Source organism: Manihot esculenta, chromosome 15, assembly GCF_001659605.2.
Source record: "Manihot esculenta cultivar AM560-2 chromosome 15, M.esculenta_v8, whole genome shotgun sequence".
NCBI classification, from domain to species: Eukaryota; Viridiplantae; Streptophyta; class Magnoliopsida; order Malpighiales; family Euphorbiaceae; genus Manihot; species Manihot esculenta.
In genome coordinates this window covers 6072603-6139545 of record NC_035175.2, presented here as the reverse complement: position 1 = coordinate 6139545, position 66943 = coordinate 6072603, and the positions used below count along the sequence as shown (strand labels likewise).

Below are 66943 nucleotides of genomic sequence, written 5' to 3'. Positions count from 1 at the left end.
AAAAAAAATCTTAAACACCATAATATCCATTTTTTTTTATCAAAACTCATCTCTCGAAGAAGTCGAGTTTTTATATAAAATTATTAGTGGCAGATATAATTTAACAGATCTTCATCATAAGTGGATTTTTGATCAATTAATTGGCACCCACTAGATTTTTAAAAAATTTTATAATTAACTATAATTATTTATAGTATAAAAATTAATAATCACATAAAAAAAATATACATTCTCTTACACAACTACTTTTAAATTTTAAATAATTTTTTATACTCATTATTTTCTTTTAATTTATTAATTTGAATATCAAAATGGCTATGAGTGCTATCCACCTTGTATTTTTTGATGGGTAAAATACAGTTTTATTTAAACCACATATTTTCTATTTTTTATGTGTAATTATTTTTTTAGGATAAAATATAATTTTATTTAAACCACATATTTTCTATTTTCTATGTATAATTATTTTTCATAAAGAAATAATCCACTTAAATACACTTTTACAAATTCACATTTCCATTTTTAGATGCGAAAATAATTATTAGACAAATAATTGAAAAAAAATCATAGGGCACCTTTTTCCCATTGGGGTTGGTATTAGTACAAAAATGCTGTCCGAGTTATTGCCGAGGAAATGGCACCGGTACTGATCGTGCAATAAAAAGAAAGCCACTAAACTACGTGAAGGCACTTAACTCCTATTTATACACGTGTCGGTCTGTCAAGTTAGGCAGCCAGCTGGCAGGTCGTTTGGATACTTCGACAAGGAACCCAAATTATTTACCGTGCACAAATACACATACTAATATATCTCATCCTTCTCTCTCTCTTCATGATTTTTTGGCTTAAAATATCTATCGCGAGAAATTGGTAAAGTACGCCGTTTTCTGTTACCGGGAACTGCAAGTAATCGTTGAACAAAGGCTGCCGGTATTTTGTAGGACACCCGCAGTACAAGCACGCATGTACCCGGTGAAATTACTGCGGGTTTACTGGGAAATTCCCGTCAAAACAAGTATGTAAAACCGGATAATGCCGGTTAAACACGCTCCTTCCGCGGACTTTAAGCTCCTTGATCTAGTATATTCGTAGGAGGTTTCCGGTTTTTCTTGTACGGTAAGCACTCCCTGCTGTTTCCAGCATCAACCCCAAGGCAGAAAATTAATTTTAAAATGGATTACCGGGAAACTCAATCAAGGAAAAGTCAAGATTAATAAGCCCATTAACATTTATTAACAAAAAAAAGAAACAACTGGGTTCTTGGATTTTTGCAAAACAAAGACTAAATTTATATGAAAAATTAAACACTTGATTACTAAATTAATAATAGTAGTGATGTGGAATTGTTGTTGGTGCCTTAGAAGTAGTTTAATTAGGACACTGAATTAAAAGAAGGAAGGATGATGGAGAGAAAAAAGAGCAGAATTTGTCAAAGGTTGATGGTGTGAACCCAGCATAGTTGGACAAGTAAGATATACAAATTGGTGTTAGATGTGAGAGTCCAAGAAAAAGCACAAAATTGGAAAACAAAATCATACGAAAAGAGAACAGAATTACATAATTACCCTCAAATTGTAGTCTTTGTTTAAACTTTACTTCCTATTCCCAAAAATGAAAGCAGATTGCCACCTTCATATCTCCACTCTATATATACCCACTTCAATCCTTTTTTTCTTCACACAATCAAAACATCTCTCTCTCTCTCTCTCTCTCTCTCTGTCTCTCGTACAAAATACACTGCCTTTGATCAAGGTATTTCTTTGACAGTACAAGAGCCATGCCTGAGGCACCAAAAAACACGTTGAAATCCAAAGAATACAACTTTGGTGAGCAGGTCAAGAAAACCCTTCAGTTCATTGAAGATGCTACTTCAAACGCTGATGAGGTCCAAAAGAAAGTCCTTGAAGAAATACTCTCTCGCAATGCTCATGTTGAGTACTTGCAAAGGCATGGCCTCAATGGCAACACTGACCGTGACACTTTCAAGAAACTCATCCCTGTCATCACTTATGATGATATCCAGCCTGATATCAACCGTATTGCCAATGGCGATACCTCTCCAATCCTTTGCTCTAAGCCCATTTCAGAGTTCTTGACAAGGTGGGTGTGTGTACAAGCATTCTCATTTCAACCACTAATTTTTTTTAAGTGATTTTCCACGAAGTTTGGCTTAATGGATGTCCTTTTTGATTTTCACTATTAGCCTTTTTCTCTGAGTGGGTGTGGCTCTTTTTTGCTAGTTCGGCTAAATGGTGTTTCTGTAGCTTTTGTTAACTTGTTTCTGTATCGCTATGTTTTTGGCTTAACTGGGTTTGTTCTGAATTTTAACTTGCAGCTCTGGGACCTCAGGAGGGGAAAGAAAGTTGATGCCGACAATTGAAGAGGAGCTCGGGAGGAGGTCACTGCTTTATAGCCTGTTGATGCCTGTTCTGAACCAGTTCGTTCCTGGCCTAGAAAAAGGCAAAGGAATGTACTTTTTGTTCATAAAATCTGAGGCTAAGACACCTGGTGGCCTTTTGGCTAGACCAGTTCTCACTAGCTTCTACAAGAGCTCCCATTTTAAGAATAGGCCCTTTGACCCTTACACTAACTACACTAGCCCAGATGAAACCATTCTTTGCCCTGATTCTTACCAATCTATGTATTCCCAAATGCTCTGTGGCCTTTGCCAACGCAACGAAGTACTCCGTGTTGGTGCTGTTTTTGCCTCCGGATTCATTCGGGCAATCCGCTTCCTGGAAAAACATTGGCAACTTCTTTGTAATGATATTAGAACAGGCACAGTTAACCCTCAAATCACTGATCCTTCCGTCCGTGAAGCCGTCATGAAAATCCTCAAACCAGATCCAAAACTTGCTGACTTTATTGAAACTGAATGTAGTCGAGATTCTTGGCAAGGGATTATAACAAGGCTTTGGCCTAACACCAAGTATGTGGATGTTATTGTGACTGGGACCATGTCACAATATATTCCTACTCTGGATTACTACAGCAATGACCTGCCTTTAGTTTGCACCATGTATGCCTCGTCTGAGTGCTACTTTGGTGTCAATCTTAACCCTCTTTGCAAGCCAAGTGAAGTTTCTTATACCCTCATTCCTAGTATGGCCTATTTTGAGTTTTTGCCTGTCCATAAAAACAATGGGGTCACCAATTCAATTTCCATGCCCAAACCACTCAATGAGAAGGAGCAAAAAGAATTGGTTGATCTTGTTGATGTCAAGCTTGGCCAAGAATATGAGCTTGTTGTCACCACTTATGCAGGTGATTAATTTATTTATCCTTTTTCAAAGCTTAGTGTAATTTAATTGTCACATATAGGGTTATTTATCATCAATTTGTTTTGTTGCAGGACTTTATCGCTATAGAGTTGGTGATGTGCTAAGGGTGGCTGGATTCAAGAACAAGGCACCGCAATTTAACTTCATATGCAGGAAAAATGTGGTGTTGAGCATTGATTCAGACAAAACTGATGAGGTTGAGTTACAAAATGCAGTGAAGAACGCTGTGAACCATTTGGTCCCCTTCGATGCAGCTCTAGCTGAGTACACTAGCTATGCAGATACCACTAGTATTCCAGGCCACTATGTGCTGTTCTGGGAACTTAGCCTTAATGGGTCAACCCCAATTCCGCCCTCAATATTTGAGGACTGTTGCTTGACCATTGAAGAGTCACTTAACAGCGTGTATCGCCAGGGGCGTGTGTCTGATAAGTCAATTGGGCCACTTGAGATCAAGATTGTTGAGGCAGGTACTTTTGATAAGTTAATGGACTATGCCATCAGCTTAGGGGCATCAATAAACCAGTACAAGACCCCAAGATGTGTGAAATTTGCACCTATTGTGAAGCTTTTGAACTCAAGGGTGATGTCAAGTTATTTTAGTCCGAAGTGTCCTAAATGGATTCCTGGTCACAAGCAATGGGGTAACAAGAACTGAAACCCTTGGAAACACTCACTTCATGCATGGAGGTTCACAAGAACTGTTTTTGTGGTCATCTCTAAGTTTAAGGAACCCTTTTTAGGTTAACCCATGTTTTAGTGTTTTTTTCCTTTTTTTTTTTTTTTTCCTAATTTTGTACTTCTGAATTTTTTTAGCTTTTTGTTTAATATGCTTAGATACTCTTGAACTAGCAATGTACAAAAACAGTTCCTGTTTCAAGGAAAGCTCCTTCCTTTTCTTTCTTTCCTCTTCTCCTAATTTAAATAATATCTTTTTTTCCCTTTTTATAAATAGGTTGCAAATATCATCACATTTTAGAGGAAAATGATTCTTAATTCCAGCCAGGATTCCTGCCCACTTAAGTCTCATGGGGCAATCCAGCTGTGAACTAAAACGGCAACAAGAAAGCCAACCACTTTGGACTCCCATCTTTTTCTAATATTTTTATGGTAAAGCACACCAACTTTTTTGGCTTAGTGTTTTAGTCTAAAGTTAGAACAAGCACCACCCAAATTGATGACTCTAAACAAAGAGCCACATCTTCTCTTGGACGACTGATTAAGAATTTGGCTAATTGCAAGTGGATAAATTATAGTACAGAATATTCATGGGATCTCATTCTGCCAGATAAAATTGACGATGTTAATAACCAACTTAACCGGCTGAACAGAACCTTGTCTTTTTGTCGCTACAGTAATCTAAGATGTGTCAAATTGAAGCCAACTGATCATGAGTTGTCTGAATGGTAAAGTTAGATATTTACATAGTAATAATAATAATAATTTTGCATTATATTATTTTCTGAAAAGTTAATTAATTTTGAATGAAAATGTGAAACGTGACAAAATTGCATTTGCAATTTGCATGTAATTCTAGAATGAGCTATTGACATTACATTCTTAGTGCTGTTGGACATATGTCTTCCAATAACTCCCAACAAAGATTTATATTGATTATATGTATAACATTATGATTATTAATTATAATATAATCTCTATATGAAATTAATAAATTAATTATATTTATTTTAAAAGAATAAAAATAAGTATCATTATGAAATAATTTATTTTAAATTACGCACACCCCTCAAAGAAGTGTAGTGTGTAGTACTTGAACTCAGCAAAACAAAGCATTATATTATAGAAAATAATTGGAAGAATGTGGAAGTGGAAATGGTGCCAAACTCGTTGTCGAAGCCATGAATTCTGCAGAGAAGAAAGTGTCAAAAAGACAAAAACTGAAGAGCGTAGAGAGAGGAGAGGAGGAGTGGCAGGACAGAGCATGTGTTTCAAGGGACAATAATAGCAGACAAAGAACCAGAAAAAAAAAGAGACACAATTCCCAGACGTTTTTCAGTTTTCAGATAAAAGAAAAAACAAAAGTATGCAGCAGCAGCACTTCATTTATTCAAGATAAGATCTTTTTTTTTTTTTTTTGCAATTTGCAGTGGATGTGTGGTCACTGCCTCTGTCGTTTTCTTTTCCTTTTGTTTCTCTTATGGTTCTTCTTTCTTCATCATTTTATTGTTGATTTAATTTACCATTTTTATGCCTTCTCCACCCAATAATTCTGAATGCATTTTATAAAAACAAATTTATAATGTATCAGACTCTAATCTTCTTAAATCCATCCCCATCAATCAAATTCTTACTAATCACCAATGGAATTTTAAAAACTTTTATTTCATTTTCATCAACCCATTAAACAGCAATGCTGTGGAATCATTTGACAAGATTAATTAAACTAGATAAAAAATAAAAAATAAAAAATGGGAAGTTGAACCAATTGGCAAAAGAAATTGAGGTGCAATTATTGAATCCATTAATTATCTTGTCAGCTCTTCCTTCCTTTTTCTGTTTAAATGATGTTTATTGATAGTAAACCACAGCGTTATCTGTCTCATAATTAAAAGCATAATGTACTTGAAAAATAAATCATAATTGTATTTGATTTTGTAATAAGGTGATCTGAACCCAATAATTAGAGACCAATGAAAGCAACTTGAGCATCTTATTAGGTTCAAGTACCCTCCCTATATTTGTATTCTGTAATTGTGCTTTTTGAATATGATTGAAATGATCATTTTTGTTTTTTAATTGTCTTTATTATCTAACTCTTGTAATGAACAATAATAATATTCAGGCGGTTTTTACTCTTTTAGGAAACTTTGAAACCTAAAGGCTAATTCCTTTATAAACAAAATTATTACCCAAATTGTGAATATTCTTTCTATATTTCCTAATTATTCATTTATAAGGAAGGAGAGAAATAATAACATTAAATAAAAAATATTGCTAAAATCTCAATTAAAGTCTATGAATTCAAATATTGCTAAAATGATAATAATGAAATGATTTGAGATAAATTTAATTAAATTTAGAGTAAATTAGGATATTAAATATAATAACATGATAAATTGGTCATTTTAATTGTATCATAGAAGACTGTATATCAAAAATTAAAAATACATTTAAATTAAAACGTACGTTACAATATAAAAGAAAATCCAAAAACATGGGTGAGGATGAGCAGCAGGAAAGAGGAGAAATCGGGGCTTTTGGGTAAGTGGGACCCTCAGTCCATGCAGGGGCCAGTTTTGAGCCGGCGTAGAATCCGGCGAAAATATATTTCTGACGGGGGGACCATCGCCATACACTCGCCACGTATCACACATTATCAGACGTTGACCGAAACGGTCGCTAGATAAAGTTCCCTGTCCATGTGGGTCCAATTTGTTGGGCCAATCAGGGCACAGGAATCCACGTAGGGATGCCCATTCGAAGTTTGTTACTTAAAATTGGAAAGATTCAGGTGGTTTTGGTAACAAATCAAGTTTAGTGGTCTACCAACATCAGTTATCGACACGTGGCAATTTAAGAATTGTTTGGAACACGGGAAAACAAAACAAACACAATTAAGATAATGATGATGATGAGGAGGAGGAGGAGGAGCCTGGTTTTGCTAAACCTCATTGTCTTCATCCGTATCAATCAGTTCAATCAAAAGGTCACGAGTTTTCCATGATTATTCACAACACCAAACATATTCAAAATTTTCTTTAAATTTTAAAAAAAAATATTGATAATAAATTTAGAAATTTAATTAGTTGAAAAATTGATTGTTGAAATAAGAGGGTAGATTGGGATAAAAAAAGAATGATGATAGGAAGTGGGGGAAGAATGATTGAGGGTGATTGAAAAGTATATGATTAAAGTAAAGGGCATGGCTTTTGGAGACCACTAAACAAACAATGACTTTGAAAGCAAAGCAGCCAATTACAGTTTTTATTGATGCAAAAGATGATTGATGGATAATGAAACTTAATTAACAATGGGGGGTTGATTAGATTTCCTAGTTTATCATTTTTAATCTGTTGCTGACTCACACATTCATTTTTAAAGTAATATGTTTCTCTCAATTCCTTTTAAGACATCATATACTATGTCAACTGATTTTGCTAATTAACACTTGTCTTTGTGTTTTCTATGATGTGATCATTTCTATATAATGCTGTCTTATTTATCTCTTTCTATTAAACATTTTTAATTAATATAATATCAATGCTCTACATTTTTATGTCAAATTCAATTGGATCCTTCTCAAAATGTTTTCTGGACAACTCTGTATCAAATAGGTAAGTTAGTGCCTACATGTATTCACACGCACAGGCACGTGTGAAGACTTCAGAAAAGTGGGGGCAAGAGCCAAGGAAATTCCCCCAACAAATCAAAGATTTGACTCCAAATTTAGCAACCAAACCCATAAAAACAGCTCCGGTTGGTCCAAATCCACGTGACTTGTCACGTTCGGTGGCCGGAAGGCGATGGCTCAACTAGAGTAGTGGAGATCGACGTCCACACACTTATACATCATTGGTATCCAACACGTACTGTGGAGTCTTTGTGTAGCCCTTATAATCCCTACCCGCACGTGGGGGAGATCTCCACCTTGTTTTGCTGTCGGGCCCTTCCTAAAAGCCCATTTAGGGCCCAACAGAAAATTAGTTGAAAAATAATGGATAAATTATAAAGTTTATGCACTTAAGTTATCATTAATAACATGTCTAAATAAATATTAAAATTCACATATCATAATGCCAAAATAAGAGCCACCTAATCTAGAAGATTTTGTTGAGTTGAAAATAGACAATCAGGATTAGGAAATTGATAACTGTTGTGTATTATAATGTAGTCGAACAACTTTGAATATATATATTTTTTTTCACATTTTAAAATATTATAAATAATTTTCATGAAAGTTTGGATTTCTTATTTTATATTATACCGTAGTTCAAACTTTGTTTAGTTATCTCACAACATGAGTTAGGTTGTATTTGTATTAATTATTAATACAAGTAAAAAGCAATTGATATCATTATCCTGTTGAGGGTATTAAGAAAATAATGTCTAATGTCTCCCTAACATCTGGCAACTTCTTGAAACTAAACTAATAAAATTAGTATGATAATTAATTAAGTAATTAGAAACTATGTCTTTTGGCCTGTTGAAAAGAGACATAATGGATAAAGATAAGCAGCCACCTGAAACACTGTTTCTTAAAACCCTAATTGATACAATAATTTGGTTTGGTTGCTTAAAAACATTCTTTAATGAGTGCAAGAAACATGCCTCTGCATTTTTAAATAGAAAAGAAATGTGTCAGCTTGGTGTAGTAGGCTTGCACTCAAGCATGACTGTTACATATATGTATAATAATAATAATGGTTTTAGGAGTAGTGTCTTATTCAAGATGATGGTAATTAATATTTTAATGAAATTGAGCCATTGTTTAGCATTATCTGTTGCAGCATACAAGACCAAATACTTCACAAGTTTTAATTTGTAAAGAATAAAAATCAAATGTGGGGAAAATTTATATGTATTGTTGATAGATAACATAAACAATTGTTAATTTAATGTTAATCTAAATTAGTCTTGTGTTGTGCAAACAATTAACTCTTAATTAATGCTAAAAGATTAGAAAGAAAAAGAAGCGAACACGGGTTGTGTTGTCTTGTCTTGAAGAAGAAGAAGAATAACAAAAAAAGACAAGAGACAAAGAAATGGAGACAACAAGAGACACCATTTGAGATAAAGGAAAAAAGAAGCCGAAATCACTCCCTACCATTTATTTGTTTTCATCACTGTGCAATGGTCTACGCCTACAATAGCTTGAATTGAGAAATGAGATCTCTCGACCATCTCAGTTGTTTGAAATAACATGAGATCAAGTGTTTTCAAATGTAATAACTTAGTGTTAAATTTTGAAAATTTAGGGATTAAGTTCTTGTCCTAATCAAAATGTCAAGGACTGAAGTGTAATATACACACAAGCCCAACTCACGGCCCATTATCTACATTTGATTTATATAAGCCTGCAATGGTAAAGAGAAAAATAAACTTAGATATTTATTTAATTAGAGTAAATTAATTCTTAGAGATTAACATGGTCAACTTGTTTGGTTAGCATTTTATTTCAACTTTTTACTTCACTTTATTTATAGGAAGTAAAGAATTTGATCAAATAAAACCTTATTATGTCTTAACACGTTCATCGAGCTCTACACAAAAACCTTGGTGGTGAATGCACAAAATCTATGGGAGTTTTGAGGTTAGCATAATCCATGGCTCACATTTACAAGGCATGCTTTGGCATCTGATATCACAGGCATTTTAGAGCTCAGTAACTTTATGCTAAAGCCAATTGATCAAACATTAACCAACTGAATTGTACTAAAATCACCTTAGACGCTTTCTGAGTTTGAAGGAACTATTGATGCACAAAATTTAGAATTCAGGGATAAGTCCGCTTCTGCAATTGTTCCTCAATAGACAGACTCTCCTGAGTTATTCTGTTGCATAGCCAATAATATCCTTGCGTATCTGGAGTTAAGGCATCATACATGCAAAAGATATTGATGTGAAACAAGGAAGCAAACCTGAATTCAATTTTTCGCTGCACAGATCAACAATAGAAGTCTTTCAAAAGCATTATGGATACATAACCCTCAGGAATGGGAACTTTTAACATCGCTAGATGATTTTTCTTTTCTTCATTTACCATTTGTTTCGATTGAAGGAAATAGAAAGAAGAAAAAGAAAAAAAAATAATTAATTTCCCTAAATTCTCTGGTTAGATATCAAATAAATGAGAGAAATGAGCAGAATTACAATTTTGTTAACTCCATGCATTTAACAAAATATTTTTCTACAAATGGGTGAAAAATAGAGAGAAATTAAAGTTATTTATATTATAATACTTAAATGGCCTCATTTTTCTACTTTTTCTTAGCTTGTAAGGGTATTCTCGTATTTTCCTTTAAGAGATTGTCTTTCTCTCTAATTTTCATAATTTACCCAAACAATATTAAGTAAACTAAATTGCTACTTTCTTTTTTCTTCAAAATTTTTTTATTTCATTCTCTTCATTTCCCCTATACAATTAATCTTCTTTAGTTCTCTTCATTTTCCCTATACAATTAAGTATCCCAACTAGGGGTTAATTCCTTCAAGGGATTATATATCAAGACCATAAACAATAGATGTGTAATAGAAATTAGAATGCATTAAAGGCCTTTGTGATCAAGTACTCACCACAGGAAGACTAATGTGACTTATTAAAGCATGAATCGACTTTCCAGGAGTGTCAAATAACAGGTCACATTATTCTTTAATGGTGGAATAAATGGGAAGTGTAGGATACAGTTGCGGTGGTGACTGATGAGATTGCAGTGATGGACTGTTCAAGAGCTTGGATTGGTGTTCGAAGGTTTGATGATGATTTTGGTGAAATATGGCCAGATTTTGGTGCGGGTAGCCCAAGTTTGAGCAATCAAAGACCAGCAAGGGACATGATGAAGCCATGAATGGAACACCTAAAAGGTGGAAAAGGAAGAATGAAGAAAACAAGAAGAGCATTACAATTTTTCCACATCATCATTAATGATTAAAAGCATAAGGGTTGCAATTATTCTATATAAAACTTGAAAGTTGCATTCTTACTTTCAAACAACTAATCATCCACGCAGCATAATCATAACTAGAATGACAAACAAGGAAGAGATACATATCCAAATTCTAATTGCAGATTGATTTGCAAACTTTGCTTGCTTTCCTTAGCACATATTAATAAACATGTCAAAATTCCAAGCAAAGGATGCCTATACATAAGGTTAAGACTGAAAATTGAAGGCAATGACATGTGAGAAACATACACATGCACACTGAGATCTCAAATAAATGCGTGATATGAGAAATCATGTATATCAGTATATGTGTTAAATAGTTTAATGATGACAAGTGAAACATGAACTACGCATTTTGCTGGCAATTTATTTATGTTTAACCAAAGCATTAAAGCTACATTAATCTGAAGACCCGTGTCCTAGATATACGTTCTGAAATGAACAGAGGATGTAAATTGAAGTGAAACCACAGGTAGCAAGGACAGTAACATGAATACTGCTTTATCAATCTTGGGCGTTCATCAATACATATGACTTTCGACAAGAATCCATGTATGCAGACCAGGAAGGATGACATGAAAAACAGTAGCCAAACCAAATAATGATAAGAAGAATAACAATTTTCTAGGAGACTTATCATTTCACCAGAAATGACTCTGCCTAAGACAAGAAATTAATGGATAGTCATTAGTTGGATAAAACCATAAGAAATATTAGTGGTTGGATAAACCCACAAGACTCAGCCTAAGACTTATAGGAGACATACGCAACAAATTAATGGATAAACCCATAAGAAATATTAGTTTTATTTTAGTTAAATGGCTGTACAGGGACTTGAACTAAAATAAAATGAATATAAATCAGGTTGGGAAAAGGGCATCAACCATGTATTTATAATAAGCATGCAACACAAAGCTCAGAGGTGAAAAACATTATGATTCAACCATAGTACTTGAATAAAATTTCACGTACTGGGCTCCAATCCAATGCTGATTAATAAAAACTTTTTCAACCTGCACAAAATTGGTGACATATTAAGCTCATTCTCAGCCAAGAAAATAGTTATTTTGCAAGACATTAAGGTTTCATATCTTACATGGTTACAAAATCAGAAATGAGTTATGCGCCAAAAGTGAATAAATTTACAAAAATAGTCATTAGTTGTACAAAATTTAAAGTGAAAAGTGGAAAAAAAATAACAATAACAAACAACTAAAGCTCAGTACTTCTCCAGCCCAGTATCTATGCAGTAACATAATTTCACTTCTTCTCATGAGTAACACATCCTAAGAATACTTCATGAAAACTAGTAATATTGGATGATAAACAAACGAAACACTAGCTCCTTTAGACCATGGTTTTAAATCATGGGGTTCCTTGCTGTATCTGGTTTTCAAGAGGGCTAACTGATGCTGCAATGAGTAATCAGGAAATAAAAAAGGAAAGAAAGGAGCAATAAAACCCAAATCAATACTATAAAGGGAACTTACTGAAACAGGCAATTCATCATCACACCTAAATAGCTATTGATTATATACAAATACATAAGGAGCAAAATTCTAAGACTTACCTCATTTAGCATATAATTTCTGAATCAAGCTGAGGAATATTAAGAATTACTGAAAAATTCAATGGAAAATTAAGTTTGACATGCATGCTAGCTTGATTAAAAGAAAGTAGCTTAGAACAGCACTCTCAGCCACTTGGCTACTGCATTGGAGACTTAAGAATGTTGATGTTAACCAAAAAGGAGAAAACAGTGAGTCTTTTACAGTGAAAGGTGTGGATGCCCATGAAATAAGCCTGAAACAGTGTACCCTGCATTGAAATGGGGTAAAACATAAAGGAAGTTAGAAATATGCTTACATAAAGGACCTTGTTGAAACCATGTTTCAGACTTCATAAAAGAAGGCAACCAACTCAATATGCTAACAGAAGGGAAGAACATCTTCGCTTTGTGCTTCACAATACAATCTATTGATGAACTTCTTGGATGATAAATGCATAACAGTTTATATGTTTCAAATGATAGTTGCACTGAGCTCAATTGAATTTGTTTTGAATTGATAGTTGAATTCAATTCAATTCAATTCATTGTGTAATAATTTTATATGTTTCAAATAAACTGTAAAGTAACAGGGTTCCAACCTATTGCTTGAATGTAACAAGGTTGTCATATTATCCTCCCCTCCCTGACGTGATCAAGACAATGCCCAACCTACGTAATTTATACACGCGTGCACATGCATGTGCACAAACGTGTGCGCACCAGGGAAGGCACACACACACACACACAGAGAGCATTTTTGGGTTTTGAAACATACCACGAAAACTTGCAAATCTCAACCTCTTTCGCCAAGTTTTTTTGAAATTATCAAACTTTCTCACTTCTTCTCCCATTAGAATGAAATTTTACAAGCAAAATAATATCATTCAAAGACACTAAACTTGGTGAAATTTAATTAAAGTCCTTACATTTGAGGTTTCCGGATAAGCTGTCAATAATGCACCTTTGACCGTTCTTGCCAGTAATAGCACTTTTAAATGCCACAAAAGATAATGGTGGCAGGCTGGCAATCGCCAGTCACTACCGACTACTAGCATGCGTCACATAGGAGCCTGCCAAACATTGTCATTTTCTTGTGAGCATCTTAAACTTTGACAGTTATATGTCACTCTATTTCCCCAATTTCCCCAAGTTCATCCTTCTTCTATCACGCTTCACATCTCAATTGCAAAGCAAATTCTCAACATAATCCATCTATTATCCCTGTGACAGAAATCTGAAGGTAAGAAAGTAATAACACTATTTAATTATTTAGCGCTGGTGGTTCATGTATATCATAAACATCTACTCGATTCTCTTTTATTGATCACTGTGAATTGTGCAATATATAGACAATAATTTTGATTTGATAGATTTTCTGGTATTAATTTTTCCTTTCTGCTATTAAATTCCATGGCAGACTCGCATCCCAAATCCTCTTCGTCTCACCACAACAAACATCAAAGGTAAGAATGAGGCAAAAAATAATCTCTACCCTTTTCCTTGTCATTTAGTCATGGTAGTTCACATCTCTTATGAATCTTTGTTAATACCATGTCCATCTCAATTTGTTTAACACGACATAGAAAGATTATTGATTTTCAGGAAACTCAATAGATTTGATTTTGCAACCATTCAAATCTTGAATACAAAATATTTATGGAAATTAAGAATTAATTGCTAGCATAAAAGATTACAAGTAATACCAAGTTTCAGACTTTATTCATGAAAGATGCATTTTGCTTCATCATAATGTAGATGGTGGTAAGGCAGTGTTTAACATATCTAGTTATTAAGCATACAAAAGATCTATGTTTTTTTAAAAGAAAAAATAAATAATCAGAAGGCTTTCCTTTTCACTATCTTTCATAAACTGCTCGATTCTGGAGACCCACTGCATTATTTATAAGTTCCCTTGACCTGTTAGTGGCTATCCATTGTATCTATTTGAATTGCTTCAAACTTTAAAAGCATAACACTCAGTGCATTGCAATTTGCCATGATCTGATAAAGGCCTCATGAATTGGACCAATATTGGGTCCACTAGACAGAATCTGAAAATCCATAACAGCAACTTGCTAGCTCCTTGCTAGGTACTTTTCAATTAACTGATGTGGACACTTTTGCCATTTAGCCATAACCTGTTCATCCAAAATATCCTTGCATATGCTTTTTGGCTAAGGGTTTTTTTTTTTTTACTCTCTTCTTCTATCTGTTCAAAAAATGCTAAAGCCCACATCAAATTAATCTTCCAATGCACTTATTTCTTGTTTCTCCCAATTCCAATATGTTTAATATATTTCCCCCTCTTGTCAGCTCCTCCTTAAACTATCATCAATTTCCATCTCCAGCCAATGGAAATTGCGAGTGGTATCAGTTGTAGTGGCAGTAACAACAAGAGCACAGACAACAGCAAGCAAAGGGCCATAGTCAATCCCTCTGAGGGAATTGATTATATAAGCAACCTCCCTGAAGCAATTTTACTCTGCATTCTCTCTCTTTTGCCTTTAAAAGAGTGGATCAAAGTAAGCCTCCTATCAAAAAGATGGAAATATCTATGGACACAAATTTCAAACCTGAATCTTGATGAAGTTGAGATGATCACAAATATTACAAAGAAAGATATAAGCTGTCCCCTATGTGGAAAATTTCCTAGTCCAGGTAGCTCTTGTCCCTGCCTGGACAATTCAATATGTGCAGCACAAAGGAAATTTGCAGATTTTGTGGACCGAATGCTCCTCTTACACTCAGGGGACACCATCAACAACTTGAGGCTATCTTTCCTTTATGATCACCAGGATGGATATACCAAAAGGATTGACACCTGGGTCCGATATGCCCTGAGAAGCAACATCAAGGAGCTAGAACTGAACTTCAGTGATAGAGAATATTTCAAGTTCTTAGGTAAGAAAAGATTGGCAGTCAGATGGGCCAACCCCCATCAACCATATGAGTTGCCTCATGGCTTTTTTAAACCCAAAATATTGGAAACCTTTGTCTTAACATTTTGCAAGTTTAGAGCATCCAGCTTTAATGCTTTAAGTTCTCTTCTGAGGTTACACTTGAAACAACTTGAAGTTCTTGATGGCTCAATAGAACAAATAACATCCAGGTGTCCTGTCCTAGAAGATCTGATCCTGGAATACTGTCTTATTCCTGATGGGTCTTTTGTGAGTGAAGTCGACATAATGATCAAAAGACTTTCGATGATTCACTGTGCATCAAAAGAAATGCTCCGTGTCGATATATCAACTCCAAACTTGTTGATGCTGACAATTGTAGGAAAATACCTGAGATCAGCATCAATTAGGAAAGCAACAAAACTGATTGATGCTCAGATAAGCATTAGTGCAATATCTGCACACAAAGCTGATGGACATGCTCTTAACTCACTGTTGAATGGTCTAAACCATTGTCAATCCCTAACTTTAAGCACCCATTGCATACGGGTATCACTTTGATCTCATTTTCTTAGTCTTCACATTACTAAAGTTAACTTTTGCTTTATTCTTGTAAGCTTTTCTGGTTTTTCACATGAAGGTTATACCTACGGAGTCAACATTGCTGCAGAGACTGCATATTCCGCTCCAAAAATTGACGCGCTTAAGGTTGATAATGGGCAGATCAAAGAGAGAATTGCCCAGAATATCTTGCCTATTAATGAGTTGCCCCATTTTGGAGAGCTTAACTCTAGTATTATATGGACCTACGGTAGGCATGACTAAACTCTCTGTCTGGTTTTACAGAATCACCTTTCATCATTCTAGTGTAAGAGATTGAAGTGTTATTAATTGCTCCAACAGGCAATTTTCAGATCTGACCTTCCAAATCGAACCATATACAACATTGACGAGGAAAATTGGGAGTCACAAATTCGGCAATTCCCTTGCTTGAAAACCTCTCTGAAGGAAATCACAGTAACTGAGCTAATGGGAAGAAGAAATGAGGTGCAGTTGATCATATTCTTTCTGAAGTATGCAGAAGTCCTTGAAACGGTCACATTCTCCATTTGTGGACCAAACAAGTATCTGCCTTACAGCCCAAATGAACTCAGATCCTTCAAAGAGAACTTAAATCAGATGTTTGACTTCATAAGGGCATCCACCCGAGCAGAAATAAAAATTGATTTGGAATTCTACCCCAATGATCTCTAGACCCTCTATTTCAGTTTCCTAAATCCCGTGTTATCGAGCCTTTTCATGTAATTAGTGTGGTGTGACCTTCCCTTTCAGCTTCGTGTCTTTTTTTAAAACTCTCTTCGTTCCCCTATGCATATGTGCAAGTTTGTAGTAAGTGCGGACTACCAGACATATAAGACTACAAAACAGTATGTTTCTCTCTCTCTCTCTCTCTCTCTTTTTTCTATAAACAAACTTGTTTTCATAGATTTTGTAGACTAACAAATCTTTTGATTTCGGCCTACAATGACAGACAATTAGATGAGTATACTATCACGAGGAAACAGTATTGACATTACAATAAAGTTCAAACCAAAATTCCAGCTAACCTTTAGATAGATGTCACCATGAATAGAAGTATAAGCTCAATACTACTAGCCTATACAGCCTCCTAAACCATCCCCATTCTATTTTCTAAACAGAAAGGCTATGAATCAAATCCAAAACATAATATAACTCAAGAAACAAACTGAATCATCCCAGTATTTTAGAGACAGAGAATAACTAATATGTAAATTGCTTTACCTGTATAAAGCTTGATTCCTTGGCATGACGCAAAGCCCGCAATGTGAATTGCCGGAGGCGGAGCTGGAGCTGGAGCTGCAGCTGGCGGACACCACCGAGTATTGTCAGTCTCTAAGTCCAAACCCTCAACGGGTGTGATTGTGAAAGTAGCGGCATGACCAGGAGATATTCAAGTCTAAAAACTAACACTCCGTTTGGGAGAGGTTTTTTAAGGCAATGGGAGAATTTTCATGATTTAAAAATTTTGAACTTGTGTTTAAGAATAAGAATATTTAAAGATTTTTTAAAATAAAATTCTTAAAAAATTTTTAAAAAAATTTATAATTTCAACCCGTTAAATTAATAGATAGACAAAATTTTCTCTTAAAAATTTTTAAATATTTCTAAAAATTTTTTTTTCTTAAACAATAAAATAATTTTACAATTTAAAAATTATAAAAATCTGACCCTTTAAAACTTTCACTTAACCCTGCCTCCTCTCAAACTGTGTAAGATGAGTGAAAATGGATGTATAAGATTTATATTGTTGTTATTTGCAAAGATTTTTTCTTTTTCTATTTCCGTGAATTAGAGAATTAAGACAATAAATATTCCCTTTCTACTTAAAAAATTAAAATATGAGAATTTCCATTCTCTCTCTCCTTATAATTTACCTTCTATTTTTTAACTTATTATATTAATTAAGTATTTTTTTATAAGGATACATAATCTTTTAAAACTAATAGATAATTTTCATCCATGAAAATTAACTTCTTTTTCTTTTTTCATTCATTTCAAATTGTAGCCACTTTTTCTTTTAAAATGATGCATTTATGTAAAAAAAATCTATTAATTATAAGAACAATTTAGTAATAAATGAGTGATGTATTAAGGAAAAAAAATATAGAATCTATTGTTTTAATTATATCAACTACGATTTTTTAATTCGTGTGAAAATAATTATAAGTGTAATTTTGATAAAATTACAATTTAGTCTCAATACTTTGATGAAATTTACAATTTAATTTCTAAATTTGTTAAAAACTCACGTGTAGCTTACTTGATATTTTTGTCCGTGCATTTGACACAAAAATTTTCTCCCAATTAGTTAAAAACAGAGAGAAAATGAGTGATTTATATTACAATACTTAAATGACCTCATTTTTCTTTTATTTTCCTTTAAGAGAGATCGTATTTTTCTAATTTTAATAATTCATCCACACGATATTATGCAAACTAAATTTCAACTTCCTTTCTCTTCTTTAATTATATTCATTTGGCAAAAAGTTGAGGCATGCCATCCGCGGTGGTGACTGATGAGATTGCAGTGACGGACTGTTCAGGAGCTTGCATTGGTGTTAGAAGGCCTGATAATGGTTTTGGTGAAATATAGCCAGATTTTCGTGCAGGTAGCCAAAAGTTAGAGCAATGAAAGATTAGCAAAGGACATTAGGAAGACACGAAATGGAAAATTTAAAAGGTGGAAAAGGAAAAATTAAGACAGAAAAGGAAGAATGAAGAAAACAAGAAGAAAATTACAAACTTTCCACATCATCATTAATGATTAAAAGGTTAAGGGATGCAGTTATTCTATACGAAACTTCAAAGTTATATTCTTACTTGCATGCAGCATAATCATAACTAGAATGACAAACAAGGAAAAGATGCATATACAAATGCTAATTGCAGACATATTAATGAACATGTCAAAATTCCAAGCAAAAGATGCCTATACATAAGGGTAAGACTGAAAATTAAATGCAATGAATTGCGAGAAACATACACATGCACACTGAGATCTCAAATAAATGTGTGATATGAGAAATCATGTATATGTATTAAATAGTTTTGGCATGGTTTAGTGATGACAAGTGAAACATGAACTACGTACTTTGCTGGCAATTTATGTATGTTTAACCAAAGCATTAAAGCTACTTTAATCTGAAGACATGCGTCTTAGATATACATTCCGAAATGAACAGGATGCAAATAGAAGTGAAACCACAGGTAGCAAGGCAGCATGATGAATACTACTTTATTAATCTTGGACTTTCATCAATACAGATGACTATCGACAAGAATCGAGATATGCAGACCAGGAAGGATGACATGAAAAACAGTAGTCAAACCAAATAATGATAAGAATAACAATTTTATACGAGATTTATCATTCCACCAGAAATGTCTCTGCCTAAAACAAGGAATACTGAGACATAGACAACAAAAATAATGGATAAACCCATAAGAAATATTAGTTTTGTTTTATTTAAATGGCTGTACAGGGACTTGAACTAAAATAAAATGAATATAAATCAGGTTGGGAAAAGAGCATCAACCATGCATTTATAATAAGCATGCAACACAAAGCACAGAGGTGAAAAACATTATGATTCAACCATAGGACTTGAATAAAATTTCACATACTGGGCTCCAATCCAATGCTGATATAAAAACCTTTTCAACCTGCACAAAATTGGTGACATATTAAGCTCATTCTCAGCCAAGAAAATAGTTATTTTGCAAGACATTAAGTTTTCATACCTTACATGGTTACAAAATCAGAAATGAGTTATGTGCCAAAAGTGAATAAATTCACAAAAATAGTCATTGTTTGGAGGAAATTTAAAGTGAAAAGAGGGAAAAAAATATTAATAACAAACAACAAAAGCTCAGTATTCCTCCAGCACAGTATCTATGCAGTAACATAATTTCACTTCTTCTCATGAGTAACACATCCTAAGAATACTTCATGAAAACAAGTAATATTGGATGATAAACAAACAAAACACTAGCTCCTTTAGACCATGGTTTTAAATCATGGGTTCCTTGCTGTATCAGGTTTTCAAGAGGGGTAACTGATGCTGCAATGAGAAATCAGGAAAAAAAAAAAGGAAAGAAAGGAGTAATAGAACTCAAATCAATACTATAAAGGGAACTTACTGAAACAGGCAATTTATCATCCTACCTAAATAGCTATTGATTGTATACAAATACATAAGGAGCAAATTTGTAAGACTTACCTCGTTTAGCATATAATTTCTGAATCAAGCTAAGGAATATTAAGAATTACTGAAAAATTCAATGGAAAATTAAGTTTGACATGAATACTAGCTTGATTAAAGGAAAGTAGCTTAGAACAGCACTCTCAACCACTTGGCTACTGCGCTGGAGGCTTAAGAATGTTGATGTTAACCAAAAAGGAGGAAAAAGCGAGTCCTTTACAGTGAAAGGTGTTGATGCCCATGTAAGAAGCCTGAAACAGTGTACCCTGCATCGAAATGGGGTAAAACATAAAGGAAGTTACAAATACGCTTAAATAAAGGACTTTGTTGAAACCATGTTTCAGACTTCATAAAAAAAGACAACCAACTTAATATGCTAACAGAAGGGAAGAACATCTTCGCTTTGCGCTTCACAGTACAATCTATTGATGAATTTCTTGGATGATAAATGCAAGCATTTTGTATGTTTCAAGTATGGTTGCACAGAGCTCAATTGAATTTGTTTCGAATTGATAGTTGAATTCAATTCAATTCAAATCCTTTTGTAATAAGTTTATATGTTTCGAATAAATTGTAAAGTAATAGGATTCAATTGAACCTATTGCTTGAATGTAACAAGGTTGACATATTATCCTCCCCTGACTCACGTGATCAAGACAATGCCCAACCTATGTAATTTATAAACGAGTGCGCATGCATGCGCACAAACGCGCTCACACACGGGCACACACACACAGCGAGAGAAAGAGGGAGAGAGATAGGGCATTTTTGGGTTTTGAAACATACCACGAAATCTTGCAAACCTCAATCTCTTTGGCAAATTTTTTCAAATTATCAAACTTTCTCATTACTTCCCCCATTAGAATGAAATTTTTTAAAAAAATCATTCAAAGACAATAAGTTTGGTGAAATTTAATTAAAGTCCTTACATTGAATACGCTGTAAATAACGCACCTTTGACCATTCTTGCCAGTAACAGCACTTTTAAACGCCAAAAAGGATAATGGTGGCAGGCTGGCAATCACCAGTCACTACCAACTACTAGCATGTGTCACATAGGAGCCTGCCAAACATCGTCATTTTCTTGCGAGCATCTTAATCTTTGACGGTTATATGTCACTCTATTCGCCCAATTTCCCCAAGTTCATCCTTCTTCCTTCACGCTTCACATCTCAAATGCAAAGCAAATTCTCAACATAATCCATCTATTCTCCCTGTGACAGAAATCTGAAGGTAAGAAAGTAATAACACTATTCAATTACTTAGCGCTGGTGGTTCATCTATATCATAAACATCTACTCGATTCTCTTTTGTTGATCTCTGTGAATTCTGCAATGTATAGACAATGCTTTTGCTTTGATAGATTTTCTAGTATTAATTTTTCCCTTGTGATATTAAACTCCTTGGCAGACTCGCATCCCAATTCCTCTTCCTCTCACCAAAACAAGCATCGGAGGTAAGAATGAGGCAAAAAATAATCTCTACATTTTTCCTTGTCATTTAGTCATGGTAGTTCACATCTCTTATGAATCTTTGTTAATACCATGTCCATCTCAATTTGTTCAACACAACCTAGAAAGATTATTGATTTTCAGGAAACTCAATAGATTTGATTTTGCAACCATTCAAATCTTGAATACAAAATATTTATGGAAATTAGGAATTAATTGCTAGCACAAAAGATTACAAATAATACCAAGTCTCAGATTTTATTCATGAAAGATGCATTTTGCTTCATCATAATGTAGATGCCGGTAAGGTGTGTTTACATATCTAATTATTAAGCATACAAAAGATTGATGTTCTTTTAAAATTAAAAAAAAAATTATTATCTGAAGCCTTTCCATTCCACTATCTTTCATAATTACTGCTCGATTCTGGAAACCCGCTGTATTTTTTATAAGTTCCCTTAACCTGTTAGTGGCTATCCATTGTATCTCTTTGAATTGCTTTAAACTTTAAAAGCATAACACTCAGTCGATTGCAATTTGCCTTGATCTGATAAAGATCTCATGAATTAGACCAATATTGGTCCCCCAGACAGAGTCTGAAAATCCATAATAGCAACTTGCTAGGTACTTTTCCATTAACCGATGTGGACACTTTGGCTATGTGCCTACAACAACTTGTTTATCCAAAATATCCTTGCATATGCTTGTTGGCTAAGGGTTTTTTTCACTCTTCTTCTATCTGTTCAAAAAATGCTAAAGCCCACATCAGATTAATCTTCCAATGCACTTATTTCTTGTTTCTCCCAATTCCAATATGTTTAATATATTTGCCCCCTCTTGTCAGCTCCTCCTTAAACTATCATCAATTTCCATCTCCAACCAATGGAAATTGAGAGTGGTATCAGTTGTAGTGGCAGTAACAACAAGGGCAACGGTAATGGCAAGCAAAGGGTCATAGACAATCCCTCTGGGGGAATTGATTATATAAGCAACCTCCCTGAAGCAATTTTACTCTGCATTCTCTCTTTTTTGCCTTTAAAAGAGTGGATCAAGGTAAGCCTCCTATCGAAAAGGTGGAAATATCTATGGACAAAAATATCAAACCTGAAGCTTGATGAAGTTGAGATGATCACAAATATTATAAAGAAAGATATAAGCTGTCCCCTATGTGGAAAATTTCCTAGTCAAGTTAGCTCTTGTCTATGCCTGGACAATGCAACATGTGCAGGACGAAGGAAATTTGCAGATTTTGTGGACCGAATGCTCCTCTTACACTCAGGGTACACCATCAACAACTTGAGGCTATCTTTCCTTTATGATCCCCAGGATGGATATACCAAAAGGATTGACACCTGGGTCTGCTATGCCCTGAGAAGCAACATCAAGGAGCTAGAACTGAACTTCAGTGATAGAGAATATTTGAAGTTCTTAGATAAGAAAGGATTGGCAGTAAGATGGGCCGATCCTCATCAACCATATGAGTTGCCTCATGGCTTTTTTAAACCCAAAATGTTGGAAACCTTTGTCTTAACATTTTGCAAGTTTAGAGCATCCAGCTTTAATACTTTTAGTTCTCTTCTGAGGCTACACCTGAAACGCCTTGAAGTTCTTGATGGCTCAATAGAGCACATAACATCCAGGTGTCCTGTCCTAGAAGATCTGATCCTGGAATACTGTCTTATTCCTGATGGGTATTTTGTGAGCAAAGTTGACATAATGATCAAAAGACTTTCAATAGTTCATTGTGCATCAAAAGACATGCTCCGTTTGGATATATCAACTCCAAACTTGTTGATGCTGACAATTGTAGAAAAATACCTGAAATCAGCATCAATTAGGAAAGCAACAGAACTGATTGATGCTCGGATAAGCATTTATGCAATATCTGCACACAATGCTGATGGACATGCTCTTAACTCACTGTTGAATGGTCTAAACCATTGTCAATCCCTAACTTTAAGCACCTATTGCATTCGGGTATCACTTTGATCTCATCTCCTTAGTTTTCACACTATTAAGGTTAACTTTTGCTTTATTCTTGTAAGCTTTTCTGGTTTTTCACATGAAGGTTATACCTATGGAGTCAACATTGCTGCAGAGACTGCATATTCCACTCCAAAAACTGATGCGCTTAAGGTTGATAATGGGCATATCCAAGAGAGAATTGCCCAGAATATCTTGTCTATTAATGAGTTGCCCTGTTTTGGAGAGCTTAACTCTAGTATTATCTGGACCTATGGTAGGCATGACTAAACTTTCTGTCTGGTTTTACAGAATCAGCTTTCATCATTCTAGTGTAAGAGATTGAAATGTTATTAATTGCTCCAACAGGCAATTTACAGATATGAATTTCCAAGTCGAACCATGTACAACATTGATGAAGAAAATTGGGAGTCACAAATTCGGCAATTCCCTTGCTTGAAAACCTCCCTGAAGGAAATCACAGTAACTGAGCTAATGGGAAGAAGAAATGAGGTGCAGTTGATCATGTTCTTTCTGAAGTATGCAGCAGTCCTTGAAAAAGTGACATTCTCCCTTTGTGGACCAAACAAGTATCTGTCTTACAGCCCAGATAAAGTCACATCCTTCCGAGAGAACTTAAGTCAGATGTTTGACTTCATAAGGGGATCCATCCAAGCTGAAATAAAAATTGATGGGGAATCCTACCCCAATGTTGTCTAGACCCTCAATTAAGTTTCCTAAATCCCGTGTTATCAAGCCTTTTCATGTAATCAGTGTGGTGTGACCTTCCCTTTCAGCTTCGTCTCTTTTTTTTTAAACTCTCTTCGTTTCCCCTATGCATATGTGCAAGTTTCTAGTAAGTGGGACTACCAGACATATAAGACTAAAACAGTATGTTCCTTTTTTTCTTTTATAAACAAACTTGTTTTCATAGATCTTGTGAACTAACAAATCTTTTGATTTTAGCGTACAATGACAGACAACTAGATGAATATACCATCAGAAGGAAACAGTATTGACATTACAATAAAGTTCAAACCAAAATTCCAGCTAATCACTAGATGGATGCCACCATGAATAAAAGTATAAGTTCAATGCTACTAGCCTACACAGCCTCCTAAACCATCCCCATTCTATTTTCAAAGTAGAAGGGCTATGAATCAAATCCCAAACGTAATATAACTCAAGAAACAAACTGAATCATCCCGGCATTTTAGAGACAGAGAATAACTAATATGTAAATTGCTTTACCTGTACAGAGCTTGATTCTTCAGCATGACGCAAAACCCGCAATGTGAATTGCCTGAGGCGGAGGCGGAGGCGGAGCTGGAGCTGGCGGACACCACCGGGTATTGTCAGTCTCTAAGTGCAAACCCTCTATGGGTGTGATTGTGAAAGAGCGGCATGACCAGGAGAAAAAAGAATGGTCCTTTTTGGGCCCAAGCCCAATTGAGCTATCCAAGTCTAAAAACTAAAGGTGGAAGTGAAAATGGATGGATAAGATTTATATTGTTGCTATTTGCAAAGGTTTTTTTTTTTTTTTTTTTCCTTTTTTTCTATTTTCATAAATTAGGGAATTAAGACAATCAATATTTCCTTTCTAATTAAAAAATTAAAATATGAGAATTACCATTCTCTTCTTCTTATGATTTGCCTTCTATTTTTAACTTACTAAATTCATTATGTTTTTTATAAGAATAAACTTTTTAAAATTAATAGATAAAAGTTTTTATTCACTACCCTTACCGTAAAAATTAGTTTTTTTTTTAATTCATTTCAAATTATTTTTTTGTAAGCACTCCAAATATTATATTTATTTATAAATAAATCTTTATATTATTACAAATTAATTCTTAAATATTATAATTATTTATAGATGAATCAATATATAAACTAATCCCTAAATATTATACTTACATACAAATAAATCTCGATATTTTTACAAATTATTCTTTAAATATTATTATAATTATTTAAATAAATATTATTTAAAATGGTATAATTAGCCCCAGTATTTTCTTTTATGAAAAAAATTTATGTTAGTTTTCATTAAAAGCAAGTTCTGCAGCTTATAGATGGGAACCAAATATCTTAAGAAAGAACTTCATTCCGATTCCGTTTTGTGATGACCGTTCCTAATACTCAGACGAGTTGCTTCCTTCTCATCATTTCCCTTGTTACTCTGCTTCAAAGCCCATCTTAGTCTACAGAAGCTAACCAATGGTATTTGAATAAAGTTTTTTAACTTGGAAATTTTCCTCTTTAAGCATCATATAAACCAAAGCTTGTTCTACAATCAATTACCAAACTTAATGGTATCCAAATAAACTCGAATTCCATTTTAATAAATATATTATTAATCTCTATATTTTTAAAAATATTTTATTTACTTATTATAATTTTTTTAAAAATTATATTATTTCATACCATTAATTTTTAAATAAATAATATAATAACAATGATTTAATTACTGCAGGAACTTATTTATTTTCTAATAAATTATGATTTATTTTTTTATTAAATTAAAACTAAAATATTTTTAATAAATATTTAATTTATTCACAAAAATCAAACCCTTAATATCATTTTTAAAGAAAAATAAAATTAAACTACTCTCAACCGCTTTTCTCCTATTTTAGTGTCCCTCTTGGGATATTTGAAAAAATTAAAATAACTTTTTTAGCCTGTGTTAATCCATCATAGAAGAGGTCACGGGTGGGGACTGCAGCAATTCACACGTGGGCCAAATTTAACCGGTAATATACTGTGATGGATTTGGATCTTCCCAACACAGCAACGGTAAATAAACATAAAAAGACACGTTTATCAAGTAACCGGTCAATGTGAGGTCCACGTGTGTCAAATCGTATAGTCAGATCACCCACCAAGGTCCCTCGATGGTAACCCAACCATTACTCTCAAAGGGCTTTGTCCACACACTGTCATTTGCCTCACTGCTTCTGCTTGGGTCGCACAAACAAAATATGTGAAATTTCAGTGTCCTTTTTTGTCATTAAACTTTTCGATCCATCATGCTTCCTTATAAAAAATATATAAAATATTTTATATATAGTAAAACTTTTATTTCATATTTAAAAATATGTAAGTACTATATAGTTACGTACATTTATACATGTACACACATGAAAAATTATACATACTATGAAATAATTTAATAATTTGTATATTTCAAATAATTTCTAAATTATTTAAAGTTTTTAGTAATAATTTGATGTATTGCTCTTCTATTTATTATTGACTACACCTTTTATTTTTCATATTTCACCACTTTATCAAATTACTTTTTTAACTAGTGGTCAGTTGCAGAACTGGTAAATGAGGGACAGTCAAATTCATTCTTTTTGGCTGCATGGGAAACCGTTGCACTGCATTCTCCTTCTAACATCAATTTTTTCTTTTCTCAGTAAAAATGTTGTTTTAGTTTTTTATTTTCAATATATATAAAATATATGGAAAATTTGGAAATTTGATGGCGTAGGCATGTTGCAAGTAATTTGGTAAAAAAATCTATTTATAGTTGTGAAAAAGTAAATTTGCAGTAATATTCTGAGTCATAATCCTATTTTTATTTATTTATTTATTTTTACAATTAACCTCTTATTGATTCATTTTTTATAGTTTTGAATATGTATTTATCATTTGAGATTAATTATCCAAAATTTTGTTTGAATAATATATCCTAACAGAAATTTTGATTAAAATTTTAAAACTATATATCCACGAATCAATTCAATTATATTTTATAAAGATAATTATATATTAAGTTATTTTAAATTGATTGACACTTTCAGATTTTATCAGAACACAAATCAAGGAACTAAATAAGCTCTTAATCTCCCAATAAATAAATTAAATTACACCAAACAGAACCCCAATAGGATCTAATCAAAAGCCTTGGACCCGGCCACCAACAACCAATGGCAATTCAGTAATTTACCTCACATATCCTAACCCTCCTTTTTAAACAGTCTTTCTACTTTTCTGTCCCTTAAACCTCCCAAATTTTTCTCTCTCTTTCTCTCTAAACAAACACCAACCATGCTTCTCTTTACCACCAAAATCACACTCGTTTTTTGCGCACTAAGTTTGTTCATCACCTTTCTCTTTCCACAACTCTCTCTCTCCTTTTCCATCCATGATCTCCTCATCTCAAAAGGTTTACCTGCTGGTCTCCTTCCAAAGGAAGTGAAATCCTTCAATCTCTCTGAAAATGGCTACCTGGAGGTGTTTCTCGATGGCCCTTGCTTGACCAAGTTCGAGAACAGGGTCTTCTTTGAAAGTGTAGTGAGGGCCAATCTCACCTACCGGAGTCTCACTGGAGTTGTTGGATTATCCCAAGAGGAACTCTTCCTTTGGTTGCCAGTTAAAGATATCATTGTCAACGACCCGAGATCAGGGCTTATAATGTTCGACATTGGCGTTGCTCATAAACAATTTTCTTTATCTCTCTTTGAAGAACCACCTGATTGCAAGTCCCAAGGTATTCATTCTTGCTTTCAGAGCACATTACCTTAATCTTTCTTAATTAATTAAGTACTTCCTTAAACATGACCAAGGATTGGGATTTGCGTTGGTAATGGTGGATGATTTTGTCAGTTAAAAAATATTAGCAGTTTCTGTTTGCACATGAATTTCTGTTATGAGTTAAGTGCAGAAAAGGAAACAGCTTTATAATTTGAACGCCTAATATCCTGACAAATTCCAGTAAACATTCAATATCTGGTAAAGTGTTTCAGAAACTGATTACAGAGTCTGTTTCCTCTTTCTTTTTCTGTATTTTGTTTCTTTGTTTTCTTTGTCTCTTTGCTCAGAAAATTCCCTAAACCCAAAGAAAACTATAACATATTTACTCAGATTCAGGGGAAAAAAAACTAGTGGCTCTCAATATTTTTTATTTAACATGTAAAAAAGAAAATTGTAAAGTTTTTGAAAGATAAAGATGGTATGGTTAATCGTTAATCATGTGAATGCGCAGGAGAGATGAAGAAGAATGGCGTGAGGAAAGAGAAAGGATTTGAGGCGTGGAGATAGAAAGAGATGGTTGGCTTGGCTTCCCTGTTTGAGCTTTGTCTTTTTGTTAATTGATCAATCTCCATATAATGTTATCTAGATTATAATGTTATGTGGTGGTGGAAATGTGGGACCTAGTTTTTTCTAATCATAGTTTTTTCCTTTTCTATATTAATTAATTAATTTTATTATTTAGTTAGTTGTTCTTAGTTTAGAATTTAGAAAGGGTTTGTTAAATTGTTAGGATTTGTAAAGAATGTGAAACTCTGGAATCTTTCAATCCTAGAACGTCTAATCTCCTAACTTTTCGTTCGTCTCTTTCGGGATTTTCTTTTTCCCACATAACAAAGCAAAGGATTACTTGATTCATCTTTGAATTAGTAATAAATTATTTACTCCATCTTTTTTTTTTCAATTTATAATAAATAAAATTGAATTAAAAATTAAGAGATTAAGTTATGAAAGAGAATTAATTAATAATAAATGAAGGTTACTTTAGACAAAAGTAGTAATGGAGAGGAGATGAGAGGAGAAGTATAGCATAATGAAGTTATTTATACTCGAAAGCAACCAAAAAGCCCCTCTTCACGGCTTAATCTTGTGCTTTTGATGGAGACCTTGGATGGATTATTAATTATAATTAATTAATTACAGTGAAGCTCACTTTTATTATGAGCGGGAATGTGGGCCATATCTTCGTTGTTGTTGTAGTGTTGAGTGGGTCCAGATGGAGTTCCTGTGGGGTTTCATTTAAGCATGCTGATTGGTGTTTGTTTGCTTTCCTTCTTGGACTCGGCACTATCATATCATGGTTTTTCCTCATATCAAGTCTCTTTTTTTTTTTAAATTTTCAGGATAAATTCTAGATGTTTCTTCTATATGGAAATCAGGTTAGTACGGTGATATGCGTACGCTTTTTTGTTATAATAATTAAATTATACATAATTTAGAAATTTAATAGATATAAATAATTTCCTTTTATGAAAAATATAAACAAGTAAATTGTGAATTCAACTTACTATTTTTTAACTAACTAATTGCAAAAAAAAAAAAAGAATTATTTTGGTTTAAATTATTCATATTCAGCAATTATTTTATCTACTATTTTAGTAATAATAATATATAGTCCTCCAAAAGGCCCACAACACTTTCCAACTGAGTACAGTGTCCCCATGGAAATTATGAAATCTTGAAGAAGCAACTAAAAATCATGCCCCAATAATGATGGGATAATCGTCCTTTTTTTTTAGTTATTTATTTATTTCAGCTTTTCTTTTTCTTTTTAATAATGTGAATGAATGGAATGAAAATTATTATCCTTTAACATACTAAAAAAAAAAGGATCCTACTTTTACAGTTCCTAAGAAATTTCTCTCCCTTCCTTTCTTCTTAATTAAAGTCCAAACCTACTCCTCTATTCAATTAATTCGAATTAAAAATTTTAAATAATTATTTCAATTAATTTTTTTTATAAAAAAAGAAAAACAATGATAGATTCACTTAAGTTTTTTTATAACAAAATGATTATTTCAAATAAAATCTTAAAAAAATTAATTTCTATTATGTTTTGACTGATTTGTTCAACGATCCGAACCTTTGACTATTCAAAGCCATGTTAAATTAAATCAGACACCATTTTTTTTAAAAAAGAAAACTGTTCTTTTTTTTTTTTTTTCTGAGTAAAATGATAATTTTGCTAGCCACTTTTAAGTTGCGATCAGCGTCCACTTGGTTTGATATTTCGAGGGACCTACAGCCTATTTTAATTCTTAGTACAAAAAATCTACAAACTTTCTTTTTCTTTTTTTGCTTTCAAATTTTTTGAAAATTTTATTTTTTATATTTATTAATTACATAAAATATTCTAATTTTTAAATAATTTTATACTTTACCTAGCGATAAGATAAAATTATTAAATTTAAAATAGTCAAAGCTATAATGAATTTTAAAATATCAAAAATAATATTATATAAATAAATCTATTCAAGCTGAATAAATAAATAAGTTATTACTTGAAAAGTTAAATCTTAGCATACCTTCCGACTTAAAGTTAATAAATTGATTTATATTTAATTTAAATATAACTAAAATTTTATTCATAGTTTTACGTAATATAAGAATAACATTTACCTGAAAGCACGAAAATAAATTGATATTATTTTTTTTAATTATATGCTATTTATTGAAAATTTAAAATTTTTTTAAGAGATTTATTTTAAAAATAATTACTGAGGTACAAAAACCTAGTAACCTAATTGTTTAATAATATTTTTTTATATAAAACATAGACTCACAAAAATGACAGGAAGATATTCCTAAAATAGATTTCAGGCTGGCTTAATCCCTCTAGCACTTAATTATTGATTATTATTAAATTTATTTTCATTTTAAATTGAGTTTATATTAAATGTCTTATATATATATATATACCTTAAATGAGTTTCAGTTATGGTTAAAATTAATAATTGTATCATTTATCAATTACTTATCTAATACATGTATTTTGTAATATTGAATATTTGATATTTATTATAATTTTTTTTTTTTAAAAGGGAAATTAAAGTCTCATCGGAAACTGAAGGGATTGATTGCAAAATGGCATCTAAGGCAGAAAGAGATGAATGATATTTAAGGTCGGGCCTATTAATATTGGATTGATTCATGTTGAGTGCACTTGTTGTCTAATTTCCTTTTTATTTTTCCTATTGTGGAATCCCATTTTGGCTGCTTGCTTTGCTTTGCTTTGTCCTTTCATACTTACTCTTTCTGCAAAGGTCATTTTCCTATGCCTTCATCCAATATTAATCATGCACAAGTTGATGAACGATATTTATTAAAAATTTCTTATTTAATAAGATTAAAAGCAACTTTATTTTTTAAAAATAATAAGTCATTTGAGTTAATTTTTCTTTTAATTAAAAATATTTTTTATTGATTAATTTTTTCGAGTGTTCAAAATATATATTAAGAGGTGATCGTCTGATCATCCACTTGCCCTGCCTTTGCATTAGTGTTGAAACATCCAAGATCATTACCTTGTTCCAACTTTTTGAGTTTTGTATTCATTATTGGTTTGTCAATAAGCATAAAGATTTGCCTCATCCTCTACTTGGAAAGCCATACAGCTCGTGAAACAAAGGGTTCTGATCAGTTTGCACCCAATGCCATATTCTTATAGAAGCTGCTACTTGAGAATAATCTCTCTTTCTTTCTCCACTTTCATATAGTAAAAGTGCAGCCTATGAAAATATAACAGCTTGGCAGAGAACATTATTTAAAAAAAAGGGAAATTAGTCCAGAAGTGTTAACTGAAAGTTGAGATCATCAACCTCAAACTACAGTGGTCAACAAGTCAGTTTTTTATGCATTTGGGAAAGGAAAAAATCAAGTAAACTTCAGCTTTTGAAAGCTAAAAAGATCCAGAACCTATCAAAATCTTGCCCTGCATTTGGTTTATTTATGTGGGTTGAAATTTTCTTATTTTAAGCTAGGGAAGGTGGTAGAGTTGCCATGTGGGTTAACTTTGGGTTCGCATATAACGATGGTGGGGAAGTCAATAGGGCTCATGCTGAGGATGATCTAAAGATATCGCTGGTGAAAGATGGTGGCGAGCCGGTGATAGTGTCACAGTTTATGATGCAGTTGCAGAGATTGAAGACTGTGGAAGGCAAGGACCCGCCAATGATTCTGCATTTCAATGGAATACAAATATAAAACTGATGAAGAATCAGCAATGTGAGTGAAGTTACCGCAATAATACCGATAAACTGCGAATATGTCAACCGGATTCGTATACGGCAAATCTATTTGGAACGAAACCCGAGAAAGAGTAGAGCTGATGGTATGAATAAGTCCCTAGATGTAGGAGCTAAACGACTCAACCGAAAAGGGAGGACTTATGAAGAGCTTGTTCATCTTAATCTCTAATTCTGTTTTTCAGCGATTAGATAAATCAGTGATTTTTTCAAGGTTTTTTAATTTAAACTTTTTTTTTTTATCATCGTTATTTTTTTACTTAATCTACTAATTAATGCTGTAAAATTTATTATAATTACCATTTATAATAAAGTTTTTGTAAATTTAAAATGTGTCCAATAATATTAATTATTTTAAAAACTAATTTTTAATTAAAAATAAAATAATTTTTCATAATTTATTCTTGTAACCCTCCAATATTAAAATCAAAATACTAAACATAAATTTAAAAACTGAATCTGCGAAATATAAATTTTTCATCAAAATGATGCATTGATTATAATAAACTGTTTAGTAGTCATAACATTTATTTTTTAATTTTTTAATTTTCTAAATAATTCTAATCTTTTCGTCTTCGTTTGTCTCATTTCCGAATCCGAGGGAATACTGTGACGGATATTTATCGGCAAAATTAAAAGAGTTTTATTTTAAAAAATTATCATGGCCAAAAAGAAAGTTGGATAGAAGAGTAAATATACTCCACTCCACGGACAGACATCATGTCGCCTCTGGATTCTTCCTCCTCTTTCATTCTTTGCTGATCTGCTCTCGAACTTCAGTGGCTGGTGCTTAGCTTATGACGGTAAGATTCCTTTGATTCCTTTTCTTGTCTCTGTTTTCAATTTGAAATTAGTTTTACTAATCATGCTGATTAGTGGGTTTACTTTACGATCAATAAATTAATGTAGATTTTAGGTCAATAACTGAAAATCTGTCGTTCTTGCCTTCTTCTCTTTTATATTATTTATTGGGAATCTTCAATTTTTTCCTTAGCTGATCGATTCCTTGATTCCCATATATAATTAACGTGGTGAATTGTTTGTTTGTCTGTCGACTTCAGACCCTTCCCTAGAAATTTAATATATATCCCTTTTCCTCCTTTCTGCTGAGCTTCAATGGCTACCTCCTCGCTGAAATTCTCATCATCATATAAGAAATATGAGATCAGAAAGAAAAACCCAGATCCCAAAACCTCTGTTCTTTTAGTTATTGACATGCAAAACTATTTTGCCTCAATGGCAAAACCTATGCTCCCTAATCTTCTCACCACCATCCACATCTGCCGGCAAGCCTCCATCCCTGTCATCTTCACACGCCATTGCCATAAGTCTCCCGCTGAAGATGGCGGCATGCTTGCGGAGTGGTGGAACAATGACCTCATTATAGATGGCACTGTTGAGTCCCGACTTCTGCCTGAGATAGAAAGGTTGGCCGGGAAAGACGAGGTGATGGAGAAGAACACGTACAGTGCATTTGTTAATACACGGCTGCAGCAGCGGTTAATGGAGATGGGAGTGAAGGAGGTTATTGTGGCTGGAGTTATGACTAATTTGTGCTGTGAAACGACGGCGCGTGAAGCGTTTGTGAGAGGGTTCCGGGTGTTCTTTTCGACGGATGCTACTGCGACGACAGACTTGGAGTTGCATGACGCCACGTTGAGGAATTTGGCGTATGGATTCGCTTACTTGGTTGATTGCCATAGGCTTAAAGACGGGCTACTTCGAATTAAATAATTAATTAACGGTTTGTTTGTAAAATTTTAATTTTTATTATTTTTCTGGTTGATTAAAATAAATATCTGTTGTAAATGTATAATGTTTGAGGGATGGAAACTTTATATAAAAGATAAACTTATTTAAGTGATAGGTTATTGGAGTAATAATATTTTTTTATAAACTTTATATATTTTTGTAAGAATAAAATTTATTATTTTTAATAATATAATTCAATCATAATATTAATGGATAATATTTTTAATAATATATATTTGAGATCTGTTTATATATATATATATGTATGCAGAGGAAAACAGAGGCACTTGTGTTGTTTTTTTTATGGAGTTGTTTGTGAAGTTATCTTGGGATCCCAGGAGTGTAATAATTATATTGTTCGTCATGCATGGGCATGTTTTCACAAGTAGTGAAGTGCAACCCCGTATTCTGATGCAATATGTATGATCAATGGGACATAGGCTTTGTTGTTCATGATTGTGTTGAAATTGTGATGAATAGAAGGATTGCAAATTAGGACTCAAATGCGGCAGAAGCTGTTCAATTGTCTCAACTTGCTGGTTTCAATCCTCTCATGCGGGAAACTCATAGTCTTTCTAGGACTCAACAGCGTCACCACACCCTAAAACAGGATAAACCATGCAGCTTCCTTCCAAATTAAGTCATTAGAAACCGGTGTATCCCTTCACGTATAACCATTTTTAAATGAATTATAAAATAATAATTACATCCTTTTTTTACCTGTAGTTGTATAATTCTCCGTCCAAAAATTTTTTTCATTATCTTAAAATATTATTAATTTTCTTACATTATAATTAAAATAAAAATTAACTATTAGGTTATTAATTTTATATTATTTTCAATGTAATTCTTTACCAATTTATTTTTAATTGAAATTTTTTTTAACTATATATTATTAATTGTGATTTAAATATGTATCTTTTGTCAAAGAATATGTGTTAATATTTATTTTTAAAAATAAATAAAAAAATATACTAGAAACAATATAATAATAAAATATTAAGAAAATTTCCAGAACTAATCAACTTCCAAAAGTATAAAAATCCAGACGAGTCGCACAAATACTTATCCAAACGGTGTCAAAGTGCTTCGCGGAAGATAATTTCGATTCTATTCAGGCCTTCCTTTTTATCTACCTCGATCGACATAATCATCGCTATGGGTGGGGGAGCTACCATGAGGGCTGCAGCTAAGATCGCCGGTGTCGGCGTCGTCAATAGCGGCATCAGGGGAGCCGTTTCTGCTGTCCCGTCTCCGGCTGAACAGTCGGTACGCAACGCCTCACGTCCCGTGTCGGCGGTCCTCTCTTCCTTGCACACTGGGACTGCCGGTGGCGTGGAAATTGCAGGAGTTCAGCGTCCGTCGTGGGAGATTGACGATTGGGAGTTCGCTGGCGGTGAGGAGGAGCTGTTGCTCGAATCTAAGGATCCGATTCCAAGAGTTGTGTTCGGGCCTGCACCCAGCCTGCAGGAAGCGAAATCTGCCACTGCTGAATTAAAGGATGCTCTAGAGAAGTATGCACTTTTCCTTTTTTCCTTCTAATAAGAGCCCCCATTTTATTTCGTTTGCTGCAGTTTTTTTTTATGGTAAGGAGAAAACAGAGGGCAAGAGGTAGAGAGCTTTTAGTGTCAACTGTCGCGAATAGCCATACATGTTTGATTCATAAACTAATTTTGTTTAATCAATTGTTCTGAAACGATTAATCATGTTTTTTTTGTTTTTCCTTTGGAGGTCTGATATTTTTATTCGCGAATTGCTTGAATTCAACCGTTTGTGGTGATTCTGTTTGGATATGGTGGAACCCTATGTTTTCACTCTTAATTAGTAATTGATCAAATTCATATGTTGAACCCATTTATTTGTTTGTTCGTGTTATCTCATGAACACTTTCAGATGTATACTCTATAACACTTAGCTTTCTTATCTGCTGTTTCTTGCTAATAAAGCTCTAATTTTCTTTTTTGTCCATTCATTTATAGATGCAGGATACTGGTTGTTTAAATCATGACATAATATAGTAGAATACGTGAAGCATCAAGTTTCTCTTTTTCCCCTCCTCCTAATTCCTGCCACTTTCCCTCACTTTATTTTCTTTTCCCCTCCCAGGATCGAAGGAATTCCTAATTGGTGGGATTGGCAGTCCTATAATTACGTGTTCTTTGGTCTATGTTTTTCATTGTTTAGCTTGCATTTAAATGGTTTATTTGCCTAAGCACGCTTTTGAAAAATTTTAATGGACCATAATTTGATAGACTGTCAATTTCTTAAACGTCTCATCTCCATGGTAAATAGTCCACGTCAAGGCGAGCTAAAAACTGTCAATCTTAGATAGTGTGCATTATAACATTGTAGTGTGTGTTATTTATCATGGCCTTCTGAAATTTCCTGACGCATGTGGACAAAAGCCATTGTCATTTACCATCTGTTTGTGAAGCTTCCAACTCATCTTTACACTTGCACAGCGGAAGTACTTGACTGTTACAATCACAGTTACAGTGCTACCATAAGCATACATATTCCATCATGAGAAGGAGTATTTTCTTTTCCTCGACTTTGTCACTGTTCATAACATGATTTTTGCAGAGTGTATGTATCATCTTCTCCTTACCCCGAATCTGGTGGTTCATTTGGAGGTGATCAGTTGTCTCGCCAACCTTTGCTTACAAACTCAGACTATCTGCAGAATAAAAGCTGCATCACTTGTGAGCCTACAGCAACTTCTGCATCAAGCAATGCAGTAAAGGCATTTGCATTGCTCAATGAAAATCCTCAAGCACAGGTTCTGAAAAATATTGTTCCCTTCATGCAGTTTTTTCTTCCTATTTTGGGCTATATAATCATGAAATAGATCTAGTTATTTATGATTAGATAGTTTGTGATGTGGTTAATCTCTCTCTTGTAGAGAATCTAATTTGATTACATGACTTTGTGCTGGGAATTTTCATTTTACATGATACTACTATAAATAAGCTTGATATTTACGTTTTTTATGCTCTCTGATTTTGTGTATATAACATCCTTGATATTGTAGCATTGGCAGTTAAAAATTACCTATTATTTTTAAAATTTTTATTTGTTATTGTTATTGGTTAGTTTTGTACGTGTCAATTCATTTCAAAGAACCCTATTCTCATATGGGAAAGAAATTCTTGTTCCAATCAGATGCTGGGGGAATTCAGGCCTCTACAAAAAGTACCTATGCATGATACGCTGGAATCCAGAATTTTTTTAATTACTTTATGTTCTACAATCCACATTAGATAATATGAAGTGATAAAATCCATATGTGGGGCCATGATTAGTGATTTTCTTTTGTCCCCAGTCTGTTGTTGCTTCCATTGCTGCAGATCCAAATGTCTGGGATGCTGTAATGAAAAATGAGTCTCTTCTGGAATTCCTGGAGTCACAGAAGATCAGTAAGAATATCTTCCATTTCTCTTGCAACCACTAAATTCATGTTTGATGGGCTCCGATTTACCCATTTTCTATTTCACTCCAACAGAATCTGATGCAGATGCTGAGTCGCAGGATTTGGGCTCTCCAAGGAAGTTTGCTGAATTATCTGATGGTGTAAGCGAGGCTGGAATATTTGAGAATGGGTCTAAGGATATCTTTGAGGACATCAAGCACACTGTCGTTGAGATGATGAACAACATCTCTTCTTTTGTTCATCATATTTTTGGGTTTTCTTCTGCAGAGAACACTTCTGCCACGGCAGATGGTAATTCTCGATCATCTTTTATTGATAACACCCTGGGAGCTTCTTTTATGGCATTGGCAGTGATGGCTATCGTGATGGTGGTGATGAAGAGAGGTTAAATTCCTTTGAGGAAGCCAAACTGTAAATTTGTCGAATATACAGGCGATACATAATTTCCTGTTTGGATGCTTTAAACGTTTGATGATGTCTATGCTGAAAATTGATGGTTTTGCCATAATAGCTTATCTTCTTAAGCAAACCAGTGGACAGATTGTTGTTTTTTGCCTCCACTATTTGTAATCGTCTATTGTGATTGACCTGGTGTCATTGGGATTGGAGGGGTTGTGCTGTCACTTGAATGTTGGTGTCTAATTGAAGCTCTTATGTTTTTCCGTTGTTGAAACTTAAGGTCAGTATGAATTTTTGGTCTATATAGGCTCCATTTCTCTAGATTCTACATTTTTTTTATGGTTACAATGCTCATGAAATTTGGTGAATGCAAACATATATTCTTGGTCAGAAAGTTGTTTTGAAGGGATATGATTTCTTTTAAAAGAAAATTATTTTTTTGAAGTAGAAGAATTTTATTAATATCATTCTATGTAAATTTATTAATTTTAATATTGATATCAAACAATAAAATATAAGGTTTTTTTTTTCTTCATTTATAACATTTAAAAAAAAGTTCTGTTTTTGAAAATATTTTTTATAGAAAATATTTTTTATATACAAGTAATGTTAGTAATAACTTTGATGAACTTCAGTTTGCTCTATTTATTGGGCTTTAGCTTCAAAAGTATTAGTAATAGTAATATCATTTTATTACTGGGTACTTTTTAATTCTATTAATAATATTTTTTTGGGGGGTTGGGGGGGTGGTTATCAATGGGAAATATCATTCATGAACCAGAAGACTGCAAACGGGCTTGGGACAACAAATTACAAAACTTGATGGAATGGCTGAAACTCATCATGAATGATATAAAAAGATCATAAGGAATGTTAATTAGATATTTCATGACATGAAACGGAGTTGTTATAGGGAAATGGTTGCTAGAATAGATTCTCTCCTACAATTCTCATCCATCGTAACTGGTCCCACGTCGTACCACCTCACATAGTTTTCTGATATAACTGAGAGGCAAAGTACATTTGATGAGGATGTGGAATTGTTACACCAATTATTTCGGACATGGAGTTTGCAAATCAAGCAGTTCCTGGATTTTCTGGCTGAGCTGTCCTCTTAAAAGAGACGGATAACAAACAGAAACATGTAGTTGACAGTAATGAGCAACATTCTGAATTTGAAATTTTTGGCACGTAACTGAAATGAAAGGGCTTGCGTTGATAACTTGATATTGGTAAGTCCAACATCAAGCAAGTCTGTTTTATTTTATTTTTTCTTACAATTTACTTCTTTTTTCCAGATGTGATTTATTGTAACCCTTCTTAATCTTCCCCTCTTTACTCTATATTACTCACTCTTCTATTAATTACACTTGAAAGACAAACTGGAATAGGTAGCCACCAAAGGCAATAAAAATGTTCCACAATTCATGGTATGCCTTTTATTTCAATGATTTTCTTTCCAATTTTCTATGAACGTTAACAATTTTCCAATATCAATTGCGCAGTACATTATGTGCATGTCCTATGGTTTTGTAACATATACACTTCAAAGCTGGCTTTGCAGATCGCTATTTAATCTGAGAATACTTTTGAACCATTGAGCAGAAGCTTTTGGTATTCTGGTAAGATTATTTTTGTAATCCACAAAGTAGAGTCCAAATCGTACGGTGTAGCCTGAGTTCCATTCCCAGTTGTCAAGAACAGACCACACAAAATAACCCCGAACGTTGCACTTGTCTTCCCTGTAATGGTTTCCCCGTTAGATCTGATGGGTACATTTCTGAAGTACAGCAACACAAAAATTCAGGATTCTGCAGAGTTCCTGCCATTACCTTATAGCTGCAGACAGGTTTGAGAGATAATCTCTGTGGTATTCTATCCTCTTATCGTCCTGTAAGGCCTTGTTTAAAGATATGAATGGTGTATTTGCATCGTCCATACCTGCAATTCTGAATTTAAGCTAGATAATTTCAAGACCAAAGCTTTTTGGTTTTAGGGTTCTGAAGACTGCTTACCATTTTCTGTTATAATCACCGGTGGATTCTTATACTTATCTTTCACATAGTTGACCAGTTTACGAATGCCCCAGGGTACAATATGTAGCCAGCGGGAAGCTGCCTGGAGGAGGAAGCACTTGTGAGCTGATCACTTTAATTTGAAATCTATAACAAAATCCTAGGGCCTTGTAAGTGGTTGAAACATACTCGTTCTCCAATGGCGATTCCATGTCGATAAGCTACAGTTGAGAGGAACAGATACAATCTTCATCAGATAATAGTTTTGTTCATTTTTCCCCTTGAGATGTAAAGTACTAGTTGCGTTTCAGCATATTACCAGTGGTAATTACAGCAGCATCAGTTGAGGCATCCTGCAATATTAGTTTCTGAATCCGAGTCCTGTCATTTCTAACATACAGAGATGTGTAATGATTAATGCCCACAAAGTCCAGGGAACCTGCCAAGGCTTTGGACGCCTCTGGAGTGATTTCAGGTAATCTCTCACCCACAAGCTTTTCCATTGAAAGGGGATATTTTCCAAAGAACAGAGGATCAAGGAACCTGATTTGTTTTTCAGTGTGTTAAATACATGAGGGTTAAACATATGGAATTTGATTCCTTCAGAAAGGTTATGAACCTGACATATTTACCATCCGATTGCAAAGACCATTGCTCTATGCGCCGCATCTTTGTCCTCATCAGCATCAGATATTGGCTCGTACCACTTGGAATCTAATGCTATTCCAATTTGGCCTCCCTGCTTTGCCTGGAACATCCGAAATTTGGAACTTAATTAGACCAGTTCAACCTGATAGGCGAATCAAACCATAAAGAAACTTATATTATTCTCAGGAGTACCTTGAAATGTGACTGATAACATCGGTACGTAGCAGCATGTGACAAGAGGATGTTGTGAGCTACAATATACGGTTCAGCTGACGAATTTCCTTCCTTACAAAGCAGATGACCTAGAATAGAACACCTTCCGGGAGCTTGAATACCCGTGTCGTAACCCTGGATGGAGAAACCATGAGGTTCATTGAAGGTGATCCAGTGTTTCACTCTATCTCCAAAAGCTTCGAAGCAGGTGAAGGCATAATGCTCGAAGTCCTTTCTGTAACCAAATCAATTCATTCTTACACATTTTGCAAGAGTGAAGAATATTTTCTAGAAAAGAATGTCATATACATTTCTGTTATACTTACACTATTTGTTTGCTCAACCATCCTCCATATTTATCTTCAAGAATCTGCGGAAGATCCCAATGGTACAGAGTTACATAAGGCTGGATTCCTGATTGAAAGAACAGCTGCAGCTTCATCTAATGCAATGTCTAACGAAAAAGAAAAAAAAAATTCAAGATGATGCTTGGCAGAGCAACCTTTTTCCAGTAAAGCATCTATGAGGCTGTTGTAATAATCTATTCCTTCTGGGTTAGGTTTCCCTGTTCCATCTGTTGATGTAAATTCCAAAACAGTTAGCTACAAGCTGAAGAATGGCAAGCAAAATTTTCAGGATCTGACCTCACTGATTGCAACTTACTTGGAAAAATTCTTGGCCAAGATATTGAAAATCTGTACGCATCCATCCCCAAATCCTTCATCAGGTCAATGTCTCCCTGTAAAACTCCATGTTTTCCATTCCCAATCATTACTTATTAACAGCAAAGACAAGACAAAAAATGCAGTTACTGATTGACTAATCATGTTCTGTTGACCCTATGCGAATTGTCTTCTTTTTGTAATACTTTGACGTGTTTTATATTTATTTTTTAAAAACAAGTCGGCGACATATCATCTTATCATCTCATATCGATAATTGAATAATGATTCTTATCCAACTGGATCCATTTTCCAATTCTCCTTAGCCTCTACCTATATGATAATATTTCTTTCCACTATTTTTTAATTAACTTGTTTATCGATCCATTGCTTGCATTTCAAACTTATTGCAAGCTGAAACATCATTAAGCCAGTAGTATAAGGGTCGAATAACTACCAACACTCATCCCCTTTAAAAATTCCAGAGAATCCCAAAAAAGAAGAAGAAGAAGAAGAAGAAGAAGAAGAAGAAGAAGAAGAAGAAGTCACCTTAAACCGGTGATATTGATCAACGGCTGTATCTGCATTGCTGAAGTCCAATATTCTTCCTGTTCAAACCCATTAACGAGTTCTCTGAAAATTTTTTCCTTCTGCAATATCAAAATTTTCCTTCGAAGCATTCAATTCTTACCTGGTTGCCTTGTGAAGGTATCCCATATGCTGGCTCCTTTGTTTCCTTCATTTACAGCTCCTTCGAACTACAAATACCACCACCACTAATCATTAAATTGCTCTGAACTACACTTTTAATTGATGGGATATGCAATCAAAACACAAAACAAGGATATAAAGAAATGTAAACAGCACCTGGTAAGCGGAAGCAGCAGTTCCAAAGGTGAACCCACTGGGGAAATCAGCTCTACTTACGGCTTCTGATTGTACAAAAAGACGGGTTATCAAGAAGAGGATCAGGCTAATTGCCATGGTTGATTAATTAATTGCAGAATGTTTTATCAGCTAAAAGGAAGAAGCGTGTATTGGAGGATTGTTAGATAGGGTAGGTGTGGATTCCATATATATATATATATATACAAAAGAGAAAAGGATTGTTAGTTACTTAGTTGTAAAGTTGAAGAATACAGTTGAAGAAGAAATGGGCAGAAGACATCTGGGTTTCTCTTGCACTGGAAGGTGTTCCTTGGAGAAGTTGTCTCAGCAGCTGTCTTTGCGTCCTTTATGTGCACGTTATCATATGGACAACATGTACAAACATGAATTCAAGGTCCCATTGAACGATAAGGACAAAGCGAGCCTGGGAATTTGAAGGACTCGCTAGAAAAATTTGGATGATGACACATTAGATAAGCAACAGCTCTTACTTGATTCACTTAGTTTCTTCTTCTTTTATTTATCGATATTTTATTTTTTGAGGAATAATTGAAATTTGATAGTTTAATCATAGGAAAACATGGACCATGGTGAATGTTACCATCCACGTCAACTCTCTTCTTATCTTATGTTTTTCTAGATTTATAATAAACATTTTAATTAACATTCAAATTAAATTGATATGAATTTGTTTTATTATTATTATTTTCAGCATGACAAGTGTGAACAATATTGATTGATAACACTTAAACTAAATTTCTATTTTTTATTATATAGAAACTAATGATCCGTATTAATTAAACATTAAGATTTTGTACATTCAACTATTAGAATATTAGAACAAATTAAATATATTTGATCATTTACCCATCAATGTCATTTTTTTTTTCTTGCAATATTCTCGCGAAAGTCAAGGTTGAAACTTTCTTGTTTTCTTTGAAAAAAAATTTCAAATTAAAAAAAAAAAAAGCTATTATGGAGACTTTTAGTGATGGGTAATAATAAAAGGATGGCAAATAGCAGAAGAAACCCAAGAATAGAAAGGGTAAGCTACCAAATTAGCTCAAACAGAATGACATCATTCTACTGCTGTGGCTGCCTATTATAAATTTGCTTTTGCAGTCTGCTTTCACTCTTAAGTAACTTAGCATACCATCTAAACATGATTCACAAGGGATTCTTTTTCCATTCTTTACTCTAAAACTCTGTAATATCTACTCTTCTACTTCCCAAATTCGAACAATTTATTCTAACAATGCCTGTTTTTCTTCTTCATCATCCTCCTCACATACTTTCCCTTTTTGGTTTTATTATTCGCCACATGCAATGCATACTATCAATTTTAATACCTATGATCAGTCTGGTAAAGTTTGTTGGCTATTTGTGTTCTTAAAGTCAAATTGAATGAACTCATGCTTTGAATATTAGTTTCTCTTTTGTTAGAACAGTTAAGTTAATGAGATGGCACATAGCTAGTGTATGTGTTTTTTGATAAATTTTTTTTTTAAATGTAATAATTTTTATTAGAATTATCTTGTATTTGTTTAGTTTTTATAACTTAATAAATTTATCTTAAAGAAAAAAAAATGAACTCATGCTTGTCACTCTATCTTTACTAAGCTTGTCTTTAACATCATTAATAAAAAAAAAATTAATATTTCTGTTTAGAAAAACTTGGGTCCCTTCAGATACTTTTACACAGTGTTCTATCTAAAATTCATTTAATTACACTGTTTTAATTTATATAATTTAAAATGTAGAATTTAATTAAATTTTGTATAATTTTTGTTTGGTTTAATTTTATAGTTTAAATTTATTTGCTTTTAATTTCTAAACTACCTTTAAATCCTTGTTGGGTGTGCATTTTTCTAACAAAAAAATTAAATTCTATAATTCAATTCATTTCTATTGATAAAAAAATTTTATTTATTTGAAATCAATTATATATAATAACATTTAATTAAACTCTTTTATATTAGATAAATTAATGACAAATTTAAATTAATTTAATTTCATCATTCTTATTATTTTTAAATTAAACATAAATATTTATTTTTATAAATAACAATAATTTTTATCACATTTATTGAATTTAAAATCTGAATTTTACATAATTTTTTATTTTAATGATTGTTTTTGAAATTAAAAAAATAATATAATACATTTTTTAATATTAATTATAAATATATTAAATATTAATAATTAAATATTAAATTAAAATAATTTTTTAAAGATGAATTATTAATTAAAAAATTAAAAAATTAAAAATTAAAAAAATAAAGGATAAATAAAGGAAAAAAAGGATTCGAAGGATTTGTTAAGTAATTTTGACTTAAATAGTTTTAAGTGAAATTATTTCTTAAAATTTTAACAATTTTATTAAAATTTATTTATAATTTAAAATCAATTTTCACAAGAATTAAATTTTTACACAGCTAAACATAAAAATTTTAAAAATAAAAAATTTTCTTTTAAATTTTTTCAAAATTAGTAATAGAGCCAAATTTAGACCATTTAATCATATTGTTATTAATGTTAAATTATACTTTTTCTGCTTAATTCTGAGATTTTGATTTTATTTTGCAAAAAATGGTGTAAAGAGGTGATTTGATGAAAATGCTTTTATAACTGCCTAAAAAGGGATAAAGGAGAAGAAGTTTGTTGCCCAAGTCAAGTTGCAGCTGAAGTGAAGATAAATAAGAAAAGTGCTAAATAAGGAAAGTACATTCAGCAGAGTATTTTGAAATTCAAATTTTAAATTTTCAAGAAATTTTTCCCTCATTCAATAAGCCAAATCTCAAGAAAATACAAATTCAAAATTCAAAATTCAGTTTGTTTGGAAAACCAAATCTCAAGAAGACATACTTGCCTCCCAAGTAATCAAGATTTAAAATTCAAAAGAAGGCTCTACCTCACAAGGAAACTTAGGGCAACACTCTCCCCTATAAAAGCTTTTCTTCCAAACCGCACGCCCCCTTGGTTCTTCTCTCCCATTCGGATTCAAGAAGTGGCCAAACCTCTCTTCTCCTTCCAAGGCCGTCGGTCACCTCCTCTTCATCTCTTTCTTTTATTTTCTTGTTTTGTTTCAGCCATAAGTGACTGAAACCTCTTTTTCTAGTTGAAGATTAGGTGAAACTTTGATTGTTTTATGGATTGGGAGATCTGTACATACATTGTTTATCTTTTGTTTTTCAATATTTTATGCAATTTCATGCTTAATTTCATTGTTGCTTTGTTGTTTAGATCAATAGGGCCCATTGATTCTTGATTGCAAAGTGATTTGTTAGTTTGGATAGTTTTAAGTCCGTAATTGCTTGAATTATTCAAACACAAGTAATTCTTGGTGTAAAAACTAAGGAAATTGCTTGATCTAGCAATATCACCATACGTTTGGGTAGCTAGAATTAGATCTCTCTATTTCTTAATGCAATTGACAGTTGTTAAATGCCAAAGGCCCAAGGACGTTCCTTGGCAACTTGTTGATTAGTAATTAATTAGAGGACGTTCCCTAATTGATTTATACTTAAGGAGGGATATGGTGGTGAGAAGCGTCTTCCATCTCCATAACTAATTTATTGAATCAAACAAAGGAACCTAAGTATCAATGATCAATCCCAACAACTGAAGTGGATTCAATTTTTCAACTAGAGCTTTTCTCATACTTGAATCTTCTTTACTTTATTATTTGCTTTACTTTATTGTTTTCAATATTAGTTCAATGCATCAATCTCAAAACCCTCCCTTTATTTTACTTTCAGTTTGTTTACTTTCAGTTTGTTTACTTTCAGTTTATTTACTTAGTCTTGATAAGGAAAATAAGTAAGTATCAATTCTCTGTGAATTCGATCCTTTTGCCACTATATGCAATTATAAAATTGTTGAAAATCAAAAAGGTTATTTTTGACCGGTTTCGACAACCGCACAGTCAATTAGATATTCCAAATAAGAAAGAGTAAAATGAAAATCTTGTTTGCCAGCATAATTGCTCCTTTGTGAACTCCATAAACTCCTTGGTGTATTTCCTGGACTACCTTGGCTGCCTCCTCCGGGCCTACACATCTTAACCATGGACTAGACTTCTCCCTCCGATATAAGGTTCCTTTTACCGATAATTGGCCGCTTTAACTGTAATTTTTGAGCTTCTGCTTTATTTTTGAGCAATTTTTCAGTTTTGAGATACTTCAAGTACGGGGTCATGCAGCTTCGTTTTTCATCAATTTGCATGATAGAGGCTGACTTTTCGAAGGTAGGGTGTCAATTTGCTGCACATACACTTCATCTGGGAGCTGTTCTAATTCTTCCACAGACAATTTGCTGAGCAGTTCTGCCTCTTCATTCTCTTTCCGAGGTATTCTCTGGTATTTGGCGATGACTCATTGCTCACCGAGCTCGATTTTGAGAGCTTGTACCTTGGCTAAGTATCCTTGCATGATGGGATCCTTTGTCTGGTACACTCCTGTCACTTGGTTTACTAGTAATTGAGAATCGTTGTTTATTCTAAGGTCGATTGCCCACACTCCTGAAGCTATATGCATTCCATTCAAGAGAGTTTCATATTCTGCCATGTTATTGGATGCCGAGAATTCAAAGCGCAAGACATAGCATACTTTAAACTCATTAGACTCTTTCAGCAGAATTTTTGCCCCACCGCCTGTGGTGCTCGATGCCTCATCTACAAATAAATTTCACATGAATTCGTGCTGGCACTAACCCCCTTCCATTGAACTCGGTTGCACATTATCCTACTCTTTGTTTGAGCTGAAGTAGCATTCGGCTATAAAGTCAGCTAAGGCTTGGGCTTTGATTACAGTCCCAGGTCGGTATATGAGGCAGTATAGGCTGATTTTTATCAACTATGCTAATATCCGTTCTAAAGTTTTAGGCCTGTGTAAGATCTTTATCAAGGGCTGATCAGTCATCACTACTCCCTAATGGCCTTCTAGATACATCCTGAATTTCCTCACTGTCAAATAACAGAGCAAATGCTAATTTCTCAATATTTATATACCTGACATTGGCGTCTTTAAGTGCTTTACTGATGTAAGAGATGGGCTTCTGGGTCTCCGCCTCTTCTCTCACTAGCACGACGATTACTGCCTATTCGGATGCGGCCAAGTACATCAATAGCTCTTCTCTTGCCAGGGGACTGCTAAGCATATGTGGGGAGCTAAGATATTTCTTAAGGCTTTTGAAGGCCTCTCGACAATCTTCCGACCATTCAAAATTTGGTACTTTCTGTAGCTTCTTGAAGAATGGTAGACATCTCTCTGTTGACTTAGACATGAATCTGTTAAGAGCTACCACTCTTTCCATGAGTCTCTGTACATCCCTTACACAAGTCGACATGGGCATACTCAGAATAGCTTCTGCCTTTTCTGGGTTTAGTTCTATGCCTTTTCTACTAACCATGTAGCCCAAAAAATTTTCTCATCTGATAAAGAATGCATATTTCCTTGGGTTTAGCCTCATTCTGTGTCGCTGTAGTACCCGGAAGACCTATTCTAAGTCAATCAGGTGTTGCTGGAAAGTATGGCGTTTCACTACCATGTCATCGATGTATACCTCCACATTCCTCCCTATCTGATCTTTGAAGATTTTATTCATCAGCCGCTGGTATGTTGCCCTGGTATTTTTCAAACGAAAAGGCATGGTCTTGTAGCAATATATCCCATCTTCAGTTATGAAGGAGGTATTTTCTTCATCCGACCTGTCCATAGGGATTTGATGATACCTGATATAGTATCTAAAAATGATAAGTAATCAAAATGAGCTGTAGAGTTTATCATTTTATTAATAGCTGGGAGGGAATAGCAATCTTTTAGGCAGGCCTGGTTTAAATCAGTGGAATCTATATACATTCTATACTTTCCATTGGCTTTTTTCACTAGCACAAGGTTAGCTAACCACTGTGGGTATATTACTTCCCTAATAAACCTAGCCTCCTCTAACTTCTCTACCTCTTCCCTTGTAGCATGTTGTTTCTCCTTCCCGAAGACTCCCTTTTTCTGTTTCACTGGCTTGGCTCCGGGGAGGATATTCAGCTTGTGGGTCATTGCTTCTGAATCAATCCCTGGCATATCCGAGGGCTTCCAGGTGAAGCTTGAGGTGTGCCCCAGGATTAGGGCCATTACAGCTTCCTTCTGACTTTCTTTTAAGCTCGAACAGGCCCAGTCCTGGTCTTCTTCTTTTCATCTCGGACTTCCATAACTTAAGAGTTTATTTCCTCTGGTTGGGTGCATTGTTTCTCCATTGTGGCCAGATATACAGCTCTGGCCTCCTCCTGTCTTTCCCAGACAACTCCAACCCCTGCCTCTATTGGGAACTTCATGGTTAGATACCAAATGATGGTCACTACTTCAAAGTCATAGAGTATCGTTCTTCCTAGAATGACATCGTAGCTCAGGGGTAACTTCACCACCAAAAATACAACGTAGTGAGTTCGTGACAGGGGCAGCTCTCCTAAGGCGAGGGCTACTTTTACTTTCCCTTCTACTGCTACCGAGGTTCCCCCTATCCCCTTGACCGGGGCTTGATCCTTAACCAGCTTTTCTTCAGGTATCTTCATATGGTGAAAGACCTTGTAAGGTAGTAAATTTACTTTGTTGTCGTCATCTACCAACAACTTTTGAACCTTAAAGTTATGGATGACGTACGGCCTCGATGACCAAAGTGTCGTCATGAGGTATCTACACTCCTTGCACATTCTCCGGGGAAAAAGAGATGGTTACTAGAGAGTGATTGGTAACTTGCATCACTTCGACACTACTTTTGTCTTCGTTTCTGCTTCTCTTCTTCCCCCTCCTACTCATGTGACCCCCAGTTCCTCCTACAATCATATTGATTGTCCCACTGGAGCCATCATTCACTGATGCCTCGATCTACCTCCCAGGCCTTTCTCCGACCGTATTCTGTTGCTACCTTTGACCACCTCTGGCTTCTTCATGAAATTTCTAAGGTGGCCTCTAATGATGAGTCTTTCTATCTGATTTATCAGCTGGTAACGGTCATTTGTGTCATGGCCATGAGTCTTGTGATATTGGCAATATTTGTTCAGGTATCTTCTGTTTGCTTCTGCTTTCATGGGCTTGAGCACTTCGGCTCTGGACACATTCAAGGGAGTGATTTTGGAGGGGAGCCGGTATTGATAGGGTCTTTGCTCCTTTCTCTCCCACCGGTATTTGTTCAATACCTCCGGTCCCCGATCTTGCCTCCTCTTCGGCTTGTCTTATCTCTTGTCCTACCCAACCCTTCCTCGGTCTCTATCATCTTTAGCAAACCTACTTGTAGTTAAAGTTGTCTTGTCTTATATACTTCTCTGCTCTTTTCATCAGCTCTGCCAGGATAGTAGGGGGCTTCCTGCACAATGACCCCAAGAACTCCGAGGAGGTAGTGCCCTTCTACATAGCTTCTATGACTCTTCCTTCATCAAGCTCGGGTATCTGCAAAGATTCAGAGTTGAACCTGGCCACGTACTCTCTTAAGGATTCGTTCCTCCTCTGCCGAACGGTATCCAAGTAGCTTGTCTTTCTCTCCGCAGAGACTCCGGCGATGAATCTACTGATGAACACGTTGGCCAGGTCAATGAAGCTCTTAATTCTTCTTGCCTCCAAGCTATTAAACCACGCCCGGGCTGGTCCTGTTAAGGTGGTAGGAAAAACCTTGCACATCAAGGCATCCGAATGAGTTTGCAGTTCCATGAATATCTTGTAGTTCAAAACTTGCTCCTTAGGGTTTTCTGTCCCATTGTAAGCCGCCATTGTTGGCATCATGAACTTTTTGGAAATAGTCTCTTATTGAACCCATCTCACAAATGGTGATGAGGTTGGTAATAGGGGACTGTTGCTATCTCGTGCCCCTAACTCCATTAGTAGTTATTCTTTCAACCTTTCTAACTTCTCATCCACGTCTACGTCCTCCCTCCTGGGCTTTTTCTCTAGGCCGTAGTTTCTTTCTAGCTCTTCACTCTCCGACCTTTTCACTGGTTCGGAGGAATAGCTCTCAGCCCCATCATTCTCGATGAGCTCTCTCACTACCTTGCCTCTTGTTTTAGCTATCGGCTTATTCCTTTGACTAGCCTCTCCATCCTCATCATCTGTTCTCCTACTGTTCTATTGAGGGGCTTGATAGTTTAGTGTGGATTGAGGTTCATTGATGGTGAATCCTTCTGTGGTGGGTGGTACGCTCAGTGGAGTGCTGAGCGCTCTCTATTGCAGTATCTGCCCTAGCCAGTGAGCGGTGTTCTGTAGTTAGAGAGCTATATTCTGCAACTCTTGGTTAGATAAGGTAGTTTGGGGCATAGTCCTCGCTGAACACAACGAAGAGTTAAATAACGTGGGTGGCTGGCTTATTAGAGCTCTCGGGCTAGAAAATGGAGACTGTGATCATTCCTGAGTCGAACTCAGGTTGTTTGTGTATTTCTAGTATGGTTCTCGCCATGATTGGCCATGTGGATCTTAGTGGGTGAAATGAGGATGAGAACTCCAGCGATGAAAAAGATCTCCTTCGTTCCCATAAATGGCGCCAATTGATGTCCTAAGATCCAGTAAGGGGTAGACTCAAGGTGTATTTTGATAAGTTTGGTTTGGTGTATCTCTCCCTTAATTCCTTTATTTCTTTTTCCTTTTGTCGTCTAGTAACACGTAACCACTGTCCTGCGGTTGTATTCTCCTGCGACATTCACGCTGGCCATACGTACGGATGTACTGTGTTCATTTCCATCGTCAGACGACCATTTAATTCCATCTGGTACTGTGTGAATACGATCTCGGGTGTCACATAATTTGTTATCTCACGAGGCTAGAGGGATAAATAGGTTAGGCCTCCCGCGCGCAGGTTTGAGTTCGGTCTGACTCATCAACACGAGTTCTAGGCTTATACATGAGGCAAGCCTGATTGTTGGGTCTTAATAGACTTGAGACTTAACATTTTCAGCGCGGATCTAGCTTGAGCCTAGTTTGAGCCGGGATGTCCAACACCCAGTTTTCATCAAAAGTCAATTCTCTTTTTATTTAAACCAAACTTATAAATATAATTCAATTGAATTTCACAAAATTTTAAAATTCAACCAAACTCCTCTTAATGCTTCTCAGATGATTTCCAATGGGAAAATAGAGTTTATGGGCTATGCAAGAGACCGGAGTGTGCTGAGGCAAAGCAATAGAGTGCTTTTCTCTTGTACTAGTAAAGAAGTGAAATAATTGCGTAAAAGGCTGCAAAGCCAATATGAAGATCGAAGACGATAGAAATTCAGGGCTTTTATTCCCTCCATAGCAGGAAAAATTACTTGGAAAAATTCTCGCTTTCTCTCTACATCATTTTCTGTTTTGAAACATTGGGTCTCACAGTCTGATACATAATTTACTCACAACTATTAGCTTCACTATTTTTTTTTCAATAGGTAGATTTCATTAATTGGGAATTGGAGTATAAGGTTCAATACCTGATTACTAGGATTGCATTGGAGTATTTCAATTTCACTGAGTCGTAAGAAAATACAAAGCTCATATTCAAACTTTGGAACCCTAAAAAGAACATAAAGATCCAAAGAGCCTAAGGGACACAGGTGCCTTAGCACCGTGTAATAATCCTCACTAATTCAACCATCAAAAAATAACACTGCCTATAGTTTGAGAGAAGACAATAGGCCTTATATATCAAAAGCCATCATAGGATGAAACAATTCAATTGAAACACAAAGTAGTGCCACTACCAAAATCTTCATTCCAAGAATATAGTCGTTCAAGCAAAAAGGGGCCGTTGAGCAAATTGACAACGATACGGTAAGAGAACGGCGAGTCGGAGACAATGCTTGAAGTCAGACATAAGTTTCTGTTGGTTTATAGATTCTAGAGATACTTTCGTTCGAACAGTAATAGCCTTCTTCAGTATTAAAAACAAGCTTTATAGCAAGAAACTAAATAAGTAGGACAAGAAATACATCTTTTTGCATTAAACTTTGATACAAAATGAATTATGAGCTTTTAACTCATTGAATTGATATTATTTTCAAATGTTCAAATACTCTGTTTGGAACTAACCAGAATGGGCTTAGTTAGACATGTTAATGTGCTTTTCACACATTGGATTGATGTCCTTTTCAGATGTTCAAATACTCAGTTTAACGGCTATAACCAGAAAGGGCTGAATGGGATATGCCAATTGTCTAAAGGACTCGGTTGACTTTTCATAATAAATTTGGGGGTCTAAATGAGATTTTGGCCTTCGTGTGTTTTTCTTTTCAGCAGTTTGGCCTTTGTTTGAGGCATGGGGTACAGGGGTAGTAATGCGGTGATTAAACAAGGTCACATTCGAATTGGAAAGGAAAAGTAGAGATTTTTCATTGCTCTGTAACTGAAGCCTGAAACGGTGGGGTTTAGCTAAAACCCTTGACCCTGTCCACCATCACCATCATCATCATCATCATCACCATCACCATCACCATCACCATGGCTATGAGAGCTAGGGCGTCTTTGGCGGCAGCTCCCAGCGGCTTTCTGCGCCTCTTCTCAACGACCTCCACTTCATCCTTCATTCCTTCGCCCACCACGGCGGAGACTTCTGCTCAAGAAAAGGCTGAGCCCAACACCAATCTCTTTGTCTGCGGCATGTACCTCTCTCTTTCTCTATCGCCTTCTCTTCTTTATCAACTACTCTGTTTATTATTATTGTTATTATTATTTGGTTTTACTCTGTTTTCTCCTTAGTAAATGAATGCAGATGAAATGCTAGAAATGACAGGAGATATCTAAAATTTATGAAATCGGATTTTTTTTTTCTTTCAGTGACATTTCGTAGATTGCTCTGTTGTTTTAGTATTGCCTTCTTTATATTTGTACTATAATTTTTTTGGGTTCTCATTTTTATTGGTGGTTTTGATTTTCTTATGGTATTATTATTACTTGTCATTTGAGCAAATTATCTGCTATATTATTTATTACTACGTCGAATTTTGTTTGTTTCATGTTAGCCTGGGGATGCATTATAACTCGAAATAATTGCACGGTTTTCCGTTAGTTATATGACAGACATATGTGCAATAGCAAGTTGGCGATGGATACAAGGGAGTTGAGGAGATTTTGCAATTTTATTTCTGAAAACCTAAATGGTCTGGAAACGGTATGGCTTAAATTCTTATAGATATGTTTGTGCTACTATTTTTGGGAAAATAAGACATGATAATGACATGCACATGCTAATAATAGATTATAAAACCTTTATATTAGAGCAACATCTTCTAGAAAGATTGTTTGGAAATGCAAGATGTTGCTCTTTAGGATTATTTTGATGCTTGCTGAATGGTAGTCAACTGGTACTAATGTCTATTTTGGTTGAGTTACTGATATGGTTCCTAATAGTAAATTTTTTGTTGTAAAGGCAGGAAAATAGAGTTTGCAAATACAACTGTTTCATTTTTGTTCTTCATTCTTTTATAATATTGATAATATAATCTATTCAATGGCATCTGTTAACTTTGATCATCCTTGGCAACACCACAATAGATTATGTAGGTGATGTGGGATATTAATATTACACATTGAAGGATAGCTACACATAATGAAACAACTCAGATGCTGTAATTGTAGTTATGAAGTATAAATGGATAATATAGTTGCTGATAAGGGATTATGCAATGCATTGAGCAAAAAATTCAATGTTGTAAGGTTTTAGCACATTACAAATCTCAAGATATTTTTGGAATTGTGTGATGCAGTTCTTTTCTTAGGTCTGTTGATCTTAGTTCTGATGTGAAGAAGTTTTACCTGTGAAAGTTCATATCTTCTCAGTTTTCTTGAAGGGGCTGTAATTATATGGAGAAGGGAGTAGAATGGATCAGGTTGTTAGGAGCTAGCTGTTGTAGTTGGCAGGAAAATTAGTTATGCATGAGAAAGTCGTACAAATAACTGAAGAGGGTGCAACAGAGGAGAGAACTATCCAAGAAATATCAAGATTTAATAAGCTCTCTCTGATTCTCTCTATTATCTTCTCTTTAAGTTGTATTACTCACTATATTTCTTCTCCTATTTTCCTTCTCCTTCTTTCTCGATTTTTCTCTAATTTCTACTGTCTTTTCTGGAGTGAAGAATCCTGCTCTGTAACACTCTTTTTCCAGCAACAGATTGTTTGCTTGAAGTATTTATTTCCTAATGGATTGACTAGAATGGATGAACATAAATGTAAATCAATGAGCCTTACTTGAATTACATCTGAAACAATGTTTAATATCCATCAATTAGATGAAAGCAAGTGCTTTATGTGATGTTAATTGTGAAAGAGAAAACTTTTGATTATTATGAATTTGTTGCCTTTTCAGGTGAGTGACATTCACAAATTCTGGAATCTTTCATTTTACGTGACCATGATTAATCTGAACTACTTGGAGTTGGTTTTATGGATCTTTTTCTTTCATTTCTTCCTGTAGAGCTTCAGCTTCAACAATCTGACGTTATACCTTTTTGGTTTATTTGCGTCTATATAATGAGATGGTACAGAGTTTGTATACAAATCTACAGCCTTCTGTCATCCCAGGCTCTGGCCCAGCTGTTTATGGTCTAATTGAGACTATACTCATACCAACCAGAGTTGTTCTTCACACTTTGGGATTTATTTTAAATGTGGATATATTTGTGAAGCCTGTATTGATGTTTTAATTCCTATTTTCTCAAGGGAGTACTAAATGTTAGGGGTGTTCCATTGACATGAATTTCTTATTTTCACTTGAGATGTAGAGTTTCTTGATAAGACCTAGCAATCAATGATAGTTTGATCAGTTTGTTTTCTCTCGATGTATGGCTATCTTTTACAATTTTGACCAATTTCTCTTTGAGATTCATTTTTTACTTGGCATGGTCTTTTAACTTTTTTGTCAAATATATTTGCAGGACTTAGCAAACGAACCACTTCAGAGGGACTAAGGGAAGCGTTTTCCAAGTTTGGTGAAGTGGTTCATGATTTGTGCTGCTTTCCTTAAATGTTCAAGAAAATGCCTCTATGAATTATCAATAATTTTTCGTCTTGCATTTTACAGCCAGAGTGGTGACTGATAGGGTGTCAGGATACTCTAAGGGGTTTGGTTTTGTCGGATATGCTGGCTTAGATGATGCTGCTAAAGGTATAGAAAGCATGGATGGGAAGGTGAGTATGTGATTTTTCTGCTTTCAATTCTTGAATAAAATTAGAGAAGTTATTATTTTACTAAGATCTAAGTACACGTGATACATGATAATTAAATTATTGATACAGCGAATGTAAATGGTAAAAATTAAAATTGTGCAATTTCCGGTCCATTTAATATGGTTTGTGCATGAGCTCTTCAATGCACACAGCAAAGCTACAGAGTTTTGAGAACTCTAATTGAAATCCACTCATCTCTTGATTTTTGTCTATTAAAGTTAATTTTACTTATTTCAGTGATAATGTTGATTTTGTTGATTCTTTCTTTGCTACTTCAATCTTGGAGGAATTCAAATGGATTATTTTTTTTATCTATTTTTGTTTTGTAGTTTATTTTTTCACCTTATTTAGGAATGATGTTGATTTTTATTGTTGCGACAGTCTCTCTCTTTTTTTTTTTTCCCAAATTTCTTTCTGATTATACTGTGTTCTATAGTTTTTAGATGGCTGGGTTATATTCACTGAGTATGCAAGACCCAGGTCATCACCTACTCCACCTGGGAACAATGTAGGTCCCGGTTATGGGAGCAACACTGGTCCTGCATATGGTAGCAGTACAGGTCGTGCATTCGGGAATGCTACTGGTCCTGCATATGGTAGCAGTACAGGTCGTGAATATGGGGCACGTCCTGCGTATCAGAGCAACATGGGTCCTGAATATGGGAATGCAAGGAGTATTGCATATGGGAATACTACGTATACTGCACATGTGAGCAATGTAGGTCCTAATGGGAATTCCTCTGGGCCTGCGTAGTGAGCAACATGGATTCCACATATGGGAGCAACAGTAGTGGTCCTACCTTTGGTAGCAACATGGGCCATGCATATGGGTCCGATAGTGGTTCTGCATATGGTAATAGCAGCACTCCCACATATGGAAATGCTTCAGGAACTGTGTATGAAAACATGGGTCCAGCTTATAGTGATAATATGAGTGCTTCATATGACCGTCAATGATTTATATGAGCTAGCAAGCTAAACATCTTACAAAGTCTTTCTAGTCAGTGAAGAGCATTCGACGAATTCTTTGATGCTACCCTGGTTTGCCTCGCAAAGCCTGGGGATTGAAAGTGTCGGAGATAACATTATAATGAGCTGATTGAACTTACAGGTACCTCAACACAAAATGTTGCAACAACACTTTTATTAGCTATTCATAAACATTTTGTCTTACGAAGCATGTACTCCATGTACCGAGGATGTCATTCTGAATACTCTACCATTAAGAAGTTTGTTTAAGGTGTCATTTGATAATTCGAGTATGTGTCAATAGGTGTCACTAAGTGTGTAGCTTTATAATTTGAGAAAAAACTAAGAATTGAAAACACAAGTCTTTTATCGGACCACATAAGCTTACCTTTTGTCCCATTTCAGTTCCTATCTGTGCTTATTTGCTGCCTCAAGTTTCACCTGGTAGTTTGTGCACGACATCAGCCTTCTAGAAATTTGAGCAGAGGAGGCCGAGTACATCAACCATAGCACAAAAATTCAAACCCATTACCAATTTTCTCATTTATTAGAAAAATCACAGGTGGCCCTGAATCTATGACGTTATTTTCCAAATGGGCCTATGAAAATAGTGAATTTGCCCTTTGGTCGAGGCAACCCGACGAAATTTATATCATGGAAAGAAACCCAACAGGAAGATATCTCAATTTTATCATCCAAACAGAGGGTAATACTTGTTATGAAATGGTTGCAGGGAACTATAAGATAACAGACTTTAATGCGTCTTCGGTTTTTGACGCTTTTAACATTTTTCATAACCGCATATGAGAACTTGGGATTTATGAAATTTTCAGTATTGTCAATTTTGGTAGGGTTGAGGGTTTTCTGATGGGTTGTTATCTTTCTTAAGTTGGATTTTATGGAGAGAAAGACCAAAAAATAGCTAAATATGACAAAAAGATTCAAGGAAACATCTATTATTGGGAGAGTGGGAACTGGGGGAAGATACTAGTTAGAGTGCTTATTGTATCAATTTTTGTGGTGCAAAATGAATTTTTTGCATCGACACGTCTATTTCTATAACTTATTTTCACATTGTATCATAAGAGAATACAATTATTCAACTGTCGTGATTGTGACTTCAAATTGTTTGAGCTACAGTTAAAAGGGTTTTGTAAATAAATTTCAGCCTGTTTTGTTTAGCTATTAGCGATTGTGGGTCAAATGGTGATGCTTTAAAATAACAAGTGGATTACTATGAAAATATATTCACTATCACTTATAATTTTTTATTGATGTTTCTAAACTATGAAGGGAACTGTTATTTCCCATACAGAGGACAACTTATTAATAGCATTGTAATTCAATAGGCACTTGAAGGCTATGTCTTTTCAATTTTTATTAAACAATAATTAATTAGATAATAAAAAAATGTTTCATTTATTATGTAGCAGTTATATTTTTAACAGTACTTAATAAAATATTAAATATAAGAGCTCGTTAATTAATTTATAAAACAGTATAAATAGTAATTATTTAAACTCCTTCTTTAAATGAGAATTCAAAATTATATATTTTAACAATCTTCAAAAGTTTCAGGTTTTTTTTTTTTTTAAAAAAAAGAAAAACATAAAATAAATGACACACAAAATGCACAAGACAAGCACATGAGAACAAATAACATTTTTTAGTTGTATGAAACCCAATCTCTAAATTTATATTTAACTCATTATCTACCCTAACTAATGGATGCCTAATCCTAATCCTAATCCTAATCCTAATCCTAATCCTAATCCTAATGGACACTTTTATTAATTATCTTACCATTTATCTCTCAATTGGTCCAACCACTATATATTAATATATGTTTTTAAAAAATCAATTACGCATCTTCACAGTTTTTAATTTATTCGCAAATTACTTATTTATTCAAGCTTAACTATTACAAAAAAAAAAAAACATCTACAGGTAAAAGTTGGGTAAGTTTGGACATGTGAGCCCAACGTGGCTCCATCAACCCTGCGGGTCCGCCGCCAGATCTCACTCCTCCATTCGAGGGGTATATGTGTAATAAGATTACAAATCAATGTCCATTCTTATCCCCAATCCGATAACGCCAAAAATGTCTCCCTCTATAAAAGCCACCTGTAACTTGAAAACTCGCAATTCCGTCTAACGGCCTTCCACTCTCTGGTTGCAATTTGTGAATCATAGTAGCTGATACCCAATACTAAGAACGACGACAATGAGAGAAAAGTTTTTGTTCTCCTTTCTTTCTTAATTTGGCCTCCTTTTTGGTCTTTTTTCCATTTTAAATTCTTTACACATGAAGTTTTTATTGGAATTCGTCTGGTGTTGCGGGGCCAGTGGCAGTGATAATTCCGAAACGAATGCTTCGGAAACGAACGGACGGCGTTCGGAGGAGGCGCGGGCGCTGATGGCACAGCGGACACTGCAGACTCTGACGATGAGAAGTAGAAGGAAGAGGGGCAGAGTAAGGTCAGCATCTGCTTCGTCCGGAGTTTCTACGGAGGAGTGGAAGCCGACCCTTTGCTCGATAACTGAGGATAACGTGGTGGTGGTGAAGGAGGAGGGAACGGAAAGAGTGGTAAAGAGGAAGGGCAGTGGAGAACGTGGCGGTGGTGGGTCCCGTCAATTAGCTGGTATTCCTACCTACAACGAAGATTACAGGTAACCATTCTTTATGCAATTTCAAATTTATTATTATTATTATTATGATTTAAAATCTATATTGGTTGGGAAATGGAAATTAAAATTGAAACTTATGGTGGCAAATATATTTTATTTTTCAGGCGAAACAATCAATTCTCGGTAATTCCAACATTCTCTGCGACTCCGTTCATGATTTAGCAGTGATAATTTGGATGTGATGTAAATATATAAGCCAAATTAGTAAAAGCTGGATTACGAAAATCTGCTTTGGATGATGCCCAAATTGGGGGTTCAATTAAGCGTTTGTGGGTTTTGGTAATATAAGAAATCTCTTTTGATTGAAATTCAATTGTAATCTCATAAGAATTATCCAATTTTATACTCTTAATTTCCTCTTATTGTAAAAGAGATACAATTAATATAGTGATTAAGATAACTTATTAATGAGATGATTAAAAAGGGAATTAGTTATAATCCATAGATTGATCAAAATTTGAGAATTTTTTTTGTCATTTAACGGTACTCTTACATGTAAATCCACAAACTAACCAAATAGAAAAATGATTTTGAATTAAGAAAATTTATTTTGAAAAATCATGATAATTTCATGGAGTTTCGTGCAACTACTAGGAATACACTGTTCATCTCAACTGTAACGCGATGATTATCCCAACAGTTAAGGTGAAAGAAAAACAAAAATACAGGTAGATTTATGCATAATTTTCCTATCCACTTTCTATAATACTAAAATTTCTAAGTTTTGGAGTTAAAGAGTCCTAGAGATTAACCAATGAATGAACGAATGCAAAGGGGGAAAGGAAGTCAACGTTTATGCAAAAAGGTCAAATAGAAAGTGCATGTATGATACTGTAATTGGAGGATAAAAATTACTTCTAAAAAAAGTATTTATTTTAGATCCAGATAAGTAGTAATTTGGAAAACCTATTTTATTATTATAATGCTTTTAAAATAAAATTATCAAATTTTATTTATATTTTTTAATATCATCTAAAGATGCATTTCTCAACTACATGGTAATTTTTATCGGACATAAAATTGCTCCCTGCCTAATTGATGACTCGGCCACATCTTCATAATGACAACGTGCCTTGCATTACAATCTGAATTGATTTATGTACATCATTTTAAAGAAATGGGAGAAAAGAAAAAAAGGCCCGACATACTTCAGTCGAGAAGAGGACTCATTGATATCGCTAAATAAAGTCTTATCATTCTGTGATTAATTAGTTACCCACATGAGATTCCAGAGGTTTAGAAAGCTGGTGAAATCCAATGACTCTTAAGTAATATATTTGTTAAGACGCAAAACCTTCAAACGCTTCTCCATCCTCTATTCCAGTCATAGTGTCGTAAAATGGCCGATTTAATGTCTCCGGCAAACAATCCTCCCATAATTCCGCATGCTGCAAACACCGCAAATGGCAATGCACCCCCCCAAAACCACCACAATTGGTGCCAGTATTGCCCCCATTTGTGCTGCCTGAGTGCCACTGCCAAGAGCTGCATTTCTCACTACTGTAGGAAACAACTTTGCTGTGTATATAAACAATAAATTATACGTCCCAGCCATCCCAAATATACCTAAAATTCCACAAATCATTTTTATGATTTTCCATATTCCAGCATTTCCCATCAAGCAAAAGAGCCCACTGAACCATTGTGTTCCACTTGCCAATGGTTTCCTCCCAAACTAGTTCAACAGAAGTGCTGTTATAGTGAATGCTGGCATTTCAGCTACAGCGTTAAGCAGCACATTGAGGTAAGGGTTAGTTTCAAGGTTCACAACATTTAGGCTAATCCCATAATATACAACGGAGCACAAGAAGTTAATCGCCACAGCTAAGAACAAACGCATGCGGGTGAGTGGTGAACGGATTACATCAACTAGAGAACCTGTTATTGCTTCTTTAGTTGCAGGTTCTTCCTTGCAACTCCGGTCATCACTGTTATTTGCTTCCTCGTCAAGGGCCAGTATAAATCCATCAGGAAGGTGGTTTCCATTCGATTTAGCAATTGTGTTCATGAGTTTCATTGCTTCACTGATCCTCCTGCGAACAAGATACCATCGAGGGGACTCGGAAATAAAAGTTCCACTTCCTCGTATGTCCTACTTATCACTATTTTAGTATTTTTAGAATTAATAAAATTAAATTTTGAACACTAAGTGATATGAAAATTTGGGGGTTGGCTTAATTTATGCTTTCATAGTTAACCAGATGCCTGACTATAAATGAAGCAAGCTGGCAATTTAAGTCAACTTCCATCTATATATAAAGCACTGGCTAAAGAAATACCAAAAATTTAATATGATAGTGATCCTGCACAAGAGGACAAATGCGTCCTTTTTTATTTTGTGGTTTAGGAGATGAAGGGTCGAAACTAATAAAATAAGCTTGGGACCACAAATTGATATATAGGACATTGTAATTAATTTGCCATATGAATTAGGACATCGTAATTGCCAGAGACATGTGCCACATCTAAAATTACAAAAATTTTATTATATACATATTTTTTTCTCCATATGTTTGTTTAGAATTAATATTCCTATTAACATTTAATTATACACTCAATTAACTAATAGATTATTCTCATTTTGACTTCAAAAAAAAAAAAAAAGATTATTCTCATTTCACTTAAATCATAAATCAAAGAGAAAACACATAATAAAAATTCTCATTTGTAGGATGTTTGTTCATCCGGGATTGTAGTAAAAAATTTTATTTATATTTTTTTTTCGTAATTTTATTTACTTTAGTTTTTATATATATTAAAATAATTTTTTATTAAAATTTTCATTATGCTATTTTAAAAATATTAAATTTTAAAATTAAAATAAAATTAAATAACATCACAATAATCTATTTACATATTATTATAATATAAAAAATAAAATAATAAAAATTTTTAAAAAATCAACAAAAATTGTGGGAAGTAGTAATATAATATGAAACATAAGCTAACAAAAAACAGGATTTTATTTCTTAAACCAGCTAAAAACGAAAAATAAAAAGGCTCACCGATCGTGCAGCCACCGAAGAAAACGGCCTGAACCAATCCGACCTTAAACTTCTGTGCAGAGACCAAACCCCACTGGGCCACCGTGGAACTCTCCAGACCACCAACCCACTCCCATGACCCCGGTTCAAACCGACAAACGCTCTTCGCTCTTGGGTCGCAACCTGATCCTAAACATCTGAAATCCGGTTCACGGTCTGCAAAATATCACGACCATGGTGTGGAACGCCTCCAGGGCCCAAGCCAAGCTGGTCAGCACAAAGTAACGCAATTGCCACCCCGAATTCGCCGCACTGCTTTGGAGCATATCATCAATGCTTAGCTTCTCCGGCTCCGAATGTTTCAAAGAAGGTTGAAGCAGCGGTAACCGGAGCTCTGGATCTGAAGATGGCATCATAGCCATTTTTTTTATTTATATCGGTTTTTCGCATGCACCAGTATGTATATTTACTGGTAGAGATAGGCGTATATACATAGACAAGAAATAGAGAAAGACTCGGATAAGGCCATGGCCCTGAACCATTGTTCTTGAAGCAGTGGGTCAGTAGACAAGAAGTAGAACCAGCCGTTGATATCGTGGTACGACTGCGATGCGGATAAGCTACGATTACTAAGTGAGGCTCTGTCTGAAAGGGAGTGAAATGTTCAAATTTTTGGCAACTACAATTTTTCTTTTTTTTTGTTGGCAACTATATATATATATTAAAAGAAAAAAAGAAAGACGGCAAGGAAGGAAGAAACTTGTAATATTGAAAATGTTTTTCTTTATTTTATTTTTAAAGAAAGACCGACTTGCTTTTCTGACTCTCCGATTTTTTATCTCCATTTAAAATAATATATATATAACATCAGAAAAATATTAATAAAATACATAATTAGACTCAATTAAAAACTATTTTTCATGAAAATGTTTTGTGTAAAATATTTTTCAATAAAATAATTTATTTTTTATTATTTAATTTTAATTTAAAAATAAAATTTATTAATAAATTTATATATAAAAATTTCTGATTTTAATTAAAATAATTTATTTTTCTTTTAACTGAAATTCTTTTTAAATTTTTTTTAATATTTTAAACACTAGAAATTACAAAAAATATTTTTCGTGATAAACTCAAAAAGGGAGAGCTTCACTACCCCGACAGGCACTTATTACACATTATAAGTTACATGCAAATCACATTGCAAACCAATTGAAGTTTTCATTTCAAGCTCCTTTAACCGGACCGGATTCATATTTGCCCATATTATTAATAGTCTACCACACTAGCTAACCACAACATAATTATAAAAAACGACACTTCCTAAATAACCCCACTTGCTCATGTTATACAGGATCCACGAGTAGAGAAGACACAAAATCTTTTAACACTCCAGCATGTGTGTAGCCATCTTCATTCTTGTACACAACATCCATTACTCGTGAAAGATTGAGAATTCTCGTTAGGACATGCATAGGGACGGAAGTCGGATACAGACACTCTTCATTAATATCCTTCCATGCACTTGCAACCCATTTTTTAAATTCTTGTACAGCTTCTTCTTTCGTAGCACTATGTTGTTTCATGTAGCACTCAATGCTGGACGCCGAGTGTCCTCTCTTTTGCTCAAACTACATACATATACGTTGAGATGAATTACTTGTATCATACAGTAGGGTTGGAAAATAATTGTTCGTTCTAACCTTTTTGCAATTAATCTTTATATTTTATGGATTCGTGCCTCTAACTAAGTCTTTTATCTCCACAATTCAATTCAAAATTCTAATAACTATAGTTACCTCGTGGGATACAATGTCATCCATGAGTCTAGCAATGATTTCTGAGGCTATAACCATCTTAGGTTCAGTAAATAACCAATCAAATGAGTCTTTTGTTACGATATCTCCCATTCCAACAAGGGATGTAACTGCCAGTAGTGCATAGCCTGAGGTAGTTAATGCGATGGACATGTACTCCTCTGTCGTCGGTAAGTGTTTCTGGTGGAACCATATGGATTCCATGAAGTAAGCTCTAACTTGATTTTTCATCTGAGAAAACAAAGGAATTGCAAACCTTCTTAAACAATTAATAATATTTTCATCTTCCATATAAAATTATTATAAAAATTTAGTTAAAGGGGTTTCAATATATATTCGACTTACTGCTTCTTTAGCATAATAAAAACGGTATAATCTTCCTTGATCGAATAAGTTTTTTTCAATTTCTGTATATACATTTAGAAATGTCTTGTAATATTCTTTCATATACTCTGGCAGCTGATCTATTGCGCTAATATCCCACCTGAAAAAGATTTTCAGGATAACATAAGATAGAAATATCACACCCGAAGAAGATAACATAAGATAGACCCCATATGTCGATTACAATAATTTGTAATACATGTAAATTGGAATTTTTTTTAAATCATGCATTATCAATAAAATATCTTTTAAATCATGTAATCCGAAAAAATATTTTTGAATGGTGTATCAAAAAATGTATATTCGACAGTTATATTGTCAAATATGTACCCTTGTTCGACACCGTTGGTTCAAACATTAAGCTTCCATGCCATTGCCATTCTATCTTTTAAGATAATTCAAAAAAATATTTTAAAATTATATATTATTGTTATTCTATAATAATAGCCACACAAGGAGGTTCCTCCCTCGCAATTCCATCGAGGGGATGAGGGCTATTGTGCGAAGAACTGGAGCAAAGTCAAACCTTTCGACTGCTGCTGTAAAGAGCTCAAGTTCTTCAGGTGTTCCATATACATCATAAATATCGTCCATAATTGAGGTCATAGCAATCACTTTGGTTAGAATCCTTCTAGCCGGAGAATATTCAGGCTCAAAGTAAACCCCCAAAATCCAGAAGTAGCCTTCAACAATTCTGTCTCTTGCAAAAGGAAGCTTGTTTGCAAAGTCTAATTCTTTCCACCACCTAATCAGAAGAATCAGTTCAACTAATCATACGCAGTGCACATGCTAAAAGGGAGACGTATAAATCTTGCATTATTGTAGAGCGCTTACTTTGCAATGTCGCTCAGTTCCTTCTGATGTTGTTTTTGCAATATATTGAAGTCCAACTTAGCAAAAGATAGCAGAACTGGATTACATGAAGATTCTCCTTCGTAGATAGAGAAGTAACGCCTTGCCTCTAGTCTGGGCAAGCCCTTCCGAATAGGCTGCTTTAAAGCATGGGTAATTTGCGGTGCGAGGGGCATACCTGGGGTAACCATGGACTCAAGGTGAGCAGTAGTGAAAGCTAGTGCTTCTTCTAAAATGTCTTCTCCGTGCACCCTGAGATGCGTAGCTTCATACAAGCTTAGCATTCCTCGGTGGTCATTGACAAGGGCATCCTTGAAGTTCCCTTGGCTGTCCTTGAACTTGTTAAAAACATCTGCATCAAGATGAAATATAAGAAAATTCTTCACATAGCCTAAACAAATTAGAACAACCGACTAAGGGAAGGAAGAGGGAAGAGTACATACCACTGGACATGTTGTAGCCTTGTTGTCTAACCAGTCGAAACTTGAGAGCAATTGCATATAGGTCATTAATATCATCATCAGATTCAGAGCTAATCTCTTTTAGAATTTCATCAATTTCAGTTTCAAAATGGTAAGACACGCCGAGGCGCTGGATTGAATCGATCAAATCTATTTTGTGTGAAAGCTTATCCACATTCATCATCAGCACACTCCTCACTTCTTGCTTGAGTTTCGCATGATGCTCATACATTCCGTCATTTGTATTCTACGTCAAAAAAGAAACAAGAGATAAGCACGTGCACATGGGAAGCTTCCTATATACATATCCTCTTTTGATTAAATTATTTGTTATAAGTGATAACTGATTTTTGAAAAAATAAAATGACGTTTTCACCTGCAGAGAGTGATAGTTGTTTGAAAGGAAATGGTCCCCCCAAATGCTAGGTTGATAACCTGCAGATCGACGTTTAACATCAGCAGTTTTGGCATTGGGAGGGTGAGCAGAAGCTGAAATTTGAATCTGCATTTTCTTAATCTGATGCGGGGTAAGTGGTTGTAATAAAATGATAAAGATCTGCAAACTTCTTGCTTGCGAAGCTGTTTGGGTGAAGCCTTATTTATAGTCGAATCTGAAGCTTTACGAGATTCCCAAGTTAAAAGGAAACGTGTCTTTTTTCTTGAAAAAATATAATTTTGTTAATAATATTTTTAATATTCAAATTTATTAATAATATTCAAGTGTTTATATATACATAATCATATAGGAACAACGTAATCGGATTTACCATGGGCAATGGGCCACTTGTGAAAATTAGGACAAAAGGTAGATTATATTTTATTGTTTTTCGCATATAAAATATTAAAATTTAATAAATAAAAAATTATATTATAAACATAAAAATTTATTAATAATTATAATATTTAGTGATTAATCTATAAAACTATATGAATAATTTTAATTAAAAATATAAAATTTATATTATAGTATTATTTTATTAATTAAATAAAATAAAAAGGATTAAATTTAAAAATATAATAAATTAAAGGGAGATTTATAATTTAGTCCCTGGATATTACCATTATTAATAAGTCAGTCCTTGTATTTTCAGAAATATATTCAAATGTTCTTATCTTTTCTCTCCATCAATAAAATAATCATTTCATTTATTTCTGCCATTAAAAATATAGTAAAAAACCAAATTACCCCTTGTTTTCCTCCTCCTCCTTCTTCTTCATCATGATTCTTTCTCCTCTTTTTCTTTTTCTTATTCTTCTTCTTTGATTCTACTTCAAT

At 34.3% G+C, this 66943-nt stretch overlaps 9 protein-coding genes and 2 pseudogenes across 11 annotated transcripts; 8 read left to right on the top strand and 3 right to left on the bottom strand.

The window, feature by feature from the left end:
- The first annotated feature begins 1668 nt into the window (after positions 1–1668).
- LOC110600966 (indole-3-acetic acid-amido synthetase GH3.6) lies at positions 1669–4184 on the top strand. The gene is made up of 3 exons (XM_021737922.2): positions 1669–2100; positions 2336–3264; positions 3353–4184. The coding sequence occupies exons 1-3, from the start codon at positions 1778–1780 to the stop codon at positions 3937–3939; spliced, it is 1839 nt and encodes a 612-aa protein (XP_021593614.1). The 5' UTR covers positions 1669–1777; the 3' UTR covers positions 3940–4184.
- Positions 4185–14806: 10622 nt separating this feature from the next.
- LOC110602353 (F-box/FBD/LRR-repeat protein At5g56420) lies at positions 14807–15913 on the top strand. The gene has a single exon (XM_021739854.2). It carries the CDS (start codon positions 14807–14809, stop codon positions 15911–15913), a length of 1107 nt encoding a protein of 368 aa, XP_021595546.1.
- A 6556-nt stretch (positions 15914–22469) lies between these two features.
- LOC110602355 (F-box/FBD/LRR-repeat protein At5g56420) lies at positions 22470–24269 on the top strand. The gene is made up of 3 exons (XM_043951127.1): positions 22470–23517; positions 23656–23723; positions 23919–24269. The coding sequence occupies exons 1-3, from the start codon at positions 22470–22472 to the stop codon at positions 24267–24269; spliced, it is 1467 nt and encodes a 488-aa protein (XP_043807062.1).
- Positions 24270–27552: 3283 nt separating this feature from the next.
- On the top strand, positions 27553–28755 carry LOC110601282. Its single transcript, XM_021738359.2, has 2 exons — positions 27553–28050; positions 28546–28755. Exons 1-2 carry the CDS (start codon positions 27609–27611, stop codon positions 28599–28601), a joined length of 498 nt encoding a protein of 165 aa, XP_021594051.1. The 5' UTR covers positions 27553–27608; the 3' UTR covers positions 28602–28755.
- A 4243-nt stretch (positions 28756–32998) lies between these two features.
- LOC110601536 (nicotinamidase 2) lies at positions 32999–34201 on the top strand. The gene is made up of 2 exons (XM_021738702.2): positions 32999–33138; positions 33397–34201. Exon 2 carries the CDS (start codon positions 33452–33454, stop codon positions 34067–34069), a length of 618 nt encoding a protein of 205 aa, XP_021594394.1. The 5' UTR covers positions 32999–33138; positions 33397–33451; the 3' UTR covers positions 34070–34201.
- A 935-nt stretch (positions 34202–35136) lies between these two features.
- Positions 35137–38180, top strand: LOC110601535. Its single transcript, XM_021738700.2, has 4 exons — positions 35137–35601; positions 36671–36866; positions 37410–37503; positions 37590–38180. The coding sequence occupies exons 1-4, from the start codon at positions 35246–35248 to the stop codon at positions 37904–37906; spliced, it is 963 nt and encodes a 320-aa protein (XP_021594392.1). The 5' UTR covers positions 35137–35245; the 3' UTR covers positions 37907–38180.
- Positions 38181–39332: 1152 nt separating this feature from the next.
- On the bottom strand, positions 39333–42762 carry LOC110601324 (putative beta-glucosidase 41). Of its 3 annotated transcripts, none has more exons than XM_021738418.2 (13): positions 42322–42757; positions 42146–42212; positions 42004–42062; positions 41456–41531; positions 41295–41366; positions 41119–41206; positions 40772–41027; positions 40564–40679; positions 40251–40474; positions 40121–40152; positions 39932–40034; positions 39749–39857; positions 39333–39658 (listed from the first exon to the last, which is right to left on the bottom strand). In XM_021738418.2, the coding sequence occupies exons 1-13, from the start codon at positions 42436–42438 to the stop codon at positions 39463–39465; spliced, it is 1515 nt and encodes a 504-aa protein (XP_021594110.1). In that variant the 5' UTR covers positions 42439–42757; the 3' UTR covers positions 39333–39462. The 3 variants fall into 3 exon arrangements, 2 of the variants coding, with proteins under 2 accessions (XP_021594110.1, XP_043806882.1); XR_002485813.2 differs by having other exon boundaries at positions 39517–39658; positions 39749–39865; positions 42322–42761; XM_043950947.1 differs by having other exon boundaries at positions 39516–39865; positions 42322–42762.
- Positions 42763–52580: 9818 nt separating this feature from the next.
- Positions 52581–56766, top strand: LOC110601049 (annotated as a pseudogene).
- A 1864-nt stretch (positions 56767–58630) lies between these two features.
- On the top strand, positions 58631–59531 carry LOC110601212. The gene is made up of 2 exons (XM_021738267.2): positions 58631–59151; positions 59274–59531. Exons 1-2 carry the CDS (start codon positions 58787–58789, stop codon positions 59329–59331), a joined length of 423 nt encoding a protein of 140 aa, XP_021593959.1. The 5' UTR covers positions 58631–58786; the 3' UTR covers positions 59332–59531.
- Positions 59532–59629: 98 nt separating this feature from the next.
- Positions 59630–62949, bottom strand: LOC110601595 (annotated as a pseudogene).
- A 454-nt stretch (positions 62950–63403) lies between these two features.
- On the bottom strand, positions 63404–66225 carry LOC110602218 ((-)-germacrene D synthase). Its single transcript, XM_021739681.2, has 7 exons — positions 66044–66225; positions 65650–65914; positions 65189–65558; positions 64881–65099; positions 64316–64454; positions 63953–64201; positions 63404–63784 (listed from the first exon to the last, which is right to left on the bottom strand). Exons 1-7 carry the CDS (start codon positions 66173–66175, stop codon positions 63500–63502), a joined length of 1659 nt encoding a protein of 552 aa, XP_021595373.1. The 5' UTR covers positions 66176–66225; the 3' UTR covers positions 63404–63499.
- Between the last annotated feature and the right edge of the window lie 718 nt (positions 66226–66943).

Coding starts and splice junctions, on each gene's coding strand:
- LOC110601324 (XM_021738418.2), bottom strand. CDS start 42,438: ATGGCAATTAGCCTGATCCTCTTCTTGATAACCCGTCTTTTTGTACAA. Junction 40,153..40,250: donor TGCTGCTGTAATTACCACTG/GTAATATGCTGA, acceptor TCTCAACTGTAG/CTTATCGACATGGAATCGCC. Junction 40,035..40,120: donor GAATCGCCATTGGAGAACGA/GTATGTTTCAAC, acceptor TTCCTCCTCCAG/GCAGCTTCCCGCTGGCTACA.
- LOC110601536 (XM_021738702.2), top strand. CDS start 33,452: ATGGCTACCTCCTCGCTGAAATTCTCATCATCATATAAGAAATATGAG.
- LOC110600966 (XM_021737922.2), top strand. CDS start 1,778: ATGCCTGAGGCACCAAAAAACACGTTGAAATCCAAAGAATACAACTTT. Junction 2,101..2,335: donor ATTTCAGAGTTCTTGACAAG/GTGGGTGTGTGT, acceptor TTTAACTTGCAG/CTCTGGGACCTCAGGAGGGG. Junction 3,265..3,352: donor TGTTGTCACCACTTATGCAG/GTGATTAATTTA, acceptor GTTTTGTTGCAG/GACTTTATCGCTATAGAGTT.
- LOC110601535 (XM_021738700.2), top strand. CDS start 35,246: ATGGGTGGGGGAGCTACCATGAGGGCTGCAGCTAAGATCGCCGGTGTC. Junction 36,867..37,409: donor ATGAAAATCCTCAAGCACAG/GTTCTGAAAAAT, acceptor TTTTGTCCCCAG/TCTGTTGTTGCTTCCATTGC. Junction 37,504..37,589: donor CCTGGAGTCACAGAAGATCA/GTAAGAATATCT, acceptor TCACTCCAACAG/AATCTGATGCAGATGCTGAG.
- LOC110602353 (XM_021739854.2), top strand. CDS start 14,807: ATGGAAATTGCGAGTGGTATCAGTTGTAGTGGCAGTAACAACAAGAGC.
- LOC110602218 (XM_021739681.2), bottom strand. CDS start 66,175: ATGCAGATTCAAATTTCAGCTTCTGCTCACCCTCCCAATGCCAAAACT. Junction 65,559..65,649: donor AGGCTACAACATGTCCAGTG/GTATGTACTCTT, acceptor ATCTTGATGCAG/ATGTTTTTAACAAGTTCAAG. Junction 64,455..64,880: donor TTTACAGCAGCAGTCGAAAG/GTTTGACTTTGC, acceptor AATCTTTTTCAG/GTGGGATATTAGCGCAATAG.
- LOC110601212 (XM_021738267.2), top strand. CDS start 58,787: ATGAAGTTTTTATTGGAATTCGTCTGGTGTTGCGGGGCCAGTGGCAGT. Junction 59,152..59,273: donor ACCTACAACGAAGATTACAG/GTAACCATTCTT, acceptor TTTATTTTTCAG/GCGAAACAATCAATTCTCGG.
- LOC110602355 (XM_043951127.1), top strand. CDS start 22,470: ATGGAAATTGAGAGTGGTATCAGTTGTAGTGGCAGTAACAACAAGGGC. Junction 23,518..23,655: donor TCTTAACTCACTGTTGAATG/GTCTAAACCATT, acceptor TTTCACATGAAG/GTTATACCTATGGAGTCAAC. Junction 23,724..23,918: donor CAAAAACTGATGCGCTTAAG/GTTGATAATGGG, acceptor TTGCTCCAACAG/GCAATTTACAGATATGAATT.
- LOC110601282 (XM_021738359.2), top strand. CDS start 27,609: ATGCTTCTCTTTACCACCAAAATCACACTCGTTTTTTGCGCACTAAGT. Junction 28,051..28,545: donor ACCTGATTGCAAGTCCCAAG/GTATTCATTCTT, acceptor GTGAATGCGCAG/GAGAGATGAAGAAGAATGGC.